Genomic DNA, 70,842 nt, shown 5'->3' with positions numbered 1-70,842 from the left:
TCTGCTGAATAGCTGTGTAGAGATGATGCACGGCTTACAAAACAAGTGTAATCGGCCCGGTTAGTCCACGTGTTAGCATTCTGACATTGTGCTGTCTCATGTCTTGGTCATCGGCTCTGGGAGAGAGAGCGATCTGGCACCAGGTCAGCAGCTGACAGGCTGGTAAAGTGAGCTTTGCCAACACAAGCAGTCCCACGCTGCCCTGTCAGTATTCCCTCAGGACTGGAGGAACTGGAACCTCCTGCTGTGGAGCTGTATGCATTAACATCAATGGCAAGTAACACATACACTATATGTCCAAATATTTATGGACACCCATTCTAATGAATGCATTCAGCCACGCAGCTCGTCTGAGTTCTCTGGAATGATGGTGGTGGAGCTCCATCCAATGCTTTCGGGATGAGATGGGGAGTTGGTCTGGGGTGAGGTGTGTGGGAGGGCATCATCATCCAACATCCTGACCACACTAATGCTCTTGTCTGTGAATGCAATCAAATCCTCATGGCAATGATCTTTCAAAATCTTTTAGAAAGCCTTCTTCTCTGGTGTCCCAATACTTTTGTCAATATAGTGGTATTGTAAATATACTATTTTTAAATAGACTATTTTTAATACTTGAATGCAAAGGGAGTTTGGATGAAGTCTGGAACCCACTGCTGAGTTTCCTACCTTTAGATGCTTTGCTAGTGATTGTGTCACTGTCCAAAAACTTTTGGACCTGGCTGTTTATACAGTCTAAATTCTGAAGGTCTGGATTCGGTAATTATATGTACCCATGCAACAACAGTACCTCCACCATGTTTGACAGATAATGCGGTCTGCTCCATACTCTAGTTAATCCATTGAGGTGGTGGTCAGAGGATGAATTATAAACACTGTGTCACTGTCCAAAAACTTTTGGAGCTGGCTGTTTATACAGTCTGAATTCTGGATTTGGTAATAAAGTTTCTCCTCTTTTTTACCACTTTAATGTGTTGTTAACTGGCTGACCACTACTGTCACTACTCTCTCTCTCTGCCTGTTTGGTCAAGTCTCTCAGTAATATCACGCTGCGAGACGTTGCCAGCAGCCTGTCTCATCCCTCACTCCAAAGCAAAGCTGTTGTATTTACAAGTACATTATATCATCTGTTAGATTAGCTGATGTCCAGACAGCATGTCTGCATCAAACTCCTCCACCAAAAACACTCAGAGCCATCCTTCTGCAGCCAGCAGCTTGCAAGCTATAGCTCATATGGTGGTTCTAATATTTAGCCAGGCGTGGGCTAGTAGAGGGGTATAAAGCCCCCCACCATCGAGCTGTGGAGCAGTGGAAGAGCTGTGTTCTCTGGAATGATGGAGGTGGAGCTCCATCCAGTACTTTTGTGATGAGTTGGGAAGCCGGGGATGAGGGGGGTGCTTATGTGGCTGAATGCCATCAAATCCTCACAGCAATGCTCCTCCTCCAAAATCTATTAGAAAGTCTTTTTCTCTGGACAGTAGAGACAGTTACTCCAACAGAAGCAGGATCAGCTCTTTAATACCCTTGTATTCAGAAGAAAGCATGAATAAGCAGGCGTCCCAATACTTTTGTCTATGTTGTATATTTTAAGTATCTGTACTTTATTAAGTATTTAATTTATTTTACCCTCTTACCCTCACTCCTGAGTCTTACCTAATGACTCTTATTGGTGTAGACAGGTGTACTTGCCTGGCCAGGGACTACCAGCCTACCAGAACCCTGGTTAGAACCCTAACCCTAACCGGAGCCACTGCGCTACATCAACCGCTATTTAACATTTTTATTTATAAAAATTGTTGTTGTTGCCCTGAAAAGGGAGAAAACCGGCCTACAGTAATAATGTACTGCAAGCTAATCATAATGCAACTTTCACCAAGCCCCGCCTCGAAATACCAATCATCCAATCACAGCTCCTGTTTATATAGGCATAATACCAGCTGAGTTATGCTGAAATATGGAATAATGTTTTTGAATGACGAATGATGAAGATTTTATTGACAGGAAAGTTTCCATGTTTAATAAATTGTCACACAACAGTGAGATGATTTGCAATTTTGGTGTGAATTGTTTTTCTCTAATTTAATTACATAAATATTTATTAAATCACATTATTTTACAATGCCTCCTGTATGTGAATAAATGTTTGGTCAATCAAAATAACATGGATTTTATTTATTTATTTTATATGCCTCCCAAAGTCTACAAATGTCAGGTGATGCAACTCCCAACCATATATACTAGCTTATATACTAGGGTCCCAGGTTTTTATAGTATGTCAATGCAGGAAATCCCCCAAAAATATAATATTAATATCAAATTCTAATGTTTGTTTTGTTTTTGCAAAATGTATCAAACTTTTGTCTGTAAATTCTATTTTTTTATATATCCTGTGGTGCAGCGGACAAAAAGACTTTTATTCTGACATGGTTTTCAGGTCTCAGCTGGTGTGATGCCAAGGACAGAGATCTGTAAGGGTGTCCAGGTAAGTTATGCACGTTTCCTGTGGTGCTTTAAAAGTTAGCTTGTGTAACGTGTGGTCGTGCCACCTGACGTTTTTTGGGAGGTGAAGCTGCTTTTGTCTTTTAGAATACACTGTAAAAATATATATTAATACATTAAATTATTATATAAATATTTGAATGAATTAAAATTATGTACTAAAATCAAATAAACATTAAGAATTGTTCATAATTATCTTTTGGAAATCCTTAATATAGATAACAATAATAACTGTACAATATAGAATATATGAGTACTTTATACCTTTTTATACCAACATTTAAAAACAGGTGCTTTTATACCTTAACGCAAGTAGAAACATAAATATGGGACGTCTTTTTCCCATATATCTCAACTATGGAATGACTATTGGCACCATATCCACTTGTTGGATTATATAATATTAGGTGAACATTACAACAGGCAGCAAGCGAGGTCTGGAAGTGGGGTTTATTTGGTTCTTCTTGAGTACATACAGCTCACAGCTCGATCAGCTGTCAAGAAGCTCACAACCAAAGCTCCTACATCTACAAAAGCTTTAGACAAACTGCATTCAGAAGGCCTTCATTCCACAGGAGATATTGCTAAGGGTCTACGCCCGGCTGCTATTGGTCAGCATCTCTTAAACCTACTTGCAAGATCCACACCAACAGTCGCTCTCGGTCAGTTTCACTCATGGCTTTAGGTGATAAACACAGTTTCAGAAGAATGATCGGAAAAGACCTCGTAGAAGATAAGCAGCAAAAGGTTCGATTTCCCAAACGTTTCTTTTTTTTAAAGCTCTTAGTGTCGCTCTGCTTCTGGGAAAACCAAAGCCTGGAGCAGTTATTTAGGCCATGACAGGAAATTACACATTTGCATAATTGTAAATATGAAACATGCACCATGTTATGCCTCTTCCAGGCAAAATGAAAGGCAATACAATCATATTTGGTGATATAATATTGCACTGGCCAATATTTAGGGCTATATGCATACATATTTAGGGAGGAGAGACTTAATCGGCATTCATTCTGAGGTCATATGCTTTCAGGCCACAGCCTCATCGACTGTAATCGACTGAAACGTGTTCGAAAACCTTCGTCTTTCCCTTAAAGCTGGTGGCCAAGAGGAAATCACGCTGACCGGTCGATAGGGGGGTGTAAGAACGCGGCCACTGGACGTACACTTCTCTAAACTTGACGAAAACCTGCTTGTCCTCGTCCCACCTGAATATTTGAGAGAAGGAATAGTCGCTGCTCAGGATGAGGTAGTTCTGGTCTTTGAAGTTGAAAGGCTGTAGGACCATGGCCCCACGCGAGGGAATGCCCTGCACCTCCTCAAAGTGCTTGCCCGTCCACTTCAGGACCTTCGAATCCCCGATGTAGCAGGCCAGCGCCAGGTAGAGGACGTTGTTGATCCTGAAGGCCTTCACGCTAACCATGTCGTCCATGTTGGGGATCTCGTCAAAGCGCACAAACATCTGGGTGCTCTTATTCCACTGGTAGATGACGGGCACCTGGGAGCGGCTCGCCAGAATCAGCACCGGCTTCCCGTCCAGGTCAACGAACTCGGCGTCGGTGTCGCGGAACCACTCGTGGAGGAACTGGTGAGGGAAGAAGCCGGTGTCGTTCCACCTGAACAGGGTGGACATGCCTGCCTTGGAGCTGTCAACGATCAGGAAGAACCACTCGTCCCCGACTCTGAAGACCTCGATGTCGTTGGGCTTGGAGACGTTCAGCATTTCCACTGTTTGAAACTTGGTGAACTTGTTCTGCTCTTGGTTGTATTTGTAAATGTGGGAGCCATCGAAGAGCTGAGTGACGATCACGAACGCCTGCTCGCTGATCAGCACAGCCCTGCACCCGATGATGGATCGTCCTGGAACGAGAGCAGAGCCACACTGAAGACATGAGGAGTTTTTAGACATGCTGAAGGTACAGGTACAGGTCGGTAAAATTCTTAGTGGTAAAAAGACTGTATTGGCAAAAGTATTGGGACACCTGCTTATCCACTAACTGTCTCTACTGTCCACGGAAGAAGACTTTCTACTCGATTTTGGAAGAGCATTGCTGTGAGGATTTTATTGAATTCAGTGACAAGAGCGTTGTTAGTGTAAAAGTACTGGATGGCGATCCACCACCACCATCATTTCAGAGAACACAGTTCTTCCACTGCTCCACAGCTCCTCAATGCTGGGGGGCTTTATACCCCTCTAGCCCACGCCTGGTATTATTAGGCAGCATGGAGCCAATAGGGTCATGATGTTGATCTGCTCCATAGAGTCCTATTCTATTGGCAGTACTTCTTCTCTACAGGGACTAGACAAGCTGTGTGTGTGCAGTTGCACATCTGTGTCAGCAATGGGTGCAACTTAAAGTAGCTAAAAGAATTAATTAGAAGGGGTGTCCACAAACATTTGGACATATAGTGCAGCACTGGTGCTGGTTTATAAAGGTACACAAATTTACATTTACATTTAAGGCATTTAGCAGACGCTCTTATCCAGAGCGACTTACAAAGTGCTTTGCTATTTACCCAAGAAAAACCTCAGCTAGTTAGAATAGACTAATAATTCAAAAGATACCTCTAAGCTTAGACATTGCTAAACACAATACAATAAGGCGACCATAGAACTATTCGTCCAAGTACTCTCTGAAGAGGAGGGTCTTCAGTCTGCGTTTGAAGACAGCGAGCGACTCGGCCGTTCGGACACCCAGGGGCAGCTCGTTCCACCACTTTGGTGCCAGGACAGAAAAAAGCCTGGACGCTCGTCTTCCGCGGATTTTGAGGGATGGCGGGTCGAGCCGAGCCGTACTTGAAGCTCGAAGGGCTCTTGGTGCGGATCGGCTTTTGACCATTGCCATCAGGTATGGAGGGGCTGGGTGGTCCGTTCTTGGCTTTGTAGACCAGAGTCAGGGTTTTAAATCTGATGCGGGCAGCAGCTACAGGAAGCCAGTGGAGAGAACGCAGCAGTGGAGTGACATGGCTAAATTTTGGGACATTGAAGACGACCCGTGCCGCTGCATTCTGGATGAGTTGCAGGGACCTGATGGTGCGCAGAGGGAGACCAGCCAGAAGAGAGTTGCAGTAGTCAAGTCTGGAAGTGACGAGAGACTGAACGAGCACCTGGGCGACGCTCTAGAGAGGAAGGGTGGAATTCTCCGGATGTTGTACAGGACAAATCTGCAGGACCGAGTTACGTTTGCAACATGACTTGAGAACGATAACTGATCATCCATCACTACACCAAGGCTTCCAGCTTCTGTAGAAGGAGTGACCAGCGAGTTCTCGAAGGTGATGGCAAGATCGTTTCTTTCAAGGAGCAGACGTGTCGCCCTGCCACGTTACCTGGTATGAGCGTCCCTGCAAGTATGATGCAAACCATTGCCATGCAGAGCCGGTAATTCCAAGACCGGCAAGGATAGACAGGAGGATCTTGTGGTCCACTGTGTCAAAAGCTGCAGAGAGGTCAAGAAGGATCAGAACCGAGGACAGTCTGGCAGCTTTAGCTGCATGGAGCTTCTCTGTAACTGCAATGAGAGCAGTTTCAGTAGAGTGTGCAGCTTTGAAGCCAGACTGGTTAGGGTCCTGAAGATTGTTCAGAGTGAGAAAGAGAGACAGTTGATTGTAGACAGAACGTTCGAGAATCTTTGAGAGGAAAGAGAGAAGAGAGATAGGTCTGTAGTTGCCGATGTCCAAGCTGTCTAGAGTTGGTTTCTTTAGGATGGGCACGACTCTGGCAGACTTGAAGGCCGATGGTACCTGACCTGATGACAAAGAGCTGTTTATGATAGAGGAGATGAAGGGAAGGAGGTTTGGAGCGATTGTTTGGAACAGAGGGGATGGAACAGATCAGATGCAGAGGATTCCAATTTCCCCCCGTAGTAAGATGCTTTAGCGGCAGTAACTTCCGTTCTAAACCTGGAGAGAAGAGACTGATAGGAGTGGAGGTCGGAGTCGTGTTGTGACTTCCGCCACTTCCTTTCAGCCAGTCTTAGCTCTCTACGGTTGTTGCAGAGAACATCTGACAGCCACGGGGAAGGTGGAGAAGAATTTGCTGACCTAGGTGAGAAAGGGCAGAGAAGGTCGACAGAGGTGGAGATAGAAGAGAGGAGAGTGTCTGTAGCAGTTTCAAGTGGGAGAGAGGAGAAAGATTCAAGATGAGGAAGAGTGGTCAGGACAGTAGAGGCAAGAGCTGAGGGGGAAACAGAGCGAAGATTGCGGTGAAGAGTGGAAGAACTTGCAGAAGTGGTAGTTGAAGGAGCAGAGAGGGGGAGTGAGAAGGAGAGAAAGTGGTGATCAGAGAAGTCCAAAGGAGTCACAGCCACATCCAGAGCAGGGACAGGTCTGCTGAAGATCGGGTCCAGAGTGTTCCCTGCTCTGTGTGTTGGTGCAGACTGGTTGAACGCGAGATCAAAAGAGGATAGGATTGGGAGAAGGCATGAAGACTGGAGTTTCTCTGATGGAAGGTTGACGTCGCCGAGTAGAATAAGTGGGGCGTCAACAGGGAGTCCACTCAAGAGAACATCCAGTTCATCAACGAAACTGCCCAAAGGACCAGGAGGACGATAGAGAACAATGATGTGAAGTCTAGTGGGAGAAGAGACAGTAACAGCATGGAATTCAAAAGAGGAAATGTCAAGATTAGAAAAAGAGAGCGGGGTGAAGCGCCACAGAGGAGAGAGAAGTAAACCGGTGCCGCCGCCCCTGCCAGTCCTTCGTGGAGAGTGGGAAAAGGCAAAGGCAGACGACAAGGCAGCTGGAGTTGCAGAGTTGTCCGGGGTGATCCACGTCTCAGTCAGTGCCAGGAAGTTTAGAGACCGAGCAGAAGCAAAAGCTGATATGAAATCTGCCTTCTGCAGACAATTCCATAGTCCCCCAGTTACCATCACATTGGTATTAGAACAAGGTGGGTAAATGAGGTTACCGGAATTGCGGCGTCTGCATCGGTATCTGCACCTCCGGCTGCTGTCAGAGGTGAGGACAGGAATTGCAAAGCACATCTTCAAGTATAACAGAATAGAGTTGAGTAAAAAAAAGTAGATATTCTAGCTAGGAGTCATGATGTCTAACAAACCGCTACAGACGTGCACACCTAATTTATCAAGATTGGAGGCACTTGGCTCCTCCTCTGCAATTCACACTTCTAGCTGGCCTGAAACTACACCTGAATCAGCACCTCAATCAACTAGTGAGCACCAAGCTTCTATGTTAACCTTAAGACAAGAGTGTTAGCAGAATCTAGTTAGAAGTATATTTAAAACCAGCCTACCTTACAAGCTAAAGATGACCCCAAGTAAAAAAGCAAGCACACAAATGTCATACAAATGCACACAAATGTCATAAATGGATCAAAGGATAGAAATAGAGTAGAAATAGTAGAAATAATCCAGTACTCTAGAACTCTACACCCACTCTACAGTCTAATGCAAATGTTTGGGCACCTCTGATCAAATCAAATTAAGTGTGAATCAGTGGATAAATACAGGAGACTAATTTAAACATGACCATTTTCAGCACATTTAGACACAATTTCTATTGATTTACTGATTGAAACATATTACGATAAATATGAAAAAAACTATTTACACTCAGTGAGAAAAACAATGAATATATATACATTAGATATAACTTACATTATATATATATATATATATATATATATACATTAGATATAACTTGTTTCATTACTTTTGCACCTCATGTTTAATATTTTTAATACTTTTTGTTAAATTCACTAAATAAACAGTAAATATGTATAAAATATGCATAAGTGTGTCTCTGTAGACTGATTTATACTTATCATTACCTACACTGGCAGCTGGGCCAAACTATTGCACACGGCTGAACATATTCAGGAACAAAAAACTGTGACAAAGGAACTTCTATCAAACCTGTAATGTTGTCAAAAGGCCTGAATTTGGTTTCGATGTGATCCCACTCCATGATTAAGCAGCTGTCTGAGTTTGGGACGGCCATCGCAACATAGATGTCTTCTTTATAGAAGAAGATATCTGCCGACATGGACTGAGTGTTTATGGTTTGATGAGGGACGAAATCTGTGAATCAAACAAACAACAAACAACAAATACAGAACATTAAAGACAACACAGAACAAATACAAAACATTAAAGACAACAAAGAACAAATACAGAACATTAAAGATGGAACACTGAAGACAACACTGGAACACTGAAGACAAAACAAAACAACACAGAACATTAAAGACAACACAGACATTTAAAAACTGAACATTAAAGACAATGGAGAACATTAAAGACAGAACATTAAAGACAACACAAAACAAATACAGAACATTAAAGACAACAAAGAACAAATACAAAACATCAAAGACAGAACATTAAAGACAGCACATAACAACAACATTCACAATCTGTCCTAAAGTATCCAGACAGCTGCTCCTTCAGTGCTTCTTCTGAAATCAAGGGTATTTACAGGAAGTGTGTCTCCCTTTACTGCAATAACAGCTTCTACTCTTCTTTACTCCGTCACTCCAGAGAACCCCACAGTCCATTAGACATTGGGAATGGTGACCTCAGGGTCACTCCAGAGCATCTTCTGTGTGCACACAACTGGACAAATGTGTAGCTGACATATAATAGCTGAATTCACCAGCAAGAAAGGGTGTCCGGATACCTTTGGACACACAGGCACTCATTACCTGTACCGTACAGTTAGTTAATATAACTAACTGTATGGTATCTGTTGCGCCACACCAACCACCGATTTGCATATCAGTCCTGGTTTACATACTGTTTATATTGCTGCACATGCACATATTTATATTATTGTATTTACTGCCTGTGCACCTTCTCTTTGTGTTTGCACCATTGTATATCCATTTTTATCACTGCAGTGGATCTAGCCTGTATGTAACACTGTAATGGTACAATGACAATAATGCTGAATTCTAAGAATTATTGGAAACACCCTTGACAGATTACATTATGAGAAAGTTATGAGATGGTAAACCATCCATTTAATCATTTAAATTTGTCCAAAAAAAGAGTAGTATTGCTTTTTAAAAATAATTTATTTCTAATTTTACCCAATTTTTACAATTACCCAACCTCCAATCATGTGAACCCCCCTATCACTAGCAATGCCCCCAACACTAGGAGGATGAAGACTTGCACATGCTCAGTAGATAGCTCAAAGCTCCCCAGCTCCGATACAACAGCTAACAGACACCTGTGCTGACCAACATCACACTATTAGTTGTGCTCTCTCTGACTCCGGCTGCTGATGGCAAACTGCATGACGAGTGCAGCATTTCTAACTGGTTAATTACAATCCTGTGGAATAATATAGGGATTATAGATTAATTACCTGTGGAGACACATGTGCTGTGTTTATCAGGGACATCCTTCAGCAGGACACCCCTCATGTCCGCTGGTTCTGCGCAGTAGACGTCTGAGATTGTGGCATTGGACCTCTTCAGCCACAGCATCAGCCACATGGACTGGCAGTCACACTGAAACGGGTTCCCTCGCAAGTCTCTGGTGATGCACAGAATTACACAATGACAAGAAACCGGTGAGTAAGGATGACCAAAATGGCAGAAAATATATCACAATACAATTTAACATCACAATACTTTCACATGCAGAAAAAATGCTATCAAAAACGTACATTGTATTACATTTGGACAGTTTACCAAACTAATCCTGCACTAATGTTGTTTTATTTGATTCTTTATTTTAGCTTTTGTTTACTTATTATAACAATTATTTTTAGTTACTGCATAACTATAGCCTTTGTGTTTTATATTTTCACTCTATTTATTCGTTTTGTTTACCTATCTATCTATCTATCTATCTATCTATCTAGTGGTTGGTGTGGCGCAACAGATAACACCACCACCTACCGTTGCATTACAACAACACCATGTGGGAGACCAGGGTTCGATTCCCGGTCTGGGTGACTATGCTGCGCTACACCAATAAGAGTCCCTGGGCAAGACTCCTAACACTACATTGGCCCACCTCTGTAATACGAGTTACCTTGTAAGTCGCTCTGGATAAGAGCGTCTGCTAAATGCCATAAATGTAAATGTAAATATCTATCTATCAGTGTTTTTGCTCTTTGACTTTGTAATTTTCACTGTTTAATATTTTCTGGTTTACTTAAATTATATTTCTACATGGGACCCCAAGTGGTCCAGCGGAATAAGGTGCTATAATAATAACCAGAGGATTGCTAGTTTGAATCCCGGTCATGCAGCTGGCCACCGGCAGCCTTGACCCCCAGGGTGGGTAGATGGTACTTTCTCCCCACATTACTTCAGTGTGATGCTGGCCGGCACAGTGTGTTGGTTGCCCGTTGATGCTGCATCAGCAGCAGTTTGGAAAAAGAGGCGGTGGCCCTGCATCGTGTGTTGGTCAGCACTGCATGTGATAGGGGGAGATTATGTATAGGTTTGTTTTTTGCCAAACCAAATTGAGGAGGAAATATATATATATACACACATTTTTATATATATATATATATATATATATATATATATATATATATATAAATGACCTCTTTTCATTTTCCAATATATAAATATATTTCCATTATAATTCATGAATTCTAATGAATTTATATGATTATATGAATTCCTACTCTTCATTTTCCAATCTATATTTGATGTATCAGCTTGGTTATGTTGTAAAGGAGGGTCATCCTCGTACTTCAAGTTTAAATAAAGGCTGATTGACGATGTGCCAGAAATATGCATGATATGCTCAGAAAAACATACTGTTCATCACAAAAACTACATTTATCACAGTAATAAAAAAACTGCCCACTGCCCACCTCCACAGTGTTTTGATGTTATACCACTCATGAGTAATGATGGACAGTAATAAAGCCTCCTATGTCCATTTTTGCTGCTTTCCGGTTGTTTTCTCCATTCTCAATGTGAATCTGGCAGTTGTTCTTCATACTGCATCAGAATTTAATGATGGATGGGTCAATAGGAACGCTCCAAATTGACTTGGAATTAAAATCTCTTACATTGACTTCCACTGAAAGTCCATAAGGTTTTATCTCCTCCTGTAAAGCTGCTGTTCTGGAGATACGAGGTTTTTGCTCAAGAGATAAACTGATCAAAAAGTTTGACCAGCTTAAACCAGCCAGACTGTTTTTTTTCAGCATGTCATACAGAACCATGATACCTCTCAGAACCCTGTGGATGCTGAAATGCTTCTTTACCCGGTTCTTCTTTATGTAGAGAGAGCTTCTTAAAGAACTACTTGGTTCTACTTAGCACCAAAAAGGGTTCCACTATAGTTATGACTCAGATGACTGCTGTTCAGTAGTGTGTAGAACCCTTTTGCTAACAGTGAATTGAACATAGAGCACTTAATAGCTTGTCACGTTCTGCACTTCAGCACTTTTACAGCCTAAGTAGATGCACCTCCACTTCCACTGTTCTTCCCTCTTATCAACACCTGCAAACACTTTAGACCTGCAGAAGCAGAAACTTTCATCTCAACCTGTGCTTTAATGCATAGCCATGTGATCTTCACAGGTGCAGGTGGAGTACTCACAGCTCTATCAAAGAGTGCAAATCAGAGAACAGGCCTTTGGGAAGGCTTTTCATGTTGTTGTTCGACAAGGACCTGCAAAAAAGACGGGGGGAACAGAGAACAGACACACTGCGGGTCAAAACAAGGATCTAGAACTTTAATGAGCATTCAGAATGCTAATGAATACAGCGCTTAAGAACTAGTGATATGTCAAAAGTATTGGGACACCTGCTCATTCACTGTTTCTTTTGAAATCAAGGCTATTACAAAGGGCTGATCCTGCTTTTTTACTCTCCAGAGAAGAACTTTCTACTAGATTTTGGAGGAGGAGCATTGCTGTGAGGATTTGATTGCATTCAGTATCAAGAGCGTTAGTGAGATGTTAAACGATCACCACCCCACCTCATCCTCAACTCCCCAACTCATCCCATCCCAAAAGTACTGGATGGAGCTCCACCACCATCATTCCAAGGAACACAGTTCCTCCACTGCTCCACAGCTCCTCAATGCTGGGGGGCTTTCCACCCCTCTACTAGCCCACGCCTGGCATTATTAGGCAGCATGGTGCCAATAGGTTAATCTAGTTGAATATGCTCCAGAGGGTCCTATTCTATTGGCAGTACTTCTTCTCTACAGGGACTAGACAAGCTGTGTGTGTGCATTTGCACATCTGTGTCAGCAATGGGTGCAGCCTAAAGTAGCTGAATGCATTCATTAGAAGGGTGTCCACAAACATTTGCCACAACAGCTCTGACGTTAGCAGCCTGTCCTGTAAGTTGTGAGGTTTCCTTCCTCTGAGCACTTTTGGTAGGTACTGACCACTGTATACCAGGAACACCCCACAAGACCTGCCTGATGTTCTGGAGATGTTCTGACCCAGTCATTATCTAGAACATCACAGTCTGGTTCTGGTCAAAGTGTCTCAGATTCTTACGCTTGTCCATTTTTCCTGCTTCAGCACCTTCATCACCTTCAAGAATTGACTGTTCTTCACTCGCTGCCTAATATGTAGATCCACCACTCAACAGGAGCTGCTGTAGATGAAGATACTCAGTGTTTTTCACTTCACTTTGTCAGTGGTACTAAAGTAATGGCTAATCGGTGTAACTTGGAAGAGAACGCTAACTGCTGAAATAGCTAATTCTGCTATGTCAGCAATAATAGAACAAGAGCCATCCCAGAGGGGGAGAACCCACCCGTCCAAAGAGAGAGAGGCCAGTTAGTGCCTGCAGCTCTAGCAGCATTAGGCCGGCTGTTTATGCCCCCAGGTCAGAAGTATAAATTATTACTATATATATAATTATATCTTTTTTTCATGAGCTTTCTGCTTCTGTAAAACGCTCAGATATGACCAAGCCTTCCTGGAACACTGCTGACCCATAGCTTTCCATTTAGAAACACAATGCATGTCAACGTGAGTGTGAACTGAACCAGTGGCACTTACAGATGCGTGATGTCCCGCAGTCCTCTGAAGGCATATTTGCTTATCTCTTCTATCTTGTTCCCCTCAATAAATCTAAAACAGATGCCAGAAGTACAAGAACAACAGATCAGAATAGCAGAACCTGGAATTCACAAATTCAGTTCAGTAAAAAGGTAAATAGTCATTAATACCAAGAGAACGTGTCCCCATGGGACCTGTGTGTTTAGCCTAACTGGGAACCAAAATGTTTTGTTGGCCTTATATAGATGCCCACCAGGGTCAGTGTTGGGACCAGGAGGGGTTACAGACATGGGCCCCAGCTGGGTTGTACTGTACACTGCACATGAGGTCTAGATGGGATCCATGTGAGATTAAGGTGGACTGTAATAATGGGACCTATTCGGGTAGCACAACTGTGTCCCACATGAAACCCACATGGAAATGTTCCACACTCCTTACAAATAATTCATAACCAGTAATAGCGCACATAAAAAGAGACCAACAGTGACCCACATTCATCTCTACTGTTACTGCTCAGATGCTTTTTCCCTATCAGCCAGTGTTAACTCCTCTCAGCTTCAGCAGATCAATAGGTTTCTACTATTGAACCCCAATGATTTTCTCACAGATCATTATAGACCATCATCTCAGATGATCTGCATTTATTCATGAGTTATTAACACTTATAAACACTAGACTGGCTCTTATTGTACAGTGTGAAACTCATCAGTCTCTATTAATGAGCTCCAATTATGAAGATCAATATTGCTGCAAATGTGAAGTCAGTTGGTGCAGTCTCCTTATATGTTAATGGAGCTGATCAGATGATCATTAATGAGTAATTCAAGCTCCAATTGGGCTTAAACTGCAGAACGTAATGAACAGATCCAGGGCCGGCCCAAGCCTTAATGGGGCCCTAAGCAGATTTTCATTTGGGGCACCTCATACCACATGATGCTTCAGCATGTCATAGGGACAGAGATATTGCGCAATACGCTGAAGCGCCCAGGCCTTTATCCACCACCCAAGCGGTGCAGATCTGCATTTGCCCAACAGCAGCAGCCGACAGCAGAAATTGATTAACCTAGTTATTTTTTTATCATGATACATTGGTGCTCTTGGAGGCCCCCTGGTGGCGTTGGGGCCCTAAGCGGCCCCGTAATTCGATCATGCCTTAGGCTGGCTCTGAACAGATAGGTAGAACACTGACTGATGGAGAACAGACTGTAAAATCAGGAACCAGCTACACCTGTGCTTTGACAGTATGAATGGATGTGGATGTGTATTATATGTTATTAACTGCTTATTAAGGATATAACCTAATTAATAAACAATAATAAGCTAATTCTAATTAATTATATCCCCTTTATAAAGGTATTTTTATTATAAAGTGATACCAAAATCAATGCTTTCACCTAAAGGCTATTTTACACCAGAATCAGGCTCCTTTCAATGGATGTCAATGTACAAAGATTGGACTCCAAGTCATGTTTGGAGCATTTCTATTGGCCTGTTCGTCATGAAATTCTGAGACAGTATAAAGAACAACTGCCAGATTCACATTATGGGGAAACTGAGATACAAGCTTTTTGCAGGACAGTGACGATATGCAGTATATTTGTAGTGTAGTTCTATCATGAATAGCCAACGAGATCAACCACCGCTGCTGATGTTTGATGTTTTGGGTGATCTACCAGCATATGTAGTTAAACAGAGTGACCTGCCTGACCAAGCTGGTTCTCTGATAACCAGACTGGATAACCAGCATAACCAGCTGGGTCAGATGGGTTAGGGTGGTAGACCAGCTAATCCATCAAACTCAAAAGAAAGCATATCTAATGCTAACCTTTCACCTTTCAACCACCTTGACCATCAAAGACCAGCTCAGATCATCTGAGACTATTACCAGCTGGATTTCACATTCCGCAGGGATGCACATCATTGCTGTCATGCAGAAACCTTGTACCTTTATTTTGATGTTTTTTTTAACTTTTTGTCAGAATATGAATCTGGTAGCTGATGAACTGACCAATAGAAATGACTTACAAGCTTTTACGTCTGACTGCAATAATATATCTATATGTGTGTGTGTGTGTGTGTGTGTATTAGAAGGCAGCATCACCTCATTTACTTACAGATATTCAAGGTGTGGAAGGCCTGTAAACGCATCTTCCTTAATGCTGGAGAAGGAATTTGAATTAAGGAGCCTAAAAGACAGAAACAGCTAAATGGTTTATACTGTCTACCTGTAATTAACTCTATATAACATTAGAATCCCAATAAACATAAAGACAGTGGTCAGTGAGAGCGTCTACCTGTAATTAACTCTATATAACAATAGAATAAACCCAAATAAACATAAAGTCAGTGGTCAGTGAGAGTGTTTACCTGTAATTAACTCTATATAACATTAGAATAAACCCAAATAAACATAAAGTCAGTGATCAGTGAGAGTGTCTACCTGTAATTAACTCTATATAACATTAGAATCCCAATAAACATAAAGTCAGTGGTCAGTGAGAGTGTCTATCTGTAATTAACTCTATATAACATTTTAGAATAAACCCAAATAAACATAAAGTCAGTGGTCAGTGAGAGTGTCTACCTGTAATTAACTCTATATAACATTAGAATAGACCCAAATAAACTAAAGTCAGTGGTCAGTGAGAGTGTCTACCTGTAATTAACTCTATATAACATTAGAATAAACCTAAATAAACAGAAAGTCAGTGGTCAGTGAGAGTGTCTACCTGTAATTAACTCTATATAATATGCTGAAATGCAGAGATGCTGGTTAGGAAAGCACAGTTAGAAGATCACAGGTTTGTGGGTTGATCTTCTCTGTGATCTCCAGGCATGGATTAGCAGTTTACCTGATTTACTCTGATGAAGGACAGATGAACTAGGTGTTGGATGGGGACTGGGAATACTGGCTCGGCTAAAAATGGTCAAGCTACAGATGTTTACGTCTTTATTTGTGTTTATTCTAATGTTAGTGTTTTTTTAACAGATAAACTCCTGTTCAGCTCAGGTCCCTGGATAGCCCAAATGCCCTAGCACAGTGCTGTAGGCTACACCATCACCCCTACAAGGCTTTGTCCTCCTGCGCCCTTACAGTGTGCTATTATGTAATATAACCTCATATGTTGAACGTGTAGTGTATTTATCTTACAGACAGACGTGTGAGCTTTACAGAAGACCAGGAATAGTAATAATAACAGGACAGGTACAGAAGTGAGTGTGCTGTGAGAGGAGAGAAGATGCTGTAATGCATCTGAGTGCTCACTTACAGTAACTGCAGTGATGGCATGAGGGAGAACATCGCCTGCCTGATTTCTGGGAAACTGCCATTGACAATGCTCCTGCAAAAACAAGCCTTCATTAGGCCTAAGGAAGAGTCCAGACTGTAACTCTGCCACTGTAGAGGCTGATGCACAAAGCCATGCATTAAAAGTGCAGTGCTGAGATGCTCATTTTCAGACGTTCCGCTCCCTCAAAACCACTGCAGTTCAAACATCTGCTGCACTGCTTAGCACTGGCATGATTCAAACGCCTGCACGTGAATAAAACGGGTGTAAATACAGCAACTGCGCGGGTGCAACGCGTTTTATTCACGTGCATTCAAATGCACGGGCTGGAGTCCCTGCACGAGCGCACTTACAGAGAGTTGAAGTCACTCGGGATGGTCCTGGGGATGAAAGATGAGCCGACGCAGATAATGGAGTCAGTCGTGCACGTGCATTCTGAAGGACATTTGAAGACCCGTTTGGCTTCGCTGGACCACAGCAGAATCAGAGCCAGCGGGATGAAGAGCTTGTCTGGACCCATGCTCGGGCGGTTCCTGTGGCTGTTCCTCAGCAGCTGGTCCTGCCCTGTCCGGACAGCAGTGAGCACGCGCTGCGCAGAGAGAGAGAGAGAGAGAGAGAGAGAGGGCTGACTGACCTCAGCAGGACCGTTGCAGTCATTTCAGAGTCTGAACGAGCCTCATAAACCCCCCCATCACACACACTCTTTACACGGAAGCAGCCCAAACCACCCCCACAGTCTTGGTGGTGATGGTGGTGATTGATCTGGTCAACAACAACAGCAATAATAATAATAATAACAATAATAATAGTGATAATAATAGTAATTATTATTATTAATAATAATAATTGTTATTTTATTGTTATTGTTACTATCACTGTAATTAACTCTATATAACATTAGAATAAATATAAAAAATAATAAAGTCAGTGGTCAGTGAGATTGTTTACCTGTAATTAACTCTATATAACATTAGAATAAACCAAAATAAACATAAAGTCAGTGGCCAGTGAGTGTCTACCTGTAATTAACTCTATATAACATTAGAATAAACCCAAATAAACAGAAAGTCAGCGGTCAGTGAGAGTGTCTACCTGTAATTAACTCTATATAACATTGAAATGAACCCAAATAAACATAAAGTCAGCGGTCAGTGAGAGTGTCTACCTGTAATTAACTCTATATAACATTAGAATAAACCCATATAAACATAAAGTCAGTGGTCAGTGAGTGTCTACCTGTAATTAACTCTATATAACATTAGAATAAACCAAAATGAACATAAAGTCAGTGGTCAGTGAGTGTCTACCTGTAATTAACTCTATATAACATTGAAATGAACCCAAATAAACATAAAGTCAGCGGTCAGTGAGAGTGTCTACCTGTAATTAACTCTATATAACATTAGAATAAACCAAAATGAACATAAAGTCAGTGGTCAGTGAGTGTCTACCTGTAATTAACTCTATATAACATTAGAATAAACCCAAATAAACATAAAGGCAGTGGTCAGTGAGAGTGTCTACCTGTAATTAACTCCATATAACATTGAAATGAACCCAAATAAACATTAAGTCAGCGCTCAGTGAGAGTGTCTACCTGTAATTAACTCTATATAACATTAGAATAAACCCAAATAAACATAAAGTCAGTGGTCAGTGAGTGTCTACCTGTAATTAACTCTATATAACATTAGAATAAACCCAAATAAACATAAAGTCAGTGGTCAGTGAGTGTCTACCTGTAATTAACTCTATATAACATTAGAAATTAATTAAAAAAGTAAAAGGTCTCCAAAATGTTGACTTTACAAGAGAAGTCAAAATTGCTCTGAACTCTGAATGGAAGTCAATGCAAAATATGAGTTTATTTAGAGCATTTCTATTGGTCCATTCATCCAGAATTATGTACACAGCGTACAGATCAGCTACAGGGTTCAGATTATGGAGATGCCTGTTTTTTTTACTGGACAGCAGCGATATGCAGTGTATGCACAGTAGATAGATTGACAGTCAGACAGATTCAATGATCAATGACTTCTCTCCGCCCATCCCTGTGGTCAGGGGGAATTGGCCTTACTGTACACTCAGGGCCCAGCGCTGTACATCATTGCTGATTACCCCAAAATGCCTCTCTTGGCAAGGAAAGTGTGTGCGCAGTGTGCTGTGTCAAGATCCAGCATTCAGACTGTTGGGTATGACTAAGCGTTTCATGTCACGACGAACAGCAGTTAGGAGACAGATAAAAAAAAAAGAAGAAGGTGGAAAAGCAGTGAGTCTGGACTTCTTAAAGTTTAAACACTAGATGATCTGCTGGAGACGGTATTTATTATTATTATTATTATTATTATTATATAAGTGTAATTAAACAGGAAATCATAACACATTTGTATTATATTATATAGCAGCGTGACATCTTTGACTCATGGTGATAGATGGGGTTAACATAATACTATTGCTTGATATTCCATTGCCCCGCCCACTTGTACATGGTGACGTCATCAAAAAATTAGGAGATGTTTTCAAAAGGGCAAAAGTGTTAATATTTAGAAGGATGGGATATGATGAATTCTGCTTAATATGAGATAAAATAACGGGCAGGTATAAAAGCTCAACTCTGCATTAGCTGTTAGCGGCAGATCCTTTAAATCTGCTGAAAGATGTGAGGTGAGACCTTCATAAGCATCAGTAAGCTGCCCTCAGTAAGGTGCCCATGTCCTTCCCTGGAGCACTTTTAGTAGATACTGACCACTGCATACCGGGAAAATGTGCCATTTTAAAGAGAACCAGTAGTAATTGTCCTCGGCGGGGCGTAGGCCGGACAACCCTTCAGCAGTCCTCAATCTTCTTGACCTTTCCAACCATGAGATGCTCCTAATCAGCCGTGCAATCAATCAGCATGGTGGGGTTTGCAGTCTACCTGGTGGGATGCTCTGATCAGGAAACACGAAGATGATCCACACCTGCTCCAGTGAGGCTAGAACCTTCAAATAAGGGTCCTATGTAGCTCCAAGAAGGGTTCCACCTTCAAACCACTTTCAGTACGGCGCAGAACCCAGAGAACTACTGCAAGAGAACGTTGATCAATTTGTGTCATTTAAAAAAATCAATCTGCAAAAGAGCAACACCTCCATTAGTGTCTCTAATGGAGGCTCGGGCATTTCCGGCAGTCATTAACAATTCAGGCCTAGGACATAAAGGGACATACACTACATGGCCAAAAGTACTGGGACACTTGCTCATCGTTGCCAGTGTTGCTTCTGAAATCAAGAGCTTTTGTTGGACCTACTGTCTTTACTGTCCCAGGACGGCTTTCTACTAGATTCTGGAACATTGCTGTGAGGATTTGATTGCATTCCGCAACAAGAGTGTTAGTGTAAAGGTACAGAGCGTCCTGCTAGTCACTGTAAAGTTACTGTTTTGGAGATACAATGTTTCTGCATGATCTCATTAGAACAGATAAAGCAGCTGAACATGAATCCAGTAAAAAGGAGAAACAAGAGCTTCTCATTCTGAAGAAAGAAAGTAGTGAGATCTTGTCGGTGAGCTAGTCTGAAGAACAGAGCTCGGTTCCTCCAGGGTTCTCCTGGACGCCCCCCAGTCCAGCCAGCACAGCGTGGAGGATGTGTTCAACTCCATCAGCAGCAGCAGCAGCAGCAGCAGCTCACCTGATTTACCATCATTAAGCCCTGATTTACCACCAAACCAGGTGTTGATCTGAGGAGAACTCTAAATAACACTAGACTCCATGAGAGAGGAGAACTTTGGAGATGTTCTAATGATGAACACAGTGATGGAGAACCACCTCCACCACTTTCTGTAGGAGTGATATTATTAGTGTTTATTCTAATATCAGTGTTTTACTGATCAGATTTGTACAGCTTTGGGCTTTGAGTCAGATCACTTTCTAAGGAAGAACCACTGAGGGGAACTAAGACATCTAAGAATTACATCTAAATGTTTGACACCATGCGACCTGACCAGTCAAATTTAGTAACTTCCAGAAATCTGATGCAGAAATTTGGATTTTAGCTGCTGGTCTGAACAAAGCTGAGATATGAGAACATGGTGAGCGAGAGGGTCGGTGTGAGTGATAGGCAGGTTCAGAGAGAGGTTAGGAGATCATATAAAGCGGGAATTTGCAATACATGAGAAATAGAAAGATCCTGGTCCCGCCTGACCCGACTCTCCACTACCCTGCTGCCCGCTGTCCGGCTCTGGGGCCTCGCATTGACTCACTGCAGGACTCTGCTTCTGACTGTTTACCAGCAGGACTTTATCACCTCACTCACATTTTCATCTTGTTTGGCTTGACGCCACATTTATAATTTTTTTTTCTCTAAATTCAGTTTGTTTTTGTTTTTGTTTTTATTTGATTTTTCTTATGATCCGGTGTTGACCTGAGGAGGACGGGTTCCCCCTTTGAACCTTTAGTTCCTCTCGACCCGAGGGAGTTTTTCCTTACCACTTTTGCTTGCTCAAAAAATTAAAAAAAACTTGCTCAAAAAATCTAAACATTTGTTATATAAATAAAAGTGAACTGAATTGAATGTAAAGCTTGTGCACTTCCTGCTGACCCTTAACATCCTCGTTTGAACAAAATATCAGGGATCAGTAGTTAAACACCAGAAAGTAAAACAGGGCAGAGAACCCACAATCAAAGCTGTTTATATATATATATGTAGTAAATAGTAGTATATGTATATATATGTAGCATATATGTAGTACATATATGTATATGTAGTAATAGCTTTACATTTACCCTGTGCATGATTGTTAAAAACAAACAAACAAACAAATAAACAGCTTTGATATATATATATATATATATATATATATATATATATATATATATATATATATATATTTACATTTACATTTACAGCATTTAGCTGACGCTCTTATCCAGAGCAACTTAAAATTTTAGCTCTACAGTAGTGTTAGGAGTCTGGCCCAAGGACTCTTATTGATGTAGTGCAGCACAGCCACCCAGACCAGGAATTGAACCCCAGCCTCCCACATGTTGTGCCTGCTTAGTGGCAGGAAGTGATGTTATCTGTTGCGCCAACACACACACACACATATATATATATATATATATATATATAAAAATCATACGTTTAAATGATCCTCATGTCTCATGACATCAGATGTAATTTCTCATTTTATTTGTAAAATAAAAATCTTTCACTGCTTTTAATAAAAATCTTTTTTAAATGACTTGACCCCGGATTTGTGTATATGAAATGTAATAACCCAGTAAGGTCAGTAGTTCCATAACCTCATTTCACATACTCGAATTAGCATCACAATTTCAAAACAAGTCTATCATCTCATTTATTGAAATACATTTGTGTAGAGACACGAGTACTATTAAAGGAATCTCCTTCTAAAATTCCTTTGAGACAAAATAAGTGAGTGATTTCGAAGCTAAATTGCTAAATTAAAGAAGAATTTCATCAAAACTGCATGAATCCACAGCCTTGACCAGAAAAATGACCAAAATAATAAGATAACAATAACAATAATAATAATAACAAAAAATTATTAAAAGTTTTTTATTAAAAGTTTAATTTAATAAAAGTACATATAGGAATAGGAATTGTGCTGACATTGTAATTAAATTAATTAAATAATAATAATAATGTTTTATTTGATTTTTGTAACTCTTATTCTTACCTACTACACATACACGTAGGCCTGCGTGATGACGCAGCACGTACGAGCATGCGCGATGACGCGTGAGGGTTTTTTTCCTGGTAGGGGGAAACAGCAGCTTCTGCATCTTCGGCGTTTAATTTCCTCTTTTATGCGAAATATTCTTCATTTTAAACGACTGAGTTCGGCCTGTGTGATGTGGAACAGCCTTCCCGTGGTCAGAAGCGGTGAAAACGGTGCTTTTTGTAACCTGTAGAGCTAAAATTAGTCGGACTCTCCGTGCTCGCGGTTTTGTCTCCGGGTAACGTTATCGACTCAGTGAATGAGCGCGAGCTGTCACTGCTCTTACTTTTACTTTTTATTTGTTAATAACACGAAACAAGCCGCGGGATTCTGCAGTATTGTCTTAGTAAAACAAAGGTGGTATGAATTAAAAGTAAAGGGGGTTGAGCAGAACTTTTAACCCGGGTTGAAGTTAAATGCCGGCCGGTAAACAACTGCAACGCTTCCGCTGCTGCTGCTGCTGCTGCTGCTGCTAATCTGCACGAGCTCAGCCTGAGCTGCACCAGCTCCACCCTCCGACTTCACCCCTGAGATTTTACACAAACGTGGACAAAAACGGAGCAACAAAGCGAATTCAGTATGAGTTATAAGCCGATAGCGCCTGCCCCTGCTGGGTCCAACCACACACCTCCAGGTAAGGCTTCAATAAGCCCTGTATCTGCCCTGCAAAGACTGGAGCAGTAGCTGTGACCCGGGCTGTGCTGTTGACTGACCACAGGGAAACGCTGCACTACACCTATGCACACCTATACAGCTGAAAATATAGGAAAATACAGGATGTAGAAATTGCATCCTAAAAAAGAGGATTTCCATGTAGATGTAGCTGATGTAGCCATGTAGTTGGTGGTGGTAACTAGCTACCTAAACATGCATTAGATCCAGCTAGCTATTATTGATAAAGATAAAAGTAGAGCTAAAACATCCACCAGAATCATCATTACACAGATTTAACCTGTATTAGAAGATACACGTGTTTCTGCTAGCTACAGTGCTAGTTGGCTCCTGGGAGCCGTCCTGGTGCCGCACATCAGCCAATCAGAGCAGAGCTCATAATAATTTTTGCGTGCCTGTCATCAGATTTCAGATTTAATTTTGAGATATAATAACAGGGTGATAAATATGCTTTGATAACTGGATTTGAGCATTAGAGGTAGATAAGTCAATGTGTGTCTGAATATTTATGGACACCCCTTCTAATAATTGCATTTATGGACTTTGAGTTGCAAAGCTGACACAGGTGTGCAGATGCTTGTCGAGTCCCTGTATAATAAAAGTACTGCCAATAGAATAGGACTTTCTGCAGCAGATCAGCTAGATGACCCTGTCGGCTCCATCCTGCCTAATAATGCCAGGCGTGGGCTGGATAGAGGGGTATAATAAAGCCCCCCAGCATTGAGGAGCTGTGGAGCAGTGGAAGAGCTGTGTTCTCTGGAATGATGGTGATCATCCAACACCCTGACCTCACTAACACCACTCTTGTCACTGTATGCAATCAAATACTGACAGCCATGCTCCTCCAGAGTCTAGCAGAAGGTCTTCCTCTCTGGACAGTAGAGACAGTTACTCCAACAGAAGCAGGACATTTTTTAATACCCTTGATTTCAGAAGAAGCAATGACGAGTAGGTGTCCCAATACTTTTGTCCATATAGTCAAATATACAAATTGGTATAGAAATATATACAGAGCGCAGTATTTACTACTATTGGATACTAGTATGCAGTGTACACTATGTATTTGTACAGTATTTAAATAAGGCACAATGCAGCCAATCAGAGCACAGCTTACTTAAAGGTACAGGTTGTTTAATTCTAAGGGAATTGAATTAGAAGTGAAGTAGAATTGATTTTGTTATATTTTCGGTGGGTAAAGCCACGCAAGAAATTTGAGTGGTGGTGTTTTGGTGTATGACACATGCACGCAAGTGACCCTCAGGGACAAATAATTAAATAATGAGAGATATGTGGAATAGAGGCCCTTAAATAGTGGCCTGTGACTGTGTGTGTTTATGACCGGACTGCATGGCTGTGGGTGGTATGGCCCGCTATTATAGCCTGTTAAAATGACGGTGACTTGCATAATGATTGTTCTGGTGCAAATGGGAGCATTGAAATATGCTGTGTGTGTGTTTTTGACGAAGGTTCAGGAAAGCCAGGTGTAAAGAGGTCAGACTGAAGCACGGATAAAGAGGGAGCGATAAAGGCCACTGCCATCTGTCTCTCATTACATAAATGTGTCCGTGGCGCCATATTGTGTGTGTGTGTGTGTGTACAGTGTTGTGCTCATTCTGACACTGAACAGTCAGATAGGAGACATTGGCCAAGGTTTCCGGCCACTTGGTTTTACAGTGGCATTGGCAGTGGAATTTCCCCTGCTGCTCACCTCTGCTTACTGGCAGGACGTGGTCAATGGAATTACCGTACAGCAGCCATGACTGACGTTTGTGTGAACACACACACACACACATAAAAGTATTTGGAGGACCTTACATGCAAACCCCTACTCTTTAATCTGATCATGTGTTCTTCACTTTTTAAGATCTACTGATGCTTTCAGTCTATGCGTAAACCATCAGCCCCTCCTGGGCCACCAGTACGGCTCTGACACGTCTAGGCATGAACTCCTCAAGACCTCTGAAGGTGTTGTGTAGTATCGGGGCCTTTTCAGAGGTTAGCAAGTTGTGAGTTGGCCCTTCATGAGCATCAGTGAGTCTTAGGTGCCCAATGACTGGTTGGAGCACTTTTGGTGGGCACTGACTACGGCATACCTGGAACGTCCCACAAGACCTGCCTGGTGTTTTGGAGCCAGTCGTCTAGAACATCACAGTTTGGTTATGGTTACCGTGTCAAATTGACAGTATTTCCTGCTTCATCACCTTCAAGAATCCACTGTTCACTTGCTGCCTAATATGTAGAGCCACCCTTTGACAGGAGCCACTGGACCCAGATCATCAATGTTGTTCACTTTGGTTATAATGTTATGGCTGATCTGTGCAACGCAATACTGAAGCAAGTCAACCTTCAGTCTAGGGAGTTTTGTTCTTCATCTTTGGTGTATCTGTAGGATGACGTGTGGTTGGAGTGTGTTGATTTGAGCGTACGAGTGTAATAGCATGAAAGAAAAATAACAATGCGCTTCAATAATCCCAATGATCTGTTATAAAGTTAGTTATAATACCAATAATAGCTAAAAATAGAGAATGCAATTTTTTTTATCATTATACATGGATGTAGTTTTATTCATGTGCACTCTGAGATGCATAAGCTCAACCCTAAACCCGGCCACTGGCTCATGAGCTGCTGATTGCTTTCAGTTTATTGTCAGTCTCAAAACATCTGCATGAAACTTAATGTAAACTACATGTACATGATGGCAATTTGGGGTGTCACATCTGCAAATGAGGATGTAAATGAGGAACATCTTAGCCCATTTTGAACACTGGACACGCTGGACTGACTTTTAATAAATTAAATGATTTAAATTTATTAAAGTTATTCATAAAGTTATGTTCGCTGTTTTACAGTGTTATAACCTCGTCTGTCTCTCTTATCTCAGGATCCTGTGGCTCCTCTCCATCCTTGCCCTCCTCTTCTAACTTCAGACCAGCATTCAGTGACTTTGGCCCGCCGTCGATGGGCTTTGTACAGGTAACAGTTATAGGGAGAATCGTGGATTTGTTTCTCAGCCTTGTTGTTTATTATTGTCTTATGTCAGGTGACAATAAACCTTGTATCTCTATTTTTCAGTTTTCTTCATAATGTAAATCTGGCAGTTGTTCCTCACATGGTGTCAGAATTGTATGAATAATGGACCAATAAAAATATTAAAAAATTACTTGGAAAAATCTTACGTTAAAAGTTAAAAAGGTTTTCCTTTTTTAATATAAATAATAATCTTAAATTTTACATTTTTACATTTTAATAGATTACTTTTACTCAACAGTAGTGGTGGAATATCAGCAATAAAAAACTAAGCTTTTAATTATTAATTTTTTAATTAGCCAAAACGTGCATCATTTATTGAATATTATTATTACTAATTGTAATTATGGACACACTGCATTTTACAAACTTTTCCCCCCATAAGAATAAAGGGTGGACATTGTCCCATGTGTCAATAAAACACAAGGAACACCTGTCCTACCACATGGGGTGCCAGGGCAACCACTTGGCAACACAGTTGACCGAATAGAACCTGGGGTACCATAGCAACCTGAAACACCATGCCAACCCCCTGAGAGAGCATAGCAACTGCCTTTTCACTCTAGTGACCACATAGCGGCAGCATAGCAACCGCTAAGCTACTCCATAGCAACCACCTAGCAAAAACGTTCACTCTAGTGACCATATAGCAGCAGCCTAGCGACGTCTTGGGAGGTGGGAGCCGTAAGACTGTCTCTATTTGCCATGCAGAAACCAGCCTCAGTTCCTTACCAGTCACGAGCGGTGGCCCCAGAGAGGTGTGACGTTGAGGCTAGTGTGAGCCAAGTGTGAGGAAGATGCTAACTGTCTCCATCTGTTTATTTACAGCCAGTGAAGGTGTCACAAGGCTCCACCTACAGCGAACTGCTGTCTGTCATTGAGGAGATGAGTCGTGAAATTCGCCCCACCTACGCTGGCAGCAAAAGTGCCATGGAGAGACTGAAGAGAGGTACAGCACTGAGGCAGTCCTCAGTGTAAACGTAGCCTGTAGTCACACGTTTCAGTGCGCAGTTCATTACTAAATGACCTCAGTCTAAATTATGATTTCTAAATTAAACCGTTCATTCTAAAATTATTTACAGTGATGGTTCTGTCTTATATTAAACCCACAATTTATTAAAATAGCAAATAACTAGAGGCCTGCTTTCCTGGACCTCCCCCTGATTGTGTTGGGTCCTAATCACTGCCTCCTTTGTTCTGAGACCTCCCCTTACTGTGATTAGTTCTTGTTTGCTTTGAGACTTCCTCCTCATTGTGATTGGTCTAAATCTTTCCATTTTTTGTTCTGAGACCTCCCCCTGACTGTGATTAGTCATAATGATCACGTTTTTGACACCACCCCCTGACTGTGATTGGTTTTTGTTTGCTTTGAGACCACCCCCTGACTGTGATTAGTTCTTGTTGGCTTTGAGACCTCCCCCTGACTGTGATTAGTTCTTGTTGGCTTTGAGACCCCCCCTGACTGTGATTAGTTCTTATTTACTCTGAGACCTCCCCCTGACTGTGATTAGTTCTTGTTGGCTTTGAGACCGCCCCCTGACTGTGATTAGTTCTTATTTACTTTGAGACCTCCCCCTGACTGTGATTAGTTCTTATTTACTCTGAGACCTCCCCCTGACTGTGATTAGTTCTTATTTACTCTGAGACCTCCCCCTGACTGTGATTAGTTCTTGTTGGCTTTGAGACCCCCCCTGACTGTGATTAGTTCTTATTTACTTTGAGACCTCCCCCTGACTGTGATTAGTTCTTATTTACTCTGAGACCTCCCCCTGACTGTGATTAGTTCTTGTTGGCTTTGAGACCCCCCCTGACTGTGATTAGTTCTTATTTACTCTGAGACCTCCCCCTGACTGTGATTAGTTCTTATTTACTTTGAGACCTCCCCCTGACTGTGATTAGTTCTTATTTACTCTGAGACCTCCCCCTGACTGTGATTAGTTCTTGTTGGCTTTGAGACCCCCCCTGACTGTGATTAGTTCTTATTTACTTTGAGACCTCCCCCTGACTGTGATTAGTTCTTATTTACTCTGAGACCTCCCCCTGACTGTGATTAGTTCTTGTTGGCTTTGAGACCCCCCCTGACTGTGATTAGTTCTTATTTACTCTGAGACCTCCCCCTGACTGTGATTAGTTCTTGTTGGCTTTGAGACCTCCCCCTGACTGTGATTAGTTCTTGTTGGCTTTGAGACCTCCCCCTGACTGTGATTAGTTCTTGTTGGCTTTGAGACCTCCCCCTGACTGTGATTAGTTCTTATTTACTCTGAGACCTCCCCCTGACTGTGATTAGTTCTTGTTGGCTTTGAGACCGCCCCCTGACTGTGATTAGTTCTTATTTACTTTGAGACCTCCCCCTGACTGTGATTAGTTCTTGTTGGCTTTGAGACCCCCCCTGACTGTGATTAGTTCTTATTTACTCTGAGACCTCCCCCTGACTGTGGTTAGTTCTTGTTGGCTTTGAGACCCCCCCTGACTGTGATTAGTTCTTATTTACTCTGAGACCTCCCCCTGACTGTGATTAGTTCTTGTTGGCTTTGAGACCTCCCCCTGACTGTGATTAGTTCTTGTTTGTTTTGAGACCTCCCCCTGACTGTGATTAGTTCTTGTTGGCTTTGAGACCGCCCCCTGACTGTGATTAGTTCTTATTTACTCTGAGACCTCCCCCTGACTGTGATTAGTTCTTGTTGGCTTTGAGACCCCCCCTGACTGTGATTAGTTCTTATTTACTCTGAGACCTCCCCCTGACTGTGATTAGTTCTTGTTGGCTTTGAGACCCCCCCTGACTGTGATTAGTTCTTATTTACTCTGAGACCTCCCCCTGACTGTGATTAGTTCTTATTTACTCTGAGACCTCCCCCTGACTGTGATTAGTTCTTGTTGGCTTTGAGACCTCCCCCTGACTGTGATTAGTTCTTGTTTGTTTTGAGACCTTCTCCTGATTGTAATTAGACCAAATCACCACCTGTTTGTTCTGAGACCACCCCTGACTGTGATTGGTTATAATCACCACAGATAACACCACTACCTGCCAGTGAGCTACCACACCATGTGGGAGACCAAGGTTCGATTCCTAGTCTGGGCAGGTAGTGACTACACCCTGCTGTGCTACACCAATAAGAGTCCTTGGGCAACACTACATTGGCCCTCCTATATAATATGAGTAACCTTGTAAGTCGCTCTGGAGTAAAGCGTCAGCTAAATGCCGTAAATGTAAATGTAATGTAAATGTTTGTATTTTGAGCCCTCCCCCTGACTGTGATTCGTCATATTCACCACCTATTTGTTTTGAGACCTCCCCCTGACTGTGATTGGCACATTTTAGACTTTAATTGATGTTCTCTAACAGTGATCTCGATCTTGTTTCCTCTCATTTCAGGAATCATCCATGCTCGTGCTCTAGTGAGGGAGTGTCTAGCTGAAACGGAGCGAAGTGCTCGCACATAACACACGCCCACAGGCGTTCTTCCTCAGTCTTTTGTCTCTCCACTGCGTCCTCCTTCACTCACACTCATCTTTTAAATAATTCATTCACTTTCATGCTTAACCCCCCCCTTCGCATTTACGTTAAACGTGAAGTTCAGCCCACCCCCCCCCCCCCCCCTCGCTGCATATGAGCTCCTACATGATGAGTGCTTATTCCTGTTAGCACAACAGTTTTGTAAACTTTTGCAGTTCTGTATTTAAATACAAAAACAATAAAAATGTCAGATTTTGCAATTAAACACCTTAATATGTTTTTTTTGGACTTTTTCTGAAGAAAATATATGTTTTATATATAATGTTTATACATTTTTTTTATAGTAGCTCAATGCTACTTTCTATTTGCTAGAGCAAAAATGTGTTTCTGAATTTAAGACTTCTCCATGGAATCCATTGACCGAACGTTTATTTTAGCAGTCCAGGCTGGTAGAAGTGGTCTGGTGGTGTGGGCAAGGTTTTCTCGTCACATCTTGAGCTTTAAATACCAACAGCCATGGCCTGAATCCCACAGACTGAGTGTTTCTGCTGACCACAGTTTACCATCTTCTATGGGCTATTGCCATTATGATGATGCACCATCGTAGACGCCCCTTCTAATGAACGCATTCAGCTACTTTAAGCTGCACCCATTGCTGACACAGATGTGCAAATGCACACAGCTTGTCTAGTCCCTGTAGAGAATAACTGCCAATAGAATAGGACTCTCTGGAGCAGATCATCATCATGACCCTATCGGCTCCATGCTGCCTAATAATGCCAGGCGTGGGCTAGAGGGGTATAAAGCCCCCCAGCATTGAGGAGCTGTGGAGCAGTGGAAGAACTGTGTTCTCTGGAATGATGGTGTGTTCTACACAATACATTTGATTGGGATGAGTTGGGGATGATGGAGTTGGGGTGGTTATCAACATCCAACATCCTGACCTCACTAACGTTCTTCTTGCTGAATGCATCAAATCCTCACAGCAATGCTCGTCCTCCAATATCTAGTAGAAAGTCTTCTTCTCTGGACAGTAGAGACAGTTACTCCACCAAAAGCAGGATCAGCTCTTTTAATACCCTTGATTTCCGAAGGAAACTATGAACTATGAGCAGGTGTCCCAATACTTTTGTCCAGATAGTGTACTATTTACATAAATAATAAAGTGCATCCAGGTATTATATTTTTCTTATTTCTTTATTTGGCTTCTGTTACAACATGAATGCAGAGTCTGCTCTCTCAGTGAAAGACACGTAAGGCATATATTAACGAACACACACACAGCTTGTTTGTGGTGGTGTGCACTGGTGTACAGAACTGTGTACAAGCCAGCTGTTAGATTTACCTTCCAGCAGGTGAACTACGAGCCAGCAGAGGGTTAACATTTCACTCAGCGTGTGTTTTGCTTGGAATCTGGTCACTGTTACCGCAAGCATGTACAGGTTTCACAGCATCCTCTGTGAATTGGTAGGTACCCTGTCTGTCGGACGGACGGACGGATTGCGGCAGGCTTGCTGATGACCTCCAAGGTGAAAATTGTGGTATGGAAGAACGTGTGTGAGAGAAATGAAGAACAGACTCTTGTCCAAAGTATACTGGTGTACAAAGACTATATGTGACAGTGAACACAATAATAAAAGGGTGAGAATATAAAGAGACAGGGACGAGCCACAACACAGGGGATCGATAAATACACACGGGACGACAGGGAGTGGGGCTGCACTATATACAGCTGTGTGTTTATCATGACCTCAATCATGGCCTTAGGCTGGAAATATATAAATAAGACCTGATTCTGAGACTTTCCAGAGGAGTCTATGTGGGTTTGAATGAATACCAGCATCTAAAATCATCCAACAAATATGAATTATGGTCAAAATAACGGCGGCCAATCTTTAACCGATGACAGATTACTGACAAATTAGGTTTAACTTACTAGATCACAATTATAATATGCAGCAATATAACTATAATGGCATCTTCTTCTTCTCCATGTGATGTAGCCCTAGAGGAGAAACCTACTATATTAGGTGATTGTCTCAATCAGGAGGTTGAATCATGTGTTTCTGTGGTCACTCCACCTTTTCTGTATGTCTATCACCATCACTGGACCTCAGCAATCTGCTGAGACTCTGCACCCTCCTCCTCGAATTCCTCATTCTGAGTGTTATCCTCCAGAAATGAAGGTGTGCAAGTTCAGACACACACCTCGTCCTTCAACAGTGCTAACCAAACAATAGGGCAGGGAAGGGAAGGGAAGGGAAGGGGAGGGGGAGACGAAGGTATGTCCTTAATCCTGAAGTTCTTAGGAGAGCCCTTGAGATTCTTTTTCATCTCAATATTAAACCAAATTTCATTTAAAAAGGGATCAATTGCAGATATAATTGTTTGTGCGTAATAACAGTGAAGAGCGCGGTGAGGATGGGGAATGAATATGTGAGGAAGGGAGGAAGCGGCTTGCGTCTGGCTAGCTGGTTTCATACGTGGGCAAACAGAAGAAGGTTCACGTGCTCCAATTTTTACAGTGCCTCCATGACCGGAGCTGTCCTCCTGAACGACAGAGGAAGTGTCCGTTTTTCTTTTCAGCTCTGAAAGAGAATTAAAGAAGGGTTCAATCAGCAGCTCTTAAATAACTATCACTATTAATAATAATAATAATAATAATAATAATACATTTTGTTACTCCACTTTGTGGAATCCCATTATCCTTTTTGGATGATAATGTAGTTCCAGTTTTAGCTATAATGTTTAAATACAGACTATCCATGTCATGTTAGTCAACATGTTTACAAACATCTGATTGACTTCTGAAGTACATAAATAAAGATTTTGGCGTGGAGTCCACGTATAATGAGGGCAGTGGTGCTCAGCGGTAAGAGCTCCGGGCTATTGATGACAGGGTTGTAGGTTCGATACCCGGGCTCAGCAAGCTGTCACTGTTGGGCCCTTGAGCAAGGTCCATCACCCTTTCTGCTCCCCGGGGGCTGGAGTTGGCTTCCCACCATTCTAGGTGTGTGTGTGTGTGTGTGTGTGTGTGTGTGTGTGTGTGTGTGTTCACTACCACAGATGGGTCAAATGCGGAGGACACATTTTGCTGTACATAGTGACAGTGACAGACACTTGCACCTTATATAAAGCCGAATTTAAGACGATGCCCCCCAGAGAAAATGCCTTTAGACCTTAGAGGGTTAAAGGAGCAGTTCGGAAGAAATCATTATTAATGCACATGATTGATCACTGACCCCAGATACAGTCAGCCAGCCAAGACATGTTTGGTATTTGATGCTAATGTTGTATTTCTGTGCTGTATTATTGCAGAGTTATCAACAGAAACGAAGTCTGAGGACACTTAACTTCTTTGTCAATGTGTGAAAATTGACCATATTAAAGCCTAAGCAGGTTTATTACAGGAAAACATTATCAGGGACAGTATTAGTATTAGGATTCGAACCAGCGATCCTCTGATCAGCACCTTAGGCCCGCTGGACCACTCAGGCCCCATTAGCACCAGTGTTATAAACCCTAAAATAGAACCCTGTGGGACTCGGACAGATAAAAGGTTACCAAATAATAAGAAGTAGGTTATTTATAACAGTATAATAAGCCCAGGGTTCAAAAGCTTTATAGTGTTATTAATTACCAGGTGTTCCCAAACAGGTAGTGTACAAGGTAAATGTCTGATGGGGGCAGGAACTGACCGTGGTTGCTGTTGTTGAAGTGCCGTCGCTGTAGTTGAAGAGGTTTCTGTAGCGTCCCTTCTCCTCTTTCTTCTTCTTCTGAATCCGCTCCTCCATCACTCGGATCTCCTTGGCCACTGCGGGGCCCAGAGAAGGGTCTAGTTCTAGCACTCTGGCAAAGTCAGCCCGGGCCTCGGTCTCGTTCCACACAGCTGCGTGAGCCTTCCCTCGCTTAAAGTATGCCTTCACATTATCTGCAGGAAGGAAGCGAGACTGTGAACTTCACGACATCCGAAATACAGCTGAAGCTAAAGGAATTAAGAAGGATCACTGTAACCTGGCGATGCTCTTACATCGGCCTGGGTAACGATCAACATCTTCTAACAACATCTGTCTCAATTAATCTGAGAATGGGTGCAAATACGTCCAAAAGTATAGTGTCCAAAAGTTTGTAGACACCTGCTCATCCAACATTTCATTCACAATCAAGTTGAATATTTTTGCTGCAGTATTTGTGCTGTGGGAGGGTTTAATTGCATTTAGTCCCAGGAGTCCCATCAGTGAGGTCAGGTGCTGATGTTGGATGATTAGACCTGCTACTCCAACTCAATTCAAAGATATTGGATGTAGCTCCAGCACACCAGAGAACCCCACAGCCCAGTGCTGGGAGGCTTTATACCTCTCTAGCCCACGCTCGGCATGGGGAAGAGCAAGTTAGTTAGCAAATAGCTAAAGTCACTCATTAAAAGGGCTGTCCACAAACTTTTGGACATATAATGTATTACTCAATATATTTCTGAGATCTGTGAACAAGCTGGGACAAACTCAAACACACCTAATTCAATCCATCTGTTAATTTGCCAGGTTCAGTGTGTGTATGTGTGTGTGTGAGGGTAGCACTAAACTGTGCTGGACACCAACCCACCAGGACCACAGTTGAAGAACCCTGATGCTGTCGTATCATTTGGCCAAGAGAGTGTCTTCATAGGACACTACAGGGTTCTTCAGCAGTTCTTCAGGCGCAGCTTACCTTCATACTTGTTGAGGAGCGAGGAGCAGTGGTCCAGCACCTCGTAGTAATGGCCCAGCATCAGCTTGCACTGGCAGTAATTCAGCAGGAGTGGAGTGATCATCTGATCCAGTTTAATCCACGGCACATCACCAGGCTGCTCCTAGAGACGGGGAAATGCAAAACCGTGAGCAAATTAAATGCAAAACCAGGAGAACGAGGGCACACACACACTGGACATACGGCATGCGGCTCAGGGTTCAAAAGACTCGTCTGCTGTGCTGTACTGCACGTCCCACCTTCATCTGCAGGTTCTTCAGGCAGGCGATGGCGTTGTAGTATTTTTCCGCAGCGGCGGCGGTCTCTCCCTTCTTAAAGAGCAGGTTGCCCTCCTCGTGGATTTGGGGCACGGCCTGTAGCTTCTCCTCATCTGTCATCGCCCACGTCTCCAGCGCAAACGAACCTGGGGGCATGACCTTGAGGAAACATGCAGGAGAGAAGAGCTGTCAGAACTGGCTAACAGATGAGACTCTCTCCCCCAGCCAGTCGTGAAGCTGGTTGCTGACAATCTATCTTTGGTTCTGACTTTCGCTCTGAAGCAGATGTTTTTAGTTGTTGTCCATCCATCTATGAGCATACATGCCTGGAAGGGTGGGGGTTCCAACAGTGGTAGCTAGCCTGGGTATCAAACCCGTAACCCTGTCGTCCCTGAGCTCTAACCGATGAGCCACCACTGCCCCAGGTTCAGTGCTGGTGTTAAGCGGATGGACGCCAGTGTTTCAGGGTGCTCCCATGTCTGTGTTACCTTCTGGCTCTGTCCTCTGAATTAGGCTGTTATAGACTGACCTCCTGAAGTCGTCAGACTAGAACAGTCTGATACTGGTTACATTACTAATTAGAATTAGAACTAATTCTCTTTCTTTACCCTCTCTAAGTTATTGACTGCTCAGTCGTCCGGCCTGATTTCAATGGAAGACTGACCACTGTGCTCCCCTGTACCTACGACAGACCAGCAGTCCCCCCCACCCACCAGACTGACTCACGATAGACCAGCTGCCCATCTGCTGGTCACTGCTATCTGCCTAACGACTATGTTGATGTTTACATGGACTCTAAACTATCTGCTGCTGCTGCTACTATTATTATTATTATTATTATTATTACCATCATTACTTTCATGTGGTGGTCAGTCCTGTGGGGGCCCATCATGACATTTGAACCCTCCTCTCCCTTACCTCCAGGAGCTCAATTGTGAAGACCAGCGGCTGGGGGTTCGCCTGAAGGTGGTCAAGGTCCGTGTGGCCCAGCGAGTGGTGAGAGTGGACCTGAGCGATTCCACAGCAATGTCTCTGACCCTCCAGAGGATCCTTCCCCACACTGATGTTCCGTAACGACTGGGAGACCAGCGGATACAGGGCTGTGTGCTAGAGCAGCAAGAAAGGACATTTTCAACTTAGGTAAACGTACCAGCCTGGCCTACGCTCCTCTAACGTTATCTAGATATGTACCTCGACATAATGCTCCACTGACTGTGATAGGGAGAACAGCAAGTCTGGCATTGCTACTTCCAGCTTGGAGTATTGCTAACTTTAATGAAGCGGGCAGGAAAACACTCTCCTGAGCTCAGAGCAGAGTGCAGAAAAGCCTCCAACTGACTCAGTAACCGCAGAGCTCCAGATCTACTGCTGCTGTTAGAGCTTAGAGCAAAGGAGGACCAGCTCCATATTAATAAAGCCTGTGGGTTTAGAATGGAATTTCTCTTGTAGGTGTCCCAATACTTTTGTCCATATAGTTTTTTTCCCAAGCAGCATGATGTGAGAAGAAATGTCAATTCTCACATATAATGCTGCTTTAAAGCTACTCTATATGGACAAAAGTATTGGGACACCTACACTGAGCTTTTTAGAAGTCCCGTTCTAAACCCACAGGCATTATTAATACAGAGTTGGTCCCCCTTTGCTCTAAACTCTACCAGCAGCAGCAGCAGGTCTGGAGCTCTGCTGCAGTTACTGAGTCAGTTGGAGGCTTTTCTGCTCTCTGCTCTGAGCTCAGCACTCGGCCCTGACCCCGCTCTGTAACTTTACGTGGTCTGACAGACACTCGGTGGCTCAGCTGCTCTCTGTGAGCTGTTCCTCCTAAACTCTTCCACTGTTCAATAATAACACCACTCACAGCTGATGGAGGAAGATCTAGGATGAAGGTCTAAATTTCACCAGCTGACTTGTTGTTGTTGGTGCAGCGGTGTCTCCTATTACATACAGAACCACGCTGGAGTTCAGTGAGCTCTTCAGAACCTCCCGTTCTTTCACTGATGTGTGGAGGAAAGACAGACTGCAGGACTAGAGGCTGGATTTTATACACCTGTAGTGGCAATGATTAAGAGGTGTGTCCCGATACTTTTGTCCATACTGTGTAGACGTTAACTACTCTAGCTGATGTTTGCCTGGATCAGAAACAGTGAAAATATATTTTTGGACAAATCTGCTCATCTACTGCGTGTAACGGTGCTTGTGGAGAAGCCGTAGTGGTCTCTTGCACAGAGGGAGGGGTAAGTAAGGAGAGCTGGAGCCCAGCAATGTTACCCACCGTCCACAGCACTGCCCCTCCCAACATCTCTCAAATCACTGACCTTGACGTCACAGGTGAAGTCGGCCATCTCTCCTTCTCTCATTGAGGTGACCACCCGCTCCCAAACCGGCAGCTTGAACTTCTTGCCCAGGATGAGCTCCATGGGTTTGCTCTGCCCTCCCATCGTCCTGGAGTCGTCCAGCACCGTGCCATCACACAGGCTTGTGCGGTAATGGAACCTGACCTAGAGGAAACAACAATCAGAGGGATGTGCTTCATATTGGCGTACGGCTCTTTTATGAACCGCTGCTGATGCGACGTCACCAGGCAACCAACCAACGCGCCTGGAGGGAAGCCCGTATCTACGCTGACCCGACTGATCCAGGGTGATCAGACCAGTCGGACTTTACCGTCCCGCGTGCTTCTTCAGTTTCCAACAAGAGAGACCAGTGGTTCTACGTCATGTTCTTAGGATGGTTCTTCTTTTGAGCTTTGGTTCCTCTACGTGGTTCTACCTCATGCTCTTTGGTTCCTCTAAGTGGTTCTACCTCATGTTCTTAGGATGGTTCTTCTTTTGAGCTTTGGTTATTCTACGTGGTTCTACCTCATGTTCTTAGGATGGTTCTTCTTTTGAGCTTTGGTTCCTCTAAGTGGTTCTACCTCATGTTCTTAGGATGGTTCTTCTTTTGAGCTTTGGTTATTTTACATGGTTCTACCTCATGCTCTTTGGTTCCTCTAAGTGGTTCTACCTCATGTTCTTAGGATGGTTCTTCTTTTGAGCTTTGGTTATTCTACGTGGTTCTACCTCATGCTCTTTGGTTCCTCTAAGTGGTTCTACCTCATGTTCTTAGGATGGTTCTTCTTTTGAGCTTTGGTTATTCTACGTGGTTCTACCTCATGCTCTTTGGTTCCTCTAAGTGGTTCTACCTCATGTTCTTAGGATGGTTCTTCTTTTGAGCATTGGTTATTCTACGTGGTTCTACCTCATGTTCTTAGGATGGTTCTTCTTTTGAGCTTTGGTTATTCTATGTGGTTCTACCTCATGCTCTTTGGTTCCTCTAAGTGGTTCTACCTCATGTTCTTAGGAAGGTTCTTCTTTTGAGCTTTGGTTATTCTACGTGGTTCTACCTCATGTTCTTAGGATGGTTCTTCTTTTGAGCTTTGGTTATTCTACGTGGTTCTACCTCATGTTCTTAGGATGGTTCTTCTTTTGAGCTTTGGTTATTTTACGTGGTTCTACCTCATGCTCTTTGGTTCCTCTAAGTGGTTCTACCTCATGTTCTTAGGATGGTTCTTCTTTTGAGCTTTGGTTCCTCTAAGTGGTTCTACCTCATGTTCTTAGGAAGGTTCTTCTTCTGAGCTTTGGTTCAATCACAGGTGAAGTTAATTAAACCCTTTCTTTTAACTGTAACCTTTACATTAAAAATCACATCATCATCATCATTACGCAACAATAAATAATAAAAGTGTAGAATCTATTTACTATAATTAGATATTCTATTAAATGCTTTATTAATAAAACACTCAATATATTAATGACATTATGATTCGTGAAGAATATCAAATATATTATTTTACAACACGACTAGCCATAACATTAATACCACTCAAACCTCAGCGTACTCCCAGGCGTATCTCCTCCAGTCTGAGGGAGTCCGATAACAGAAAATACATGACCCGTCACTGACCACTGATCCGATCACCTAAAGCACAGGTCAGTGGCAGGTGGTAACAGGCTCAGTGTGACAGTGAGTGGACGCCTGTTGAAGCACAGCTGCCAGTTTGACTGAAAGGCGGTGGCGGTGACGGTGGCGGTGGCGGTGACGGTGGCGGTGACGGTTCTCCCACCCGTCACCGCTCACAATATCGACTGTGCTGAATATCGCGGTACACCTCATCACTCAGCACCGGCGCAGCCCCCCTCGCAGGACTTTTACAGGCATGTTGGTTCAGATCCAGGGGGATTATTCTGACTTCATACGGGTACCGCCCTCCCCACCCTCCCCACCCTCCTACCAGCACGCTAGCTAGCTAGCTAAACCACCTCTGAACACACATCCCACCCATATAAAGACCCAAAACCATACCCGTACCCGTCAGACTTCACGACCCAGCTTCCCCCAGCTCGGACAGTAGAAGGCCAGGGAGCGTTAGCAGTGGGCAGCTAGCGCCAACCTCGGATGGATAACGTCAGCTAGCTTCCCATAGCACTGGCTAACACTTACGATACAGACCTTATTAACATGACCATCGTATTAAAATATTCGGAAGCCCCTGTTTACCTTTGTGCCGTCGGGAAACGTCGAAAGCTCCCCTTTGCCCGGAGAGACCACTTTTTTCTGAATACCATCAGCACTGAGCTGCAGGGCCGCTTCCTCCATTCTTCACAAGCTGGAAAAACAGCGAGCACCGCCCGCTGCCGGCCACAGGGGGCAGCCGAGGCCAACTCGGGGAAGTTCGGAAACCACGCCAAAGATCGGGGAAGAACTCGTGCGTCAAAATTACACCCTGCTCAGCAATATTTGAACAGTATAAGGAGCTCGGATTAAATGTAAATATTTAATATGTCTTTGTGATGTATTGTGTATTAAATATGATGTATTTATTAATAAAAAAAGAGCCGATCTCCGCTCTCTCAGCGAAAAAACGCTTTTCAAAATAAAAGTCCCGTTACTCAACAATTGCAGTGCAGCACGTGAATATATATATACATATAGTATATATATGTATATATATATATATATAGTATAGTATATATATATATATATATATATATATATATATATATATATATATATACTTTGTACCCCCTTGGCTTGTAATTATGACATACTGTACAAGAGTTTGTATTTTATATATTGTTCTGTACCGATGTTGTAAAATAAATATATCGATTTTAAAAAATATATTTATATATATATATATATATATATATATATATATATATATATATATATATATATATATATATATACATACATACAGTACAGGCCAAAGGTTTGGACACACCTTCTCATTCAATGCGTTTTCTGTATTTTCATGACTATTTACATTGTAGATTCTCACTGAAGGCATTAAAACTATGAATGAACACATGTGGAGTTATGTACTTAACAAAAAAAGGTAAAATAGTACATAACTCCACACGTGTTCATTGCTGTATATATATAATAAAATATTTTTTTTTAATTATGTATATCTATTTCACAACATCGGTACAGAACAATATATAAAATACAAACTCTCGTAGAGTATGTCACAAATACAAGCCAAGGGGGTGCAAAGTATGCCAAAAAAAAAAAAAAAAAGAAAATTGCATTGATGCATCAATATCTGATTTTATCATCTGGTCTTGTTTTAATACACAAAAAGGCTCCATTTACTTACTCTACCCTACTTCAGGCTATATTCGAAGAGTTACATTCCAAATCACATTATGGAATTACATAAAAATTGTACTACTAAAAAAACTACACATTCTTCTGTAGATAATATGTTACTATGTTATTACTTGTATAAATATTTGTAAATTCCTTGTGTGCGTAATTTCTTTTCATGTTTCTTGTTTAAATGGCATTTAATGCATTTTTCAAAAGGACATTCATATATTAAAAAAGAAACTGCTAAAATATAAGACTTTATATTATGGCTCGTCTACTGATCGATGAGCCATAACAATAATGATTTATGTTTTTTAATGCATGAATAATGACAATTGTAAAGAATGAGTCATAGATGTTTATTTTTGAGGGCTGTTTAATACTGCAGGTACATTTAAATAAGCACTTTTAAACTAAAAGTAAAAAATTACTAATAAAATTAAAACTAAAAGTTTAAAAGTACTGAAGGTAGTTTTAGGAATACAATCCACTACACTGATAATGCAAATCTTCTGTTGTACATTGAAATTCAGCTCAGAAAGGCATGCAGATATATGCTCAATATTTGCTCTTTGTATTGCTCTATAGGTAAAGAGTACAGTGCAGCTCTGCAGTGGCGTAGCCAGCCTGTGATGGAGCCGACATACCGCTCCGCCGCTCATAACTCAGCCACCTGTAGTTAGACTGGCTACTTCTAACTGAGGTCAATTCAGTGCCTTTAGCTGTTCCACTGTTCTGAGCTGCTCAGTCCAATCACACAACACGCCAGTCGCCCGCCTGCGTTGCCATGCAACAGACTTCCAGCATCTCCTCCACGGCCCAGGTCGTCCTCCTTCTCGTGAATAACAACAGCCCGGCCTAGCACTGAGAGGCCACCGAAGAGCGTGGCCTCGGAATCCAGTGAGCGACGAATTTTCCCATTCCGAGGAACAAAATTCCCAAAATCTCCTGGATGGTAGGGGTGGTTGGTACCAAAGGGGTTGTAATGCCCACCAGTGGAGGTGCAGCCTTTGCTTAGGTCACCGTACTGGTGGATGTGAATGGCTCTGGGCTGAGGGTCCGACGCAGGAAGGCCGTGCAGCTTGAAGCGCAGGCTCAGCTTTCCCTCCGGGCCAGTTTGTTTAAACAGAACCTGTCCGTATACTTTCGGAGATCCAGGAGGCAGCTGAGTGTTGGGACGCATCCGACAGGAGGCGTAGAGTGACCCACTGAATGTTTGGTACTCGGGTGGGAAAGCCTCTCCTGACGTGGGGCTGCAAAACTGGCAACCGAGCAAGACCACCAGAAGGAGGGAATGCTGCAGGGGCTTCATTCTTCTAATTCCTGGAGAACAGAGAAAATTACATTAGATGTCCAAAAGTTTGTGGACACCCTTCAGCAATTCTTCTGAAATTAAATGTATTAAAGGAACAGTTCAGAAAAACATGAGATAAACATGAGAGGGTTGAATGACGAGCGATTTTAGGGGCGTGTCTACAGAGAGATGAGATGCCTGACAGCCTAAGTCTAGTGTTCGTTAGCAATGTTAGCCTAGCCTCTCCCGTGACATTAATACCACCTGTGTAATAAAGTGTTGGTCCCGCTGACCTGCTGATGCACAGACTCCACAAGACCTCATTAGCAGCAGATCCTTAAGTCCTGTAAGTTGGGAAGTGGGCGGGGCCTTGGTTGTCCTTCCTTGCAGCACTTTTGGTAGGTATTGACCACTGCATACCAGGAGGAACCCCCCACAAGACCTGATGCCTGATGATGTTCTGGAGATGTTCTGACCCGGTCATTGTCTAGAACATCACAGTTTGGTTCTAAACAAAGTGTCTTTGATGCTTGTCTATTTCCCTCACTGCCTGATATGTAGATCCACCCTCGAGCCACAGGATCCACTGTAGATCACCTGTAAGTGGTGTTAATGTTATGGCTGATTGGTGTAGATTTATGTTTAATATATTCAAATAAAATGTAAAAAAATCATAATGATGTATAGTATTTTAGTTCTCTCTCACTCTCATTTGCATAATAAATTTGCATATATCAGAGCTTTGATCCCCAAGAGACCTTGCCCTAACCCCGCCCTCCTCACCTAATAAGAATAGAAGCATGTTGTGCACCGTTTCCTAAAATGGTGCGAGCATGAAATTGGTGACAGTCTAAGTCCAGTATTAGTTAGCAACATTAGCCTAGCCTCTATTGCTTCTACATAAACTGAAGAAGCACTTGTCAGATACATGTGCTGATCGTGATCAATCATGAGAACAATCAGGAGATCAATCATGAGATCAATCATGAGAACAATCAGGAGATCAATCATGAGATCAATCAGGAGATCAATCAGGAGATCAATCAGGAGATCAATCAGGAAATCAATCATGATGATTTGATTTTGCATTGAACTGTTCCTTTAAACAACAACACAACCACACACACACAGCCACACACACACATGCACACACACACACACACACACACACAGAGTGGTGGGCATCCATTGCTGCGGCGCCCAGGGAGCAGAGAAGGTTAAGGGCCTTGCTCAAATGCCCAACAGTGCCGAGCCCAGGTATCGAACCCATAACCCTGACATCAATACCCGGGAGCTCCAACTGCTGAGCCACCGCTGCCCCACCAACAACAGCACAACAGAAATACACCAACTCTGAGGTTTTCATCATAATTACAGCGCTCAGTCTAACTGCTGCCACCCCAGTATTTATATCCGAAACAGTCTCTGGGGTGTTTAATCTTCCCTCTCATCTGAATTCTGTTTCCAGAACCCTGCACAACAATAAATAAGGTTTTGTGCATCACTTACACACACTTTCTTTATTTTTATTATTAGTATTATTATTATTAACACATAAGAATAATTACACAATAATAATGAATAAATGAGTAAAAGCTTTCAGTAGAGAAACCCTGTAAGAGTGTGTCAGTGTTGCCTGAGGCCGCTGACCCGCTGCAGTCTCTATAAACAGTAGTGTGCACTTATCTTAAGCCCTACGTGGAGAGGGCGTGTCCTGTTTCTATAGAAGTCCCCTCTGAGCCGGGCCTGAGTGAGAGTCTGTAAAGTTCGCCCACTTTTTAAAAGTGTGAGAAATGTGTAAAGTTCACCTTAATGGGCTGTTCAGTCCAGTGTCCAGTCCAGTGTCCAGTCCAGTGCTCGGCCCTGCTGTTCGGTGGGTTAATGTGCCTGCTGTTACAGAACTGCACTCCCTCCCTTCATGCTTTTATAACAAAGGGGCGTAAACAAGACCTCCAAACCCAAAAATGCAGACCCGGCAGCAGCCTGACTCGTGCCTGCCCCGGATCAAATTACACCCTGCCCTCCTGAGTGTTCCTCTGGGAGGATGATAATAATGCCATTAGAAAGAAACAGAGAAAGAACAGAACAGAAAAAGAAAACATCTATTACATCATCTATTACATCATATTATATAACTATTTAAATATAAAAAGATGTATATAGTGCTATAATATATTAAATATGATCAATTTTTTTAAATATAACACATTATATATACCCATATATAACATATAACCTGTATAATTTGTAATTATTGTAGTATTGTATTGTATTGTATAGTGTGTTATATAATTATATCATTTAAAGTATACCATAACTTATACTATTAATTTTGCAGATTATATTATGCTTTATAACATGTATATGATGTATATTTTATGAACATTTATGAACATTTATAATTTATGAACAATGTAACAAATATTTAAGTCAACATTTCTTATATATATTAAAAAATAATAAAAGGTTTTATAATGATGTATATTACTGAAGATTAATAAAATAAAAAGTGTAGTAGTGAAGTTATTTGCATAATAATATTGTGTATTGTGTATTTTGTTTGATGCAAATTACAAATAACTGAATGAAATTCGCAGAGTGTGTGTGTGTGTCTGTGTGTGTGTGTATATGTGTGTGTGTGAGTGTGTGTGTATATGTGTGTGTGAGTGTGTGTATGTATGTGTGTGTGTGTATGTGTGTGTGTATGTGTGTGTGTATGTATGTATGTGTGTCTGTGTGTGAGTGTGTGTGAGAGAGTGTGTGTGTGTGAGTGTGTGTGTGTATGTATGTATGTGTGTGTGTGTGAGAGTGTGTGTGTGTGAGTGTGTGTGTGTATATGTATGTGTGTGTGTGAGTGTGTGTGTGTATGTATGTGTGTGTGAGTGTGTGTATATGTGTGTGTCTGTGTGTGTGTGTGAGTGTGTGTATATGTGTGTGAGTGTGTGTGTATATGTGTGTGTGAGTGTGTGTATGTATGTGTGTGTGTGTATGTATGTATGTGTGTGTGTGTGTGAGTGTGTGTGTGAGAGTGTGTGTGTGTGAGTGTGTGTGTGTGAGTGTGTGTATGTATGTGTGTGTGTGTGTGAGTGTGTGTGTGTGAGTGTGTGTGTGTATGTATGTGTGTGTGTGTGAGTGTGTGTATATGTGTGTGTCTGTGAGTGTGTATATGTGTGTGTGAGTGTGTGTATATGTGTGTGTGTGTGAGTGTATGTATGTATGTGTGTGTGTGTGTGAGTGTGTGTGTATGTATGTATGTGTGGTGTGAGAGTGTGTGTGTGTGTGTATATGTGTGTGTATGTATGTGTGTGTGTGTGAGTGTGTGTGAGTGTGTGTGTGTGTGTTTGTGTGTGTATGTATGTATGTGTGTGTGTTTGTGTGTGTATGTATATGTATGTGTGTGTGTGTGTGTGTGTGTGTGTTTATAACCACGTATTTCACCTTTAAGCAGGACTCGCCTCACACAGTCCTGTCCCGCTCTTCAAAATAAAAGTCCCCGTCGCAGTGACACTACAGCGTGTGAACGCGGTGAGACTGAATGGTGCGGCTACAGCAGATCACAGCGACGAAAGCGTGAACATGTGATTTATCACCTAGTCTGGATTTAACACGAAGGACCAGAAGCACTTCTGAATCTCTACCCTACGACTCCATCAGGTTTGGACCTACTTGCTTCTTCTAAACCTCACTCTCAGCAAAAGGGGTTCTGTAAAGGGTTCTATGACATTATTTGTGGTTTATAGAATAATTTCTATAAATTATATACCAGGTTAGAACCATATACATTAACAAATCCATCAATGTGAAGAACTCACAAAGCACTAAGGCACACAAATGGTAACAACAGTTATTATTATTATTATTGTATACTTTTACATTTTGAATTAAAATTATTAAAATTATTAACAGACGTGTGTTATATATTAATATACTGCATTTGTAATATATTCACGTTATATATATAATATAAAATACATTGTGTAATAAAAGCTAAAAAAAATGATCAATCCAATAATTCAAGCCTGTTTGTGTGTTGATTGTCACTGGCAATCAATGTCAAACTGTTGAAATAGAATTACTTTTTTACATTAAATAAATATTTTGCATTAATCTTTAACCTAAACTTTCTGCCGGCAAATAAAGTGCGAACAGCCAATCCGTGTCCTCCAGCCAATGACGTAGCTCTCTCGTATTTGCATAACGTGTTTAGGGACTAAATACAAGCATTAAAGTATAAATACGATCATTATCACCAACAGGGAAAGTAACTGTATAATATTTCACTTTATTACGAACTCTTACAGATAAGAGCTGTAAAATTTAGAAGTCGGTACCTTACCCACCGTCACCCAAACACGAGGTCGACTGTTGTGGTATATATACGGAGCGTGGAAGCCTGTCGTACTGCGCATGCCTGAACACTTGCTGTCTAAGCTACTCGCTGAGAACTGAGATTCTCCCTGGAAGCTTAGGGGAAAGTCCCCGGACGCCGAGCAGAGATGCCCTGTGTGAACCGCAGGCGGCTCGCCTGTGGCGCGGATCCACTGCCAAGACGTCCCCGCTGAGGGACCGAGCAGAGCGCGGCAGGCTGCCTTCGTCCCAGTCCGAGATATGCAGGTACCAGTAATGCGACAGAACGGGGCTCATTCTCAGGATGTGCATGCTTTTGTGTTACTTTTGTAAATCTGTGTGACGTCACCCAACACATAAGACGTCATACAAAATACTACATAGAGCTGTGGGGCCCAAAATCCCTGGCAGCCCCCCCTGCATACACAGTGCAAATAGCAGTGATGAGAAAATGTCACATAAACATAACCATTATGTCCAAATATTTGTGGACACCCTTTTCAAACAATGCATTCAGCTTACTGGGTGCTTACTAAGTAGATGTGCAAATGCACACACACACACACACACACAGCTGGTCTAGTCCCTGTAGAGAAGAAGTACTGCCAATAGAATAGGACTCTCTGGAGCAGATCATCATCATGACCCTATTGGCTCCATGCTGCCTAATAATGCCAGGCGTGGGCTAGAGGGGTATAAAGCCCCCCAGCATTGAGGAGCTGTGGAGCAGTGGAAGAACTGTGCTCTCTGGAATGATGGTGATGGAGCTCCATCCAGCACTTTTGGACGGGATGAGTTGAGGAGCTAGGGGTGATGATGTGGGGTGGTGATGGTCATCATCAAACATCCTGACCTCACTAATGCACTTGTTGCTGAATGCAATCAAACATCTAGTAGAAAGAAGTCTTCTTCCCTGGACAGTAGAGACAGTCACTCCAACAATTTAATAGTCTTGATTTTAGAAGAAACAATGAATGAATGAATGAGCAGATGTCCCAATACTTTTGTCTCTTTAATATCAAGCTCTGATGCCACACTTGCCACACTTTTCTATGCATAACAATTTTTCGTCTCCCTCCAAAAACAGCCTCCAGATGAGTTTCACTGCTGGTTAAGATGGTTGACCATCTTAGCTCTTGACCAGCACAGGTTATGTTTTTGTTTGCGTTTGATGGTTGATTGTATACGTGACCAAATAGCCAACTAGTACAACCAAGCTGGTTGGCCAGGATGGCCAGCTTGTTTACCAGTGTAGGGTATGTGTTCACCTGGATGACCAGCTTGTTTACCAGTGTAGGGTATGTGTTCACCCGGATGACCAGCTCGTTTACCAGTGTAGGGTATGTTTTTACCTGGATGACCAGCTCGTTTACCAGTGTAGGGTATGTTTTCACCTGGATGACCAGCTCGTTTACCAGTGTAGGGTATGTGTTCACCTGGATGACCAGCTCGTTTACCAGTGTAGGGTATGTTTTCACCTGGATGACCAGCTCGTTTACCAGTGTAGGGTATGTGTTCACCTGGATGACCAGCTTGTTTACCAGTGTAGGGTATGTGTTCATCTGGATGACCAGCTTGTTTACCAGTGTAGGGTATGTTTTTACCTGGATGACCAGCTCGTTTACCAGTGTAGGGTATGTTTTCACCTGGATGACCAGCTCGTTTACCAGTGTAGGGTATGTGTTCACCTGGATGACCAGCTCGTTTACCAGTGTAGGGTATGTTTTCACCTGGATGACCAGCTCGTTTACCAGTGTAGGGTATGTGTTCACCTGGATGACCAGCTCGTTTACCAGTGTAGGGTATGTTTTCACCTGGATGACCAGCTCGTTTACCAGTGTAGGGTATGTGTTCACCTGGATGACCAGCTCGTTTACCAGTGTAGGGTATGTGTTCACCTGGATGACCAGCTCGTTTACCAGTGTAGGGTATGTGTTCACCTGGATGACCAGCTTGTTTACCAGTGTAGGGTATGTGTTCACCTGGATGACCAGCTCGTTTACCAGTGTAGGGTATGTGTTCACCTGGATGACCAGCTTGTTTACCAGTGTAGGGTATGTGTTCACCTGGATGACCAGCTCGTTTACCAGTGTAGGGTATGTGTTCACCTGGATGACCAGCTCGTTTACCAGTGTAGGGTATGTTTTCACCTGGATGACCAGCTCGTTTACCAGTGTAGGGTATGTGTTCACCTGGATGACCAGCTCGTTTACCAGTGTAGGGTATGTGTTCACCTGGATGACCAGCTCGTTTACCAGTGTAGGGTATGTGTTCACCTGGATGACCAGCTCGTTTACCAGTGTAGGGTATGTGTTCACCTGGATGACCAGCTTGTTTACCAGTGTAGGGTATGTGTTCACCTGGATGACCAGCTCGTTTACCAGTGTAGGGTATGTGTTCACCTGGATGACCAGCTCGTTTACCAGTGTAGGGTATGTGTTCACCTGGATGACCAGCTCGTTTACCAGTGTAGGGTATGTTTTCACCTGGATGACCAGCTTGTCAACCACTCTTTGATCATCGCTGAGATGAAACCAGCGACCAGCTGAACTGAATTGGACTTTCAGTAGTTGTTAATACAGACATGTGAAAATTCTGAATTCCTAAAAAGTCCAATCTAATGTTCTGGATCCAAACAGTCATCATAATACAATCATAATAATCTATAAATATCACTTAGAAACTTCTACTTTGATACTTTTGTGGCCAAAACAATGGTTAACAAAGGAAAACAACTGGGCTAGGACTCAGGCCTCATGGTAGTGCGTAGATATGAGCAGTATATTCAATTAATACTTTAGTAATTCTCAAAAAACAACTAAAAAATAGTCAATAACCCAACAACCAAATAAGTTACCAATAAACCAAGTCTCATTTATCTACAGTTACTGAAATACATCGATTCGAATCAGTTGGAATCGGAATCAGAGTCGATTCCCAGGCTTCCGGAATCGAACGACCATGGGGTTCCCTTTCCTGGAGAACACGGGCTCGGTTCCTGTGTTCAGCCGGACAGCGGTATATACCGACGTCTTAGAAGCCATGTATCGTTTAATTCCCCCACTCTCGCACTCAATAGTCCGCAATAAACAGCGACGAGCGCAAAATGATCCGAACAGCGCCGAGTTAAACTGACCACAAGCCTCCGAAAGCGAAGTTAAGGAAGTTAGAGAAGTACTTACGCATCCGTTGCGCTGACTACGGGAGTAGCCAATCACAGTGCAGAATCGGATCTACTAGCGGCTGGTTCTAACCAATCGGTGCGCGCAGTACGAGCTCTCGTCCAATCGCAGCGCTGGGAAGGCGGGAGCTTTTCGGAAAACGGGTGGGGAACAGACAGACGAGGCGGGCGCGCCATTTGCTGCTTTTGCTTTGAATGGCTGGCTCCGCGCACGCGCACGGGGGTCAGTTTTTGTTTTAAGGGAGTTCATGGCAGCCGGAGACCGAATTTATCCGCTTTAAAACCCAACCCTATGCGCCGAAAATCCCCGGGATCTTTTTTACGCTTCGCCGTCGTCTAGTCGACGTTTTTGGATGCATTGTTATCACGATGTTAGGGCATTATGCGAACGTGGAGAAGGCGCAGCTCGTGAGCTACGTGGAGGATTATTTGGAGTGTGTGGAGTCGCTTCCTCTGGACATACAGAGAAACGTTTCTCTCCTGCGAGAAATCGACACCAAATATCAAGGTAGGGGATCTGCAAACGTTTAAAAACGTGCCCTTTCCGTGTTTGTCCGCTCACGTGCTGAAAATACACCCTGCTCCTACACCCTGCTGCTGCTGCTGCTGCTGCTGCTGCTGCCCCCTTCCCCCTGTCTAGCACCTTTCCCTCGATGTGCATTCGACCCCATGGCCGAGCTGGCTCATTTAGCTAGCTGGATAAGTTCATTTGCAAGGGGTCCAGCTTCAGGTGGTGTCTCTACACCCTTCCCCATCTCCCCCCCTGTGCTCCAGCCCTCATTCTGCCCTCTCACAGTCAGCCATTTTGGCCTGAGTCTCCCTTCCTCTGCTCTGGGGCTTCTTATTAGACTTCTCAAAGCAGCCACAGTGGTGTAATAAAGCCAGCTACTGCCCCTAAATCCACTGGGACGCTAAGCTGGGGTGCTGTTTGAGCTTGCAGGGTCCTGTGTCCTGTGTGTGTGTCCTAACTGAAGACCCGTCTGGGACTTTTGGACCCTCTGTGGGTGATCTGCACTGGTTTGTTGGTAGTGGTGAAGCTCAGCAATGTAGATTTAGCAGAATTGATGAAGCTTGATGAAGCTGGGTTTATTTATAGGTCCAATAAGATGCTTACAACCACCTCCCCCTACACTGATCACCCCCCTATAATTAAAATCATCATCAATAATGAGAAACTGAGAAAGTCTATGACCATGCTACAGCACCCCTGGACCCGAGAGCCCAACAGGGGCAGCCTAGAGGAGCTGGGTGTTGTGATCAATCTCAACCATGTGATCAATAACCTAAGGTTCTATCCAAGATATTAGGACTCTCCTGTTACATGAGACCACCAGTGCTGGAATTGGCTATGCTGAGTGATGGGGAGAAGATGAAGGAGGGTCTTCCTATCCACCCATAGAGAGAAAGAGAGAGGTGTTATGGTTGGCTGTGGCATCACCTACACACACTCCTGATTACTGGTCCAACGCTTAGACGCTCACTCCGGTTGGGAGCATCCGATTCGCACATCGCTCTCGGCCTTACTCCTTGTTTGAATAGTCCGATGCAGTTTATTTGCCAATGCTCGAACGATGCTATTGATGAGCCGTCTGAGTGGCTTTGAGGTGTATTTAATGAGTTTAGGGAATTTAAGAACTTGGATGTAAGTTAAAGCTGGATGTCTGATTGATGTGGCGCCGGTAAATAAAGAAGGAATCCAATCCAGCTAATTTTTAGTCAGTACTGGTGCAAGAAAATCTTGTATCATGCCATCTCTAGCATCTACATGGGACCATCCAGCTTGATTATTTCCAATAATAATAATAATAATAATAATAATGTTTTTTTCTCCCTCTCAGAAATCCTAAAGGAAGTGGATGATGTGTACGAGAAGTACAAGAAGGAGTCGGATGGAGCTCAGAGAAAGCGCCTCCAGATGCAACTCCAGCGTGCTCTCATCAGCAGCCAGGAGCTGGGCGACGAGAAGATCCACGTGGTCACTCAGATGATGGAGCTGGTGGAGAACCGCTCTCGGCAGATGGAGGCCCACTCGCCGTGCTTCTTGGAGCCGGGAGATCCCGAGCGGTCTGCCGAAAAGGTGCGGCACGAGACGGGCAGCAGCTCTGCCAACGTCGTGTCTGAGCGCTCGTCGTCCCGCCGGCCGCGGCGACACCGGAACAGCGAGAGCCGCGACTCTTGCCTCGGAGCCAACGGGGCGCTGGAGGACTTGTGCGACGAGCCGGCCCAGCAGCCCCGTGAGAAGAAGTCCAAATCGGCCAAGAAGAAGAAGCGGTCCAAAGCCAAGCAGGAACGCGAAGCGTCGCCGGTGGAGTTCACCATCGACCCCAACGAGCCCACCTACTGCCTGTGCGAGCAGGTGTCCTACGGAGAGATGATCGGCTGCGACAACGAGCAGTGCCCCATCGAGTGGTTCCACTTCTCCTGCGTCGGACTCACCTACAAACCCAAGGGCAAGTGGTACTGTCCCAAGTGCAGGGGGGACAGCGAAAAGACCATGGACAAAAGCACAGAGCGGCCGAAGAAGGACCGAAGGTCCAGGTAGTGCCTCGACAGGGGGGAGTAGAGTCATGCTCTTTGAGATGTTAGGCCTATAAGAATTAGCCTGGAACCGTCTAGGGCTGCACAATACGGACTGAGGAACCAGGGATGCACCCATCTGGGAATCGTGGGCCGATATTGATTAGTAAAATTAAAATAAGGAAGATTAATAAAGTGCAGATACTTGAGTATCTCTTCACCTATGGCCATCATCAGATATCTGTCTACTACTGATCTATTATAAGGCGATTATCTGCTGATAGCGATGCGATTCTGACGTCACCGCGCATCCCGACGAATAACGCATTGCTGCACATTACGATTGCGATAAATTCCAGAACTGATTTTGCAGAGTTTCACAGTTTTCCCTGGAATACCACAGCTCCTGTTCCGACCCACACTGTTCCCTCGTACTTCATTAAGATATTAAGAAGAGAAGCTTTCTTCTCGGCCGATATTGGTCAGATTTTTCTTATCCGCACGTTTTACGGAACTTTGCTGGCCATGGTATCACCTGCAGGTCATTTAACAAGCGGCTTAGCGCCTCGTCCCACCTTTAAATGAATAAGACTATAAAAATGCCTTCAGATATGTGAAAACTAGGGATGGGCCGACATGCCGATGCTGATATCCGATATTTTCAGCATGCATATCATGCACATTATAAAAAGATTGACATTGGGGCTAAATCTATCCACGGCCTTTTTTTTTTGGCGTAATAAATATGATCAAATATCGCAATTCCAATTTAAACATCCGTCAAATCTTAATGTACATTTTTTCCTTTTTTTTTTATTTAAGAACAATATCTGCCGATGTGAATCGATTTCCTATATTATCGTGCCCCATGGTAAAAAAAATAAACTAAACTAAACTAGTGCCAAACTTGACTTGGCGCTTATTTAATTATACGAACAGCTCAGTTACAGGTGGGCAGTATGATATGATAAATATGACAGTACTTCATCATTTAGTCAATATTTCACTTGGTGCACTAAACCCAGTTCTCCAGAACTGGTTCTGCTCTCTCTCCACTAAGGCATGCAGTTGTCCAGTGTTCAAGAAGTGCTGACGATATCCATGATATAACCAGAAAAGCAGGCTGTGATGCAGTTCATCACCATAATGATGAATGTCTTCGCATCGGCCAGCCTGAGTCTCAGTTCAGGTCAGGATGCTGATAGAAGAGCGTAGGCGGTATCGTGGGAGGTCAGTATTGTGAGAATGAGATAATGAGATATTGTGCAGCCCTAGTTCAAACCATCCTGGGTCTTTTTAGGCTTTTACTTTTTTCAATCGACAGATTGAGTCTGGCCTTACACCAGTATGGAGCCATCAGTGCGTACAGTCTTGTGCAAAAGTATGGACACCCCTTGTAAAATGATGTGTTGATTTTCTAAGTGTAAATAAGTCACATCCTCAACACTCTTTATTAAAAAAATTATAATAATGATAAAAACATGGTTCTTTAGACATTTAAAATGCTCTGATGAAACCGAACCATCACTTGATGTAAGGGTTCCTTCGCAATTTAAACGTTCTACAGACTCTCAATTACAGACATGCTTCTTCTGTGGAACTGCAGAGGTTTTTTGAGTGTACAGAGACCAACTTTTGCACATTTTTGAACAGTTACTGATGCTGAAAATTATTTGACGTGTGCAAAAGTAAAGCCACACAAATTAATTCAATGTTAAGTTTTATTTTTGCAAATCTGTTTAATTCAGTATAAATAAACAAACTGTTGAAAATTTGCAAATTTGATTTTTTTTAATCTCTTATTTACACAGTGTTGTTTGAACAGGTGTGCCCAAACTTTTGCATAAGACTGTACAGCTGCATCATTAGTATCTAAATCAAGAGTTTCAGGAAGGCTTTCGTGCCTTGTGTTTGCACACTTGTATGGTTTGCTGTGCCTGTAGCCCTGAACACAGTTTATTTGTGGGTGGTGAAAGGGCCCCTGATTGACCTGTCCAGGCTCCGCCCACTGATGCTAGTTTAGACAAGCCTATCAGAACGCTGATAACCTAACGGCCGATCAATATGGTGTAATTCTGCGCTGTCTGTCTGGACTGTGCTGTTTGACGCCATGCTAATAATGTCTCAGTTACACAACCTAGCCTAGCCTAGCCTACCTAACAGAGTGGTGTTTCTATAAACATCTGTGTTTTGACCCGAGTGAATGGGTTTCTCTTTAGACTGAATGGGATCTTCAGCTTGTCTAACAGTTGGCAATAGTTGCTAAGCACAAAGGCATTTGTGGGTGGAGCCTGGAGAGGCCGATTTTAGTAAGGCCGGAGTGAGTCTGTGTATGAAAACGGTGAAAACGTGAAAGCTCATCAGATCCAGTATGTATTTGTGTTTATTCCAGGCTACTTAAGACAGGGCTTTGTGCAGGACGGTGGACCAGCTTTTAGAAAACAACTCGTCGAGAGTTTCTCCTGATGCACTTAGCCCAAACGTGATCACACCGGTGCTGTTTCTCGCTAAAACAAACAAACAAACAAACAAACAAAAAAAAACACACTTCAAGGTGAGCAACGCTGATGCTTCACGGACCTTGAAAAGACTGGTGTTCAGAATACTGCCATCGATATTTGTAAGATATTGGTAAAGATATTTTTCAAACTTTATTTTTTCATTTTATCGTATGTTGTGTTGCAAACGAAGTCAATATGCGAGGAGTCATCGGACACGGCGGAGTGTAACAGACACATGATCAGAATGCACAGGGTTTGATGATTATAACCACATTTCCTTTTTTTCTATTTTTATTTCATTTCATGTGTCGACACAAATATGGAAACTTCATTTTCCAAATGTCTTCCAGTGAGCGAGATCGTTGCTTTTGTTTATGTGTCTGGTGTAATGTTTTTGTTAAATTGACCTTTTTTCCCTTCTTTTTAAAGTTTCATGTATTTAAATAAACCTGTGCCTATGTCTCTAATGAGCTTTAATTATGATTATTGTATTTATTATTTATGGTACAGAAGCTGCATATGATGCAATGCTAGATACAGCGTCAGACGCAAAATATTGAAGCCTTGAGTTCTGATCTGATCTTCTGTAAAAACTAGCTCACTTTAAAGCAGCATTATGTAGCAGTTTTAGCTTACTTTGCTAAGTCATGCTGATGCTCCACTGACTGGAACAGGGAGAACGGCGTCTCCGTCATTCCCACTCCGGGCCGGAGCGCTGCTGCTGCTACTGCACTATGGAGGTTTGGTGGTGGAGCTGCAGGAGGAGAACCTCTCTCCAGAACTGCTGCTGTGTAACGCTCCGTAACCCATAGAGTCATATTAGTGTAAAATCCTGTAGTATTACTCTACTGCCTCAGCCCACATGCTGCTCCACCTTCAGATCAAGCTTCTGGAGCTTCTCTCAGCTTGTCCAGAAATGCATGTGAAAAGCGTGTCCATGCGCTTGTGTTCAGAGCTTGAAGCATGATTTGTATTTACTGGTGGAAAAGTGAATTACACCCCCCGCCCCCCAAAAAGAAGCATGTGGGCTGAGGCGGTAGAGTAATACTACAGGATTTTACACTAATATGACTTTATGGGTTAGCTAATGTAACAGAGTTGGCACCCTCCAGCTGTGGTGGCATTGTGTGATGGGGCAGATAGATACTGGGTAAATAATTGGGCAAAAATATTTAAAAATATTTAAAATCTGCTGTCAGAAGAAACTCCTAGTATAATTAAAAATCACATGATGTGTTTTGTGTTATATAAGTACTGATTTCACAGTGTTTCCAGATAAGCACATTATTATGGGTGATATGGTTCAAAATCTATATTCATTGTGGTTTTTTCATGCAGACAAAATTCCCCAGTATTTACAGACATGATAAATGTTATCTAATTACGGTTTCATCACATTTTAATTACTTGCATATAATTTCATAGCAGTTACTGAATAAAGCAGCTAATATTTACATACATTTAAGGCATTTAGACGACGCTCTTCTCCAGAGTTCTTACAGAAGAGCTTCACTGTTTACTGAAGAAGAAGCTCAGCTAGTTTAAATAGACTCAAATTCAGATCCTCTAATCTTAGACTCTACTAAACACAAGTCAATAGGTCAAGGAGACCATAATACTCTCCTCTTCACCCAAGTCCTCTCAGAAGAGGAGGGTCTTCAGTCTGGGTTTGAGGACAGCGAGCGTTGGAGCTGTTCGGACACCCGGGGGAAGTTCACTCCACCAGCCAGCAGCCGGAGTCAGATAGAGCACAATAGGCTGAGACCTCTCGGGGTGGGTAGATGGCGCTCTCTCTCCTCTCATTACTCTTAAGCGATGGTGGTCTGCACAGATGTCTGTTAGCTGGTATGTTTGATTCAATAAAATAGTGATGTTGCCCAACCCCTATTAACAGTACAGTCATACTGCCCAGCTCTGCTGACCAGTGAATGAAAGCATAAGGTAGGTGTTCCTAATAAATTGGCCAGGGAGTGGAAGCAAAGGGTAGGGGTTTCTAATAAATTGGCCAGTGAGTGGAAGCACAAGGTCAGTGTTTCTAATAAAGTGGCCAGTGAGGGGAAGCACAAGGTAAGGGTTTCTAATAAAGTGGCCAGTGAGTGGAAGCACAAGGTAAGGGTTTCTAATAAAGTGGCCAGTGAGTGGAAGCACAAGGTAGGGGTTTCTAATAAAGTGGCCAGTGAGTGGAAGCACAAGGTCAGTGTTTCTAATAAAGTGGTCAGTGAGAGAAAGCACAAGGTCAGTGTTTCTAATAAAGTGGCCAGTGAGTGGAAGCACAAGGTAGGGGTTTCTGATAAAGCAGGTGATTGTTGTATATCAGCAGTTATTTGAGCTGAGGAGATGCACTGCTGCCTGCAGATGGCAGTAAAAGCAAGTCTTTTGCTCAGTGAAAATCTCTGTTTTTAGAGCTGCAAATATTGGAATCTAGAGTCTGATATGTCTTGTTCACAAGATACTAGTTTCTAATAAAGTGGCCAGTGAGAGAAAGCACAAGGTAGGTGTTTCTAATAAAGTGGCCAGTGAGAGAAAGCACAAGATACTAGTTTCTAATAAAGTGGCCAGTGAGAGAAAGCACAAGTTAGGGGTTTCTAATAAAGTGGCCAGTGAGAGAAAGCACAAGTTAGGGGTTTCTAATAAAGTGGCCAGTGAGAGAAAGCACAAGTTAGGGGTTTCTAATAAAGTGGCCAGTGAGAGAAAGCACAAGTTAGGTGTTTCTAATAAAGTGGCCAGTGAGAGAAAGCACAAGATACTAGTTTCTAATAAAGTGGCCAGTGAGAGAAAGCACAAGGTAGGTGTTTCTAATAAAGTGGCCAGTGAGAGAAAGCACAAGATACTAGTTTCTAATAAAGTGGCCAGTGAGAGAAAGCACAAGTTAGGGGTTTCTAATAAAGTGGCCAGTGAGAGAAAGCACAAGTTAGGGGTTTCTAATAAAGTGGCCAGTGAGAGAAAGCACAAGTTAGGTGTTTCTAATAAAGTGGCCAGTGAGAGAAAGCACAAGTTAGGGGTTTCTAATAAAGTGGCCAGTGAGAGAAAGCACAAGTTAGGTGTTTCTAATAAAGTGGCCAGTGAGAGAAAGCACAAGATACTAGTTTCTAATAAAGTGGCCAGTGAGAGAAAGCACAAGGTAGGTGTTTCTAATAAAGTGGCCAGTGAGAGAAAGCACAAGTTAGGTGTTTCTAATAAAGTGGCCAGTGAGAGAAAGCACAAGTTAGGGGTTTCTAATAAAGTGGCCAGTGAGAGAAAGCACAAGTTAGGTGTTTCTAATAAAGTGGCCAGTATGAGAAAGCACAAGTTAGGGGTTTCTAATAAAGTGGCCAGTGAGAGAAAGCACAAGTTAGGGGTTTCTAATAAAGTGGCCAGTGAGAGAAAGCACAAGTTAGGGGTTTCTAATAAAGTGGCCAGTGAGAGAAAGCACAAGTTAGGTGTTTCTAATAAAGTGGCCAGTGAGAGAAAGCACAAGATACTAGTTTCTAATAAAGTGGCCAGTGAGAGAAAGCACAAGGTAGGTGTTTCTAATAAAGTGGCCAGTGAGAGAAAGCACAAGTTAGGTGTTTCTAATAAAGTGGCCAGTGAGAGAAAGCACAAGTTAGGGGTTTCTAATAAAGTGGCCAGTGAGAGAAAGCACAAGTTAGGTGTTTCTAATAAAGTGGCCAGTGAGAGAAAGCACAAGATACTAGTTTCTAATAAAGTGGCCAGTGAGAGAAAGCACAAGGTAGGTGTTTCTAATAAAGTGGCCAGTGAGAGAAAGCACAAGTTAGGTGTTTCTAATAAAGTGGCCAGTATGAGAAAGCACAAGTTAGGGGTTTCTAATAAAGTGGCCAGTGAGAGAAAGCACAAGTTAGGGGTTTCTAATAAAGTGGCCAGTGAGAGAAAGCACAAGTTAGGGGTTTCTAATAAAGTGGCCAGTGAGAGAAAGCACAAGTTAGGGGTTTCTAATAAAGTGGCCAGTGAGAGAAAGCACAAGGTAGGTGTTTCTAATAAAGTGGCCAGTGAGAGAAAGCACAAGTTAGGGGTTTCTAATAAAGTGGCCAGTGAGAGAAAGCACAAGTTAGGTGTTTCTAATAAAGTGGCCAGTATGAGAAAGCACAAGTTAGGGGTTTCTAATAAAGTGGCCAGTGAGAGAAAGCACAAGTTAGGGGTTTCTAATAAAGTGGCCAGTGAGAGAAAGCACAAGTTAGGGGTTTCTAATAAAGTGGCCAGTGAGAGAAAGCACAAGATACTAGTTTCTAATAAAGTGGCCAGTGAGAGAAAGCACAAGGTAGGTGTTTCTAATAAAGTGGCCAGTGAGAGAAAGCACAAGTTAGGTGTTTCTAATAAAGTGGCCAGTGAGAGAAAGCACAAGTTAGGGGTTTCTAATAAAGTGGCCAGTGAGAGAAAGCACAAGTTAGGTGTTTCTAATAAAGTGGCCAGTGAGAGAAAGCACAAGATACTAGTTTCTAATAAAGTGGCCAGTGAGAGAAAGCACAAGGTAGGTGTTTCTAATAAAGTGGCCAGTGAGAGAAAGCACAAGTTAGGTGTTTCTAATAAAGTGGCCAGTATGAGAAAGCACAAGTTAGGGGTTTCTAATAAAGTGGCCAGTGAGAGAAAGCACAAGTTAGGGGTTTCTAATAAAGTGGCCAGTGAGAGAAAGCACAAGTTAGGGGTTTCTAATAAAGTGGCCAGTGAGAGAAAGCACAAGTTAGGGGTTTCTAATAAAGTGGCCAGTGAGAGAAAGCACAAGGTAGGTGTTTCTAATAAAGTGGCCAGTGAGAGAAAGCACAAGTTAGGTGTTTCTAATAAAGTGGCCAGTGAGAGAAAGCACAAGTTAGGTGTTTCTAATAAAGTGGCCAGTGAGAGAAAGCACAAGTTAGGGGTTTCTAATAAAGTGGCCAGTGAGAGAAAGCACAAGATAGGGGTTTCTAATAAAGTGGCCAGTGAGAGAAAGCACAAGTTAGGGGTTTCTAATAAAGTGGCCAGTGAGTGGAAGCACAAGTTAGGGGTTTCTAATAAAGTGGCCAGTGAGAGAAAGCACAAGTTAGGTGTTTCTAATAAAGTGGCCAGTGAGAGAAAGCACAAGTTAGGGGTTTCTAATAAAGTGGCCAGTGAGTGGAAGCACAAGTTAGGGGTTTCTAATAAAGTGGCCAGTGAGAGAAAGCACAAGTTAGGTGTTTCTAATAAAGTGGCCAGTGAGAGAAAGCACAAGTTAGGTGTTTCTAATAAAGTGGCCAGTGAGTGGAAGCACAAGGTAGAGGTTTCTAATAAAGTGGCCAGTGAGAGAAAGCACAAGGTAGGTGTTTCTAATAAAGTGGCCAGTGAGTGGAAGCACAAGTTAGGGGTTTCTAATAAAGTGGCCAGTGAGTGGAAGCACAAGTTAGGGGTTTCTAATAAAGTGGCCAGTGAGAGAAAGCACGAGTTAGGTGTTTCTAATAAAGTGGCCAGTGAGAGAAAGCACAAGTTAGGGGTTTCTAATAAAGTGGCCAGTGAGTGGAAGCACAAGTTAGGGGTTTCTAATAAAGTGGCCAGTGAGAGAAAGCATAAGTTAGGTGTTTCTAATAAAGTGGCCAGTGAGTGGAAGCACAAGGTAGGGGGTTCTAATAAAGTGGCCAGTGAGAGAAAGCACAAGGTAGGTGTTTCTAATAAAGTGGCCAGCTAGTGGAAGCACGAATTAGGGGTTTCTAATAAAGTGGCCAGTGAGTGGAAGCACGAATTAGGGGTTTCTAATAAAGTGGCCAGTGAGTGGAAGCACAAGGTAGGTGTTTCTAATAAAGTGGCCAGCTAGTGGAAGCACGAATTAGGGGTTTCTAATAAAGTGGCCAGTGAGTGGAAGCACGAATTAGGGGTTTCTAATAAAGTGGCCAGTGAGAGAAAGCACAAGTTAGGTGTTTCTAATAAAGTGGCCAGTGAGAGAAAGCACAAGTTAGGGGTTTCTAATAAAGTGGCCAGTGAGTGGAAGCACAAGTTAGGGGTTTCTAATAAAGTGGCCAGTGAGAGAAAGCACAAGTTAGGTGTTTCTAATAAAGTGGCCAGTGAGAGAAAGCACAAGTTAGGTGTTTCTAATAAAGTGGCCAGTGAGTGGAAGCACAAGGTAGAGGTTTCTAATAAAGTGGCCAGTGAGAGAAAGCACAAGGTAGGTGTTTCTAATAAAGTGGCCAGTGAGTGGAAGCACAAGTTAGGGGTTTCTAATAAAGTGGCCAGTGAGTGGAAGCACAAGTTAGGGGTTTCTAATAAAGTGGCCAGTGAGAGAAAGCACGAGTTAGGTGTTTCTAATAAAGTGGCCAGTGAGAGAAAGCACAAGTTAGGGGTTTCTAATAAAGTGGCCAGTGAGTGGAAGCACAAGTTAGGGGTTTCTAATAAAGTGGCCAGTGAGAGAAAGCATAAGTTAGGTGTTTCTAATAAAGTGGCCAGTGAGTGGAAGCACAAGGTAGGGGGTTCTAATAAAGTGGCCAGTGAGAGAAAGCACAAGGTAGGTGTTTCTAATAAAGTGGCCAGCTAGTGGAAGCACGAATTAGGGGTTTCTAATAAAGTGGCCAGTGAGTGAAAGCACGAATTAGGGGTTTCTAATAAAGTGGCCAGTGAGTGGAAGCACAAGGTAGGTGTTTCTAATAAAGTGGCCAGCTAGTGGAAGCACGAATTAGGGGTTTCTAATAAAGTGGCCAGTGAGTGGAAGCACGAATTAGGGGTTTCTAATAAAGTGGCCAGTGAGTGGAAGCACAAGGTAGGTGTTTCTAATAAAGTGGCCAGTGAGTGGAAGCACGAATTAGGGGTTTCTAATAAAGTGGGCAGCTAGTGGAAGCTCGAATTAGGGGTTTCTAATAAAGTGGCCAGTGAGTGGAAGCACAAGGTAGGGGTTTCTAATAAAGTGGCCAGTAAGTGGAAGCACAAGGTAGGGGTTTCTAATAAAGTGGCCAGTGAGTGGAAGCACAAGGTAGGGGTTTCTAATAAAGTGGCCAGTGAGTGGAAGCACAAGGTAGGGGTTTCTAATAAAGTGGCCAGTGAGTGGAAGCACAAGGTAGGGGTTTCTAATAAAGTGGCCAGTAAGTGGAAGCACAAGGTAGGGGTTTCTAATAAAGTGGCCAGTAAGTGGAAGCACAAGGTAGGGGTTTCTAATAAAGTGGCCAGTAAGTGGAAGCACAAGGTAGGGGTTTCTAATAAAGTGGCCAGTGCGCGTCAGCTGCCTGGTGATGTCTGGCTTTACATGTATCGGAGGAGACGTGTGTTAAGTCCTTACCATCCCTGCATTGCTGGTGCTAGGGGGAGCTACGGACGGGTGGGCTGATTGGCAGAACTAAAAAATTGGAGGGAAAAGAGAAAAAATGGACGAACCAATAACAAATCAGTGCTGATGTTAATGATTCCAAACTTTTGAACAGTATTTAAGTGTTTTATTAAAGAAGCTCTTAAAAAGAGTTCCACTGCTGTCGTTCGATCCCTTTCCAGTTCTGTATAGAACCTTAAAAGCGGGTTCTGTCATGTTTTCATATTAACGACAGAACAACGATTCCAAACTTTTGAACGATGTTATAGCTGTGTTGAAACATTACCCACACTGCATTGTGGTTCCTCTGTTTTAGGAGCGCCCCGTCTGAAGATTCAGAAGCTTCCCCCTTCGTTTGTGTGTCTTTCCCCCTGTTCTCAGATCAGCCTAACGCACAGAGGCCTTTACTCACTGTAAGAGACTAGCTCCCTGAGGAGACCCTGTTTGTGGGATTGTATGACAGTCGCTTGTTTATCCAAAACAACTGTAACCCTGTAGTCGTGGGGTCAGCGTCTGGAGAGAGGCGGTGTCATGATGACCAGAAGTCCTCACAAGAGGCAGTACCCCTGGGACGGGAAGCCGAAAGCAAACACTGAAGTATGGGTGCATACAGAGTACAGCTACAGTGAGGACAGAGGGACTAGAACAGTGTCCCAGTTATCATAACACCACTGTCCCGGGGTAAAGCTGGGCCTCATGGGGTTTGTTGCAATATCCATTGAGCTCCCTTACTCCCTACTGCCTGCATACAGGATTGTAAGAAAGATTAGGACACCCCAGGAGAACCTTTATCTTTACCGGACAGAGAACACCTGGACAAAGACCAGGACTTCAGGAACAATGTGCTTTGGACAGATGATCTTGAGCTCCCTCCTTTCACACCATCGTACAAATCTAACAGGTTTGGTCTCTTTCTGATCGACTCGGACTGTTGGATTCTTCTTGACTCAGCTTGAGGTTCTGCTGTTGGGCTGATCTTGCAAGGACGGTCTGATCTGGTCATGCTGGTCAGCTGTTCCTTTTGTAGATGATTTAGCGAACAGTGGAACGACGGCTGATCTCTAACTGTTCTGAGATCTGTTTAAACCCCTTCCATCTACAGACTCCTCCACAACATCTCCACCCTTCTTTCTAAAGGCCTCAGAGAGCTCTTGGATCTGATGATTACAGATGTTTCTGCAGGCGAGGGAGTTTAGTTAGATTACCTGCATCTCTCAGTGCTGACCACATGAAGATCAAACATCCAGATGTTTAAATAAGTTCAAAAAGACAGAGGTTTCCATGGGGTGTCCTAATTTTTTCACATGTCTTGACAGGCAAAACTCTAAATGGAACTTCATGATTCTTAAAATGCCAACCTCTATAGAACCTTTCCAAGAAGCATGCAAGTAGTTATTTGAGTTGTTATGGTTCCGTTTAGAACCTTTGCAGAACCCTTATAATGATTTATATATATATATGTATATATGTCTATATATATATCTATATCTATATCTATATATATATATATATATAGACATATATAGATATATAGATATAGATATATATATACATATACACCCTTATAATGATTAATATATATATGTATATATGTCTATATATATATATATATATATATATATATATATATATATATATAGACATATATACATATATCTATATATAGATATAGATATAGACATGTCTCTGTCTCTCTCTCTATATATATATATATATGGGTATAGTAGGGTATACTGTATATATATATATATATATATATATATATATATATATATTTATATATATATTCTTGCATTTAGCTTTCCACCCCGTCACGCCAACTTATTTTGCTGCATGATGTAACCTACTGTCACACTTGGTGACATCATGATGACGTGGTGACATCATTATTTGACCCCTTTAGAGGAGCCCAGTTCAAAAGTCGGTCAGTTTTGCGCTTATGTTGACAGCTTGTTGTTTTCGCCTTGGCCAGTTCCACCAATTATAGCAGTGTTTGTATATAATAAGTGTGTGTGTGGGTGTGTGTGTGTGTGTGGCATTGGAGTGAGTGAATCAGGCCCAGCAGTTTCACTGCTAGGTTAAAAATGGGTCCACCACCCAAAAATATCCAGAAACTGACCCCTGACTGTAGGTCTAGAGGATGTCTAGCACACACTGTCCACCAGCAGATGCTCTACAGGCTCTAACTGTAGACCAGCAAGGTGGAGCTTTAAGGGAGGGGTTTCTGATAAAGTGGCCGGGCCAAAGACGTTTCCATGGCAACCGATTTGTCAGCCAGACTGATGAGATGATTGGGAGGAATAGGGGAGGGCGGAGTCAGCTGAGTTTTGGGGGGCGGGGAAAGAGGAGTGAGTGAAGGATGACGTTGCTGAGAGGGAACTGCAGTACAGCAGCATCAGTCTGAGGAGCATCTCTCTCTCTCTCTCTCACACACACACACACACACACACACACACACACACTCACACACACACACACACACACACACTCTCTCACACACACACACACACACACACATTACAACACTGATTCACACTTCACTGGTACCCAGTTTCCACACCCAGCATTTCGCCACCAGCCAATCGCTGCACAGTGGGCGTGGTTTGTCAGAATACGGGTGGGCCCGTATTCCTCTCCTCTCACCTACCGGACTGCGGTGCACCGTGACCGGACGCCGATCCGTGCAGCTCGCCTCCTAACCCACCGTTTGATCTCAGCTTTGTTTTGGCTATTCGCCACGAGCGTTGACGCTACCGTCTGGCGCGCGGAGCCCGTCAGCGGGAATGCCGGAAAGCCGCGTGTCTCGACCGCGGACCTGAAGGAGGACGGACGGACGCACGGGTGCGTGAGGAGTCAGAGAGACCGAGACACCGCCACCGCCACTGTTCCTGCCGACCCTCGCGCAGACTGCTGATGATCATTACCGCTCTCATAAGCCAATAAGCGCGCTCGTGCTCTGAGACGCGTTCTAGAAGGCTTCGTTCAAAGAGAAAACGTTCTAGAACCCTTAACCGGCGCGTGCTTGTGCTAGAAAGCCTGCGTTCTAGAATGCTTGGCTGGCGCAGGCTTATGGTCTAGAACGCTTGGCTCGTGCGTACTGATGTAGAATGCTTAGGATCTTTGCGTACTTGCATACTAGGGTGCTCAGCTGCTGCGTACTTGCATACTAGGGTGCTCAGCTGCTGCGTACTTACATACTAGAAACTTAAGCTAGTGCGTACTTGCATACTAGAAAGTTCAGCTGGTGTGTACTTACATACTAGAAACTTAAGCTAGTGCGTACTTGCATACTAGAAACTTAAGCTAGTGCGTACTTGCATACTAGAAAGTTAAGATGAAGTGTACTTGCACACTAAAAAGTTAAGCTGGTGCGTACTACAGTGCCGACCTGGTGTGTACTTGCATACTAGAAAGTTAAGCTGGTGTGTACTTGCACACTTGAGTGGCGAGCTGGTGTGTACTTGCACACTTGAGTGGCGAGCTGGTGTGTACGTGCACACTAGAAAGTTCAGCTGCTGCGTACTTGCACACTAGAGTGAGAAACTTAAGCTAGTGTGTACTTTCATACTAAAAAGTTAAGCTGGTGTGTACGTGCACACTAGAGTGCCGAGCTGGTGTGTACTTGCACACTTGAGTGGCGAGCTGGTGTGTACTTGCATACTAGAAAGTTAAGCTGATGTGTACTTGCATACTAGAAAGTTAAGCTGGTGTGTACGTGCACACTAGAGTGCCGAGCTGGTGTGTACTTGCATACTAGAAAGTTAAGGTGGTGTGTACTTGCATACTAGAGTATACAGATTGTGCACTTCTCTTACAGACTACTTTGCTGATGCAGAATGTGTTCTGGGATGCTTAGCTAGTACATACTTGCATTCTAGAATGTCTAGCTATTGTGTGATATTGTGTTGTGGCTGCTGTTGATTGAAGTATTAAGTGTTAAGTATTGCGGTTCTGGATAAAGCGTTCTAACCTGCCTTTTTCCAGCTTGTTTATATTAGCGTGCTAAAGGCCTAGGCCTACACTCCTGTTAGTAGTGCTGGTGGACTGGGTTGTCACTAGTGTTCTAGCTAGCATACCAGTATACTGAACCATATTAGCACCAGCAGACTAGACAGTGTTCCTGCTTGAGCCAGTGTTCTAGCTAATGTACTAGTATACCAAAACAATATTAGTACCAGCACACTAGCCAGTTCTTTCTAGAGTGTGCACTTCGAAGTGTGCCAAGGTGCAGAACGCAAGCGTGCCATTGAGAGCACAGCCATGCGGTGGGCGAGGGGCGGAGGGAGGTGAAGGTGGACTGGAACCGGACAAGGGGGTAGAGGGTTGGGGGTTGTGATGGAGAGGTGGTGAAGGTCACCAGGTGTGTGTGTGCGTGTGTGTGCACCTGTGCGAGATTGCGCAATGGAGAGGTTCCTGCAGATCGCTCCACACTCGCTGGCCATCGTGCTGCGGCGCGTGGGGACGGAGCAAGCAGCCACCACGACGGATGAGCTGCAGCACCGACACACGGGCTATGAGATCTTCGCCGACTTCAAGGCGGAGAACATGCAGCACTTCTGGAACAAGAAGGTGACAGAAGCCGTGGAGGAGACGTTCTTCCTCGGATGGATTGATGAACACGTCCTGCTCATCCAGGGCAAGGAGGAGCACCTGGAGGTCCTGAGGGAAGGCTGGACGCGAAGGGCCCTCAAAGCGCCCCGTGGTTTCGAGATCCAGTGCATTGGTAAGTCTCTCATGCAGCACTAGGGGGCGCTGTAACAGGGGTCTGAATGATGCTGAGGGACAGTTTCCATGACACTGATTAAGCCTAGTCTTGGACTAAACTGCAGTGCTGATGGTGTGTTAAAGCTGGCAATTATTTTTGGTCTGGGTTTAGGCTTAATCTTGGTCTGATTAAGCCTAGTTTCGGGCTAAACTGCGGTGCTGATTGCATATTACCTCTGACAATTATATTTAGTCTAGGTTTAGGCTTAATCTTGGTCTAAATAAGCCTAGTCCTGGACTAAATGCTGATGGTGTGTTAGCTGTGGCAATTATTTTTAGTCTAGGTTTAGGCTTAATCTTGGTCTGATTAAGCCTAGTCCTGGACTAAACTGCAGTGCTAATGGTGTGTTAACTCTGGAAATTATATTTAGTCTGGGTTTAGGCTTAATCTTGGTCTGATTAAGCCTAGTTTCTGGCTAAACTGCGGTGCTGATTGCATATTACCTCTGACAATTATTTTTAGTCTGGGTTTAGGCTTAATCTTGGTCTAAATAAGCCTAGTCCTGGACTAAACTGCAGTGCTGATGGTGTGTTAAAGCTGGCAATTATTTTTTAGTCTAGGTTTAGGCTTAATCTTGGTCTGATTAAGCCTAGTCTTGGACTAAACTGCTGTGCTGATGGTGTGTTAACTCTGGAAATTATATTTAGTCTGGGTTTAGGCTTAATCTTGGTCTGATTAAGCCTAGTTTCAGACTAAACTGCTGTGCTGATGTGTGTTAACTGCAGCAATTATTTTTAGTCTAGGTTTAGGCTTAATCTTGGTCTAATTAAACCTAGTCTTGGACTAAATGCTGATGGTGTGTTAAAGCTGGCAATTATTTTTGGTCTGGGTTTAGGCTTAATCTTGGTCTGATTAAGCCTAGTCCTGGACTAAACTGCAGTGCTGATGGTGTGTTAATTCTGGAAATTATTTTTAGTCTGGGTTTAGGCTTAATCTTGGTCTAATTAAACCTAGTCTTGGACTAAATGCTGATGGTGTGTTAAAGCTGGCAATTATTTTTAGTCTAGGTTTAGGCTTAATCTTGGTCTGATTAAGCCTAGTCTTGGAATAAACTGCAGATGGTGTGTTAAAGCTGGCAATTATTTTTAGTCTAGGTTTAGGCTTAATCTTGGTCTGATTAAGCCTAGTCTTGTACTAAACTGCAGATGGTGTGTTATGCAGATGGTGTGTTAACTGTGGCAGTTATTGGTCTGTCTGGCCTGTTGAAATGAGGCTGTTTTAAGTACAAATATGTATTTTTTCTATTTATTTTTTGAACTGAACAGATTAGGAAAAATAAACGTATCATATAAAAAGTGTCGTATTGTTCCATGCTGTATTTTATCTGTGACATTCAGTAAATAAACAGTAATTATGTATTAATATGTGCAGACGTGTCTCTGTACAGGATGTGTCTCATATACATGTCCAGCATCAGCAGTGCAGGTCACGTCATGTCACTCTTGCCTGTGACTGTATCTCACTTTTACTAATTAAGCTCTTCTCTGGGGTCTTTGCCATTGTCCAGCACTGCTGTGTCCTGGACGCTGTGCGAACTGCAGTGCAGTCTTTCCGTCTCCAGCTGCTTCTGTTCAGGGGTGTGATGAGGCCTGGTGATGAATGATCCTGTGTTGGGACACGGCTTCTGCAAAAGTCTGGCACCCCTGGTCAAATGACACGTGTGGGTGTCCAAACTTTTGCATCAGCCTGAATGTTACTGTTTGTGTGTGGTATGCTTCACTATTGAGTGATATTGAATGAAAACCTAGTGGAAGGCCCTCTTTACACTCTTCAAATGGCCACTTTATTAGAAACACCTGCCTCGTGCTTCCACTCACTGGCCACTTTATTAGAAACACCTACTTTGTGCTTCCACTCACTGGCCACTTTATTAGAAACACCTACCTCATGCTTCCACTCACTGGCCACTTTATTAGAAACACCTGCCTCGTGCTTCCACTCACTGGCCACTTTATTAGAAACACCTGCCTCGTGCTTCCACTCACTGGCCACTTTATTAGAAACACCTGCCTCTTTGTAGTCTAGTCATTGTCTAGAACATCCCAGTTTGGTTCTTTGGTTCAGTAGAACCATTTATGTCAGCTGAAAGAACCGTCTGGATGCTTCCATGGTTCTATGATTTCACTATCGTTACAAGTCAAAGAACCCATTTACGTTTTATGATAATTGTTCACAAGACACTTTAAAGCCTTGCTGATGTTACTATAGACACTTCAAAGACTTTTGCTGATGTTACTATGGAAACGTAAATTGTCAGTAAGATTGAATGAATCTCGACAAAACTTCTATTCAGCTGTAAGAAATGCGTCCCAAGCCGCACACTCCCACACTGAACGGGGTATAACAACAGCGCCCCGCCATCAGAAGTGCACTAATCAGTGCAGTGTATTAAGTGTAGAAGTGTGTGGTTTGGGACGCAGCAGAACAAACCCAGCCAGCTCAGTGGAGGGGTTGGTATTTTGGATCTGCTGAAGCTCAAAAAAGGCTCATAGAGACATAATTCATAGTGATAAGACTATATCATATCATATCGCTCACCCCAGCGTGCCTCTCTGCCTCACAGTCACACAGATGTAAATCTTGGTGTCCGGTTCCTAAGAGGAAACGAACGGACTCTCTAGAACATTCTGCCGGACCTCCTGTCCTCCACCCAGGGAAGATAGGAATGCTAGCTGTGGTTTTGACAGCTTTGCTGAATGTACTTGCACAGTGTGTGGAGCTGGAGGTGTGAGGAGTAGTACAGTTTATGGACAAAAGTATTGGGACGCCTGCTTATTCATTGTTTCTTCCGAAATCAAGGGTATTAAAAAGAGCTGATCTTGCTTTTGTTGGAGTAACTGTCTCTACTGTCCAGAGCTTTCAACTAGATTTTGGAGGAGGAGCATTGATGTGAGGATTTGATTGCATTCAAGGGCGTTAGTGAGGTCAAGATGTTGGATAATGATCACCACCTCAACTCATCCCAAAAGTACTGGATGTAACTCCTCCACCATCATGCCAGAGAGCACATTTCTTCCACTGCTCCACAGCTCAATGCTGGGGGGCTTTATACCCCTCTAGCCCACACCCTATTACGCAGCATGGAGCCAATAGGGTCATCTAGTTTTATCTGCTCCAGAGAGTCCTATTCTATTGGCAGTACTTCTCTACAGGGACTAGACAAGCTGTGTCTGTGTGCATTTGCACATCTGTGTCAACAATGGGTGTCACTCAAAATAGCTGAATGCATTTATTGGAAGGGGTGTCCGTAAACATTTGGACATATATTGCATGAGGCTTTGTTCTCTAAATGAATGTAATTGAAGCCTTGGTTGCCCAAAACCATGTTTAACATGCTTGCTGACTAAATACAGATCTGAGAACAGGTGGGAAAAAATCAAGCCCACTGTAGCTGTGAGTTCAGTGACATGCTAAGTCTGATTAAAAGGGAAAGCAAGCAAACCTGGATGAGCCGGTCTACTAACTGAGCCTGAGCCTCTCCTAAGAGCGTTCCCTCGACCCGGTGCTCTCAGATATGAGGCTTTGCCCTCTAAACAGGTGTGATCTGAGCCTCAGGTAGCTGGACGGTCCTGGCTACACGTTGATGGACCGTTGGTTCTTTGGTAATGTGGACGGATCGCTGTGGAGTCCAGCTGCCTTTAACTTGAGCAGATAGTCGCTTGGTTTGGTCCCGGTTTGAACGTTTTACCCTAATAAGCGCCGCAGCCGTGCTGCCGAACACTTTACCACCACCCAGTCCGACTAAAGGGGGCGTGTTCCAGCTGTAACGTGGCGTCATGCATACCCTCTATATCGTATACCACTGTCATATTTGGAAACGCTGGGAAGCCTCCCAACATCCGAAATGTGATCCAGTCTCTGAGTCTCCAGCGTTACCTGAAGGTCCTCATTAGTGTTGGCTGAAGTTTAGATGTGCGATGCTGCAGTGAGGTATTTCTGAGTCACAGCAGCTGGAATGTACAGTGTAACCATTAACTGGGTGGGTTGTTTTGGGAGGGGGTTTAATGGGTCTTTCGCTGGTTTTCATAGATTTCATCAAAAATCAGTTCTCCTGGCCTTTAACGCTCTTGGAGTGTGTGGAGGAATTTCCCCCCAGCTTGGCTCTACATATTTTAGCAGGTGTTTTTGATGTTCATTAGTATATTTGTTCACTTTAAAGTCATTTCTAAAGCACTTTTTTAGTTTTCTTACATATGTGCTAAAGTTTTGGCACCCCTGCTAAAAGGACACACTGTATTGTTGTCAATCTCACAGTAGATAAGTGAACAAATCCTCAACAGGAAACTTAAATATGGCATTACTTCAAACCAGATTTCTGTTTATTTACTGAATTGAACAGATTTGAAGTAAATAAAGTGCTAAAAAGTGCTGTAAAAGTTTTAAACACCACAATTAGAATGTTAAACTGCTTATCTGCTCAGTAAATCACTGATATTAGAATAAACAGTAATAAAGTGGTGGAGGTTAGATTAGAACATCTCCAGAGTTCTCCTCTCTCATGGAGTCTAGTGTTATTTAGAGTTCTCCTCAGATCAACACCTGGTTTGGTGGTAAATCAGGGCTTAATGATGGTAAATCAGGTGAGCTGCTGCTGCTGATGATGATGATGATGATGGAGTTGATTGAACACATCCTCCACGCTGTGCTGGCTGGACTGGGGGGCGTCCAGGAGAACCCTGGAGGAACCGAGCTCTGTTCTTCAGACTAGCTCACCGACAAGATCTCAGACAAGATGTTCAGCTGCTTTATCTGT

The 70,842-nt window shown here is 43.1% G+C and overlaps 5 protein-coding genes across 5 annotated transcripts; 2 read left to right on the top strand and 3 right to left on the bottom strand.

The window, feature by feature from the left end:
• Nucleotides 1-3,500: 3,500 nt before the first annotated feature.
• Nucleotides 3,501-17,268, bottom strand: lgi2b (leucine-rich repeat LGI family, member 2b). Its single transcript, XM_072677162.1, has 8 exons — nucleotides 17,102-17,268; nucleotides 16,731-16,802; nucleotides 15,576-15,647; nucleotides 13,462-13,533; nucleotides 12,039-12,110; nucleotides 9,832-10,001; nucleotides 8,376-8,540; nucleotides 3,501-4,359 (listed from the first exon to the last, which is right to left on the bottom strand). The coding sequence occupies exons 1-8, from the start codon at nucleotides 17,266-17,268 to the stop codon at nucleotides 3,542-3,544; spliced, it is 1,608 nt and encodes a 535-aa protein (XP_072533263.1). The 3' UTR covers nucleotides 3,501-3,541.
• Nucleotides 17,269-22,497: 5,229 nt separating this feature from the next.
• On the top strand, nucleotides 22,498-29,880 carry cdk2ap2 (cyclin dependent kinase 2 associated protein 2). The gene is made up of 4 exons (XM_072677161.1): nucleotides 22,498-23,100; nucleotides 26,020-26,111; nucleotides 26,994-27,114; nucleotides 29,539-29,880. Exons 1-4 carry the CDS (start codon nucleotides 23,046-23,048, stop codon nucleotides 29,604-29,606), a joined length of 336 nt encoding a protein of 111 aa, XP_072533262.1. The 5' UTR covers nucleotides 22,498-23,045; the 3' UTR covers nucleotides 29,607-29,880.
• Nucleotides 29,881-30,797: 917 nt separating this feature from the next.
• Nucleotides 30,798-39,293, bottom strand: aip (aryl hydrocarbon receptor interacting protein). Its single transcript, XM_072678589.1, has 7 exons — nucleotides 39,156-39,293; nucleotides 36,935-37,117; nucleotides 35,541-35,729; nucleotides 34,605-34,781; nucleotides 34,327-34,468; nucleotides 33,318-33,550; nucleotides 30,798-32,207 (listed from the first exon to the last, which is right to left on the bottom strand). The coding sequence occupies exons 1-7, from the start codon at nucleotides 39,252-39,254 to the stop codon at nucleotides 32,202-32,204; spliced, it is 1,029 nt and encodes a 342-aa protein (XP_072534690.1). The 5' UTR covers nucleotides 39,255-39,293; the 3' UTR covers nucleotides 30,798-32,201.
• Nucleotides 39,294-40,588: 1,295 nt separating this feature from the next.
• On the bottom strand, nucleotides 40,589-43,491 carry sod3b (superoxide dismutase 3, extracellular b). The gene is made up of 2 exons (XM_072677160.1): nucleotides 43,356-43,491; nucleotides 40,589-41,576 (listed from the first exon to the last, which is right to left on the bottom strand). The coding sequence occupies exon 2, from the start codon at nucleotides 41,563-41,565 to the stop codon at nucleotides 40,972-40,974; it is 594 nt and encodes a 197-aa protein (XP_072533261.1). The 5' UTR covers nucleotides 41,566-41,576; nucleotides 43,356-43,491; the 3' UTR covers nucleotides 40,589-40,971.
• A 5,715-nt stretch (nucleotides 43,492-49,206) lies between these two features.
• Nucleotides 49,207-54,560, top strand: ing2 (inhibitor of growth family, member 2). The gene is made up of 2 exons (XM_072677159.1): nucleotides 49,207-49,583; nucleotides 50,914-54,560. The coding sequence occupies exons 1-2, from the start codon at nucleotides 49,445-49,447 to the stop codon at nucleotides 51,615-51,617; spliced, it is 843 nt and encodes a 280-aa protein (XP_072533260.1). The 5' UTR covers nucleotides 49,207-49,444; the 3' UTR covers nucleotides 51,618-54,560.
• The last annotated feature ends 16,282 nt before the right edge of the window (nucleotides 54,561-70,842 follow it).

The sequence above is a fragment of the Salminus brasiliensis genome, chromosome 4, assembly GCF_030463535.1.
Source record: "Salminus brasiliensis chromosome 4, fSalBra1.hap2, whole genome shotgun sequence".
In the NCBI taxonomy this organism is placed as follows: domain Eukaryota; kingdom Metazoa; phylum Chordata; class Actinopteri; order Characiformes; family Bryconidae; genus Salminus; species Salminus brasiliensis.
This window is presented reverse-complemented; position numbering and strand designations above follow the sequence as displayed.

Bases quoted from the DNA above. Each gene is read 5' to 3' on its own strand.
- cdk2ap2 (XM_072677161.1), top strand. From the start codon at position 23,046: ATGAGTTATAAGCCGATAGCGCCTGCCCCTGCTGGGTCCAACCACACA. The intron at 26,112-26,993 runs GTAACAGTTATA...GTTTATTTACAG, and splicing joins CGTCGATGGGCTTTGTACAG to CCAGTGAAGGTGTCACAAGG. The intron at 27,115-29,538 runs GTACAGCACTGA...CTCTCATTTCAG, and splicing joins CATGGAGAGACTGAAGAGAG to GAATCATCCATGCTCGTGCT.
- aip (XM_072678589.1), bottom strand. From the start codon at position 39,254: ATGGAGGAAGCGGCCCTGCAGCTCAGTGCTGATGGTATTCAGAAAAAA. The intron at 34,469-34,604 runs GTGGGACGTGCA...CCCCGTCTCTAG, and splicing joins TGAAGAACCTGCAGATGAAG to GAGCAGCCTGGTGATGTGCC. The intron at 33,551-34,326 runs GTAAGCTGCGCC...TCCTTCCTGCAG, and splicing joins GCTCCTCAACAAGTATGAAG to ATAATGTGAAGGCATACTTT.
- lgi2b (XM_072677162.1), bottom strand. From the start codon at position 17,268: ATGGGTCCAGACAAGCTCTTCATCCCGCTGGCTCTGATTCTGCTGTGG. The intron at 13,534-15,575 runs GTAAGTAAATGA...CATCTGTTTTAG, and splicing joins CTTCCACACCTTGAATATCT to ATTTATTGAGGGGAACAAGA. The intron at 8,541-9,831 runs GTAATTAATCTA...TTTGATTCACAG, and splicing joins CAGCACATGTGTCTCCACAG to ATTTCGTCCCTCATCAAACC.
- ing2 (XM_072677159.1), top strand. From the start codon at position 49,445: ATGTTAGGGCATTATGCGAACGTGGAGAAGGCGCAGCTCGTGAGCTAC. The intron at 49,584-50,913 runs GTAGGGGATCTG...TCTCCCTCTCAG, and splicing joins AATCGACACCAAATATCAAG to AAATCCTAAAGGAAGTGGAT.
- sod3b (XM_072677160.1), bottom strand. From the start codon at position 41,565: ATGAAGCCCCTGCAGCATTCCCTCCTTCTGGTGGTCTTGCTCGGTTGC.